This window comes from Garra rufa, chromosome 23 (assembly GCF_049309525.1).
Source record: "Garra rufa chromosome 23, GarRuf1.0, whole genome shotgun sequence".
Taxonomy (NCBI): Eukaryota; Metazoa; Chordata; class Actinopteri; order Cypriniformes; family Cyprinidae; genus Garra; species Garra rufa.
In genome coordinates this window covers 23,626,027-23,697,682 of record NC_133383.1, presented here as the reverse complement: position 1 = coordinate 23,697,682, position 71,656 = coordinate 23,626,027, and the positions used below count along the sequence as shown (strand labels likewise).

At 36.7% G+C, this 71,656-nt stretch overlaps 4 protein-coding genes across 6 annotated transcripts; 3 read left to right on the top strand and 1 right to left on the bottom strand.

Annotated features, from left to right (window-relative positions):
• The first annotated feature begins 7,658 nt into the window (after window positions 1–7,658).
• trpc7a (transient receptor potential cation channel, subfamily C, member 7a) lies at window positions 7,659–27,647 on the top strand. Its single transcript, XM_073829094.1, has 12 exons — window positions 7,659–8,083; window positions 14,083–14,845; window positions 17,625–17,807; window positions 17,883–18,047; window positions 18,151–18,367; window positions 21,852–22,085; window positions 22,292–22,556; window positions 26,023–26,218; window positions 26,307–26,528; window positions 26,602–26,679; window positions 26,756–26,831; window positions 27,032–27,647. The coding sequence occupies exons 1-12, from the start codon at window positions 7,659–7,661 to the stop codon at window positions 27,169–27,171; spliced, it is 2,964 nt and encodes a 987-aa protein (XP_073685195.1). The 3' UTR covers window positions 27,172–27,647.
• Window positions 27,648–29,876: 2,229 nt separating this feature from the next.
• Window positions 29,877–40,364, top strand: etf1b (eukaryotic translation termination factor 1b). Of its 2 annotated transcripts, none has more exons than XM_073829647.1 (11): window positions 29,877–30,020; window positions 30,693–30,798; window positions 32,402–32,577; window positions 32,821–32,960; window positions 33,042–33,180; window positions 33,268–33,458; window positions 33,541–33,670; window positions 33,764–33,934; window positions 34,027–34,091; window positions 38,821–38,968; window positions 39,052–40,364. In XM_073829647.1, the coding sequence occupies exons 2-11, from the start codon at window positions 30,713–30,715 to the stop codon at window positions 39,132–39,134; spliced, it is 1,329 nt and encodes a 442-aa protein (XP_073685748.1). In that variant the 5' UTR covers window positions 29,877–30,020; window positions 30,693–30,712; the 3' UTR covers window positions 39,135–40,364. The 2 variants fall into 2 exon arrangements, with proteins under 2 accessions (XP_073685748.1, XP_073685747.1); XM_073829646.1 differs by having other exon boundaries at window positions 30,690–30,798.
• A 701-nt stretch (window positions 40,365–41,065) lies between these two features.
• Window positions 41,066–56,159, top strand: fbxw11b (F-box and WD repeat domain containing 11b). 2 transcript variants are annotated; one of them, XM_073829150.1, is made up of 13 exons: window positions 41,066–41,129; window positions 43,772–43,831; window positions 46,270–46,510; window positions 48,248–48,434; window positions 48,645–48,735; window positions 49,087–49,224; window positions 50,921–51,039; window positions 51,213–51,462; window positions 52,067–52,185; window positions 54,212–54,322; window positions 54,956–55,034; window positions 55,377–55,541; window positions 55,622–56,159. In XM_073829150.1, the coding sequence occupies exons 1-12, from the start codon at window positions 41,091–41,093 to the stop codon at window positions 55,536–55,538; spliced, it is 1,596 nt and encodes a 531-aa protein (XP_073685251.1). In that variant the 5' UTR covers window positions 41,066–41,090; the 3' UTR covers window positions 55,539–55,541; window positions 55,622–56,159. The 2 variants fall into 2 exon arrangements, with proteins under 2 accessions (XP_073685251.1, XP_073685252.1); XM_073829151.1 differs by lacking the exon at window positions 41,066–41,129 and adding an exon at window positions 41,335–41,526.
• Window positions 56,160–56,282: 123 nt separating this feature from the next.
• fgf18b (fibroblast growth factor 18b) lies at window positions 56,283–66,245 on the bottom strand. Its single transcript, XM_073829267.1, has 4 exons — window positions 66,177–66,245; window positions 65,897–66,074; window positions 63,341–63,447; window positions 56,283–60,727 (listed from the first exon to the last, which is right to left on the bottom strand). Exons 1-4 carry the CDS (start codon window positions 66,243–66,245, stop codon window positions 60,443–60,445), a joined length of 639 nt encoding a protein of 212 aa, XP_073685368.1. The 3' UTR covers window positions 56,283–60,442.
• Between the last annotated feature and the right edge of the window lie 5,411 nt (window positions 66,246–71,656).

The following is a 71,656-nucleotide window of genomic DNA, read 5'->3' as shown; positions in this document are numbered from 1 at the left end:
GTGGGGGCGGAGAGGCTCTTCCGCGGAGAGGCGGCGGTGTCCACTCTCGCTGTTCCTGATGCGGCGGTGACCGCTCTCGCTGTTCCTGATGCGGCGGCGACCGCTCTCGCTGTTCCTGATGCGGCGGTGACCGCTGGCGATGTTCCTGATGCGGCGGTGACCGCTCTCGCTGTTCCTGATGCGGTGGTGACTGCTCTCTCTGTTCCTGACGCGGCGGTGACCGCTCTCGCTGTTCCTGACGCGGTGGTGACTGCTCTCTCTGTTCCTGACGCGGCGGTGACCGCTCTCTCTGTTCCTGACGCGGTGGTGACTGCTCTCTCTGTTCCTGACGCGGCGGTGACCGCTCTCTCTGTTCCTGATGCGGCGGTGACCGCTCTCGCTGTTCCTGATGCGGTGGTGACTGCTCTCTCTGTTCCTGACGCGGCGGTGACCGCTCTCTCTGTTCCTGATGCGGTGGTGACTGCTCTCTCTGTTCCTGACGCGGCGGTGACCGCTCTCGCTGTTCCTGATGCGGTGGTGACTGCTCTCTCTGTTCCTGACGCGGCGGTGACCGCTCTCTCTGTTCCTGATGCGGCGGTGTCCACTCTCGCTGTTCCTGATGCGGCGGCGACCGCTCTCGCTGTTCCTGATGCGGCGGTGACCGCTGGCGATGTTCCTGATGCGGCGGTGACCGCTCTCGCTGTTCCTGATGCGGTGGTGACTGCTCTCTCTGTTCCTGACGCGGCGGTGACCGCTCTCGCTGTTCCTGACGCGGCGGCGACCGCTCTCGCTGTTCCTGATGCGGCGGTGACCGCTGGCGATGTTCCTGATGCGGCGGTGACCGCTGGCGATGTTCCTGATGCGGCGGTGACCGCTCTCGCTGTTCCTGATGCGGCGGTGACCGCTCTCGCTGTTCCTGATGCGGCGGTGACCGCTCTCGCTGTTCCTGATGCGGCGGTGACTGCTCTCTCTGTTCCTGACGCGGCGGCGACCGCTCTCGCTGTTCCTGATGCGGCGGCGACCGCTCTCGCTGTTCCTGATGCGGCGGTGACCGCTGGCGATGTTCCTGATGCGGCGGTGACCGCTCTCGCTGTTCCTGACGCGGCGGCGACCGCTCTCGCTGTTCCTGATGCGACGGTGACCGCTGGCGATGTTCCTGATGCGGCGGTGACCGCTGGCGATGTTCCTGATGCGGCGGTGACCGCTCTCGCTGTTCCTGATGCGGTGGTGACTGCTCTCTCTGTTCCTGACGCGACGGTGACCGCTCTCGCTGTTCCTGATGCGGCGGCGACCGCTCTCGCTGTTCCTGATGCGGCGGTGACCGCTGGCGATGTTCCTGATGCGGCGGTGACCGCTCTCGCTGTTCCTGATGCGGTGGTGACTGCTCTCTCTGTTCCTGATGCGGCGGTGACCGCTCTCGCTGTTCCTGATGCGGTGGTGACTGCTCTCTCTGTTCCTGATGCGGCGGTGACCGCTCTCGCTGTTCCTGATGCGGTGGTGACTGCTCTCTCTGTTCCTGACGCGGCGGTGACCGCTCTCTCTGTTCCTGACGCGGCGTTGACCGCTCTCTCTGTTCCTGACGCGGCCGTGACCGCTCTCTCTGTTCCTGACGCGGCGTTGACCGCTCTCTCTGTTCCTGACGCGGCCGTGACCGCTCTTGCTGTTCGTGATGCGGCGGTGACCGCTCTTGCTGTTCGTGATGCGGCGGTGACCGCTCTCGCTGTTCCTGAGGCGGCGGTGACCGCTCTCGCTGTTCCTGAGGCGGCGGTGACCGCGCTCTCTGGCGAGGCCAGCTCGCGTTCCTCTGGCGGCGAGGTCCGCTCACGTGACTCCGCTGCACGGGCCTGGCCCGCCATCCCTCCCCCTGATTCGCCTTCCCCCGTTCCTCCTCCCTCCAGACTTGTGGAACGTCTGGGAGCCGTTCCGTGGGGAGGGGGTACTGTCATGACTCTGGGCTGCGGGTTTTCCCTCAGCCACCTGAGGTCGCTGTTTTCCCTTCCCTGCACTGCACTTCCCTAAGTATTCACTCCTGTCTTGTCATTAGCACTGATTACACTCACACCTGCTCACAATTATCTGGTCTATAAGAACTCTCATTTCCCACTACTCATTCTGGCTGCATTGTCTTCCGTCTTGTGTGTATTTTGTGTTCCGAGTTCTTGACCTTGATTTTGGTTCCTGATATTGTTTATTTTATTTTTCAGTTTATGTCTAGTTGTGCCGTGTTGGCCCTTTGGTTTTGTTTGTTTTGTTATTGTTTATAATAAAAACCTCTTCCTGCATTTGGACCCAGACCTCCCTTACTCTCAACGTGACACAAACATTACATGGCAAACTAATAAATAAATGTTATCTTTTGATCGCTTTGTATAAAAATAAACTTTCTACCCACTGTTTTTTGTATGACTTAACATGTTGTCTGAAAGAGGCTTACGATCTAACTGCAGGCTCTTAACACAAACTATTAAGCATGTTAATTTTTAAAACATCATTTAAAAATAATATCTTTTTCATTTACGATCGCAAGATTTTCTTTTCATGAGGCTTTTGAGTCCAGGTAAACACAGACGAAGCTGAACCCTCCTTAAGCTTCCTAATTCCAGTCAGTGTTTTTGAAAAACAATCCTGAGTAAAATGTTGAGCACACTCTTGTGTTCTTTGTAGTCTATACAAAATGGAGATATTTAGTTTAGTTGTTGTAGTAAAACATAACATTTTAGCTCTGCGTAAACATTTAAAGGAAGATAAACATGCTCACATTATAAATTAGCAATTAGCCAACCGGCTAGTTTCCACAGTCATTTTCTTAAATAAATGCAATATTGTTATCTGAAAGTTAGGTCCTATGTCCCGTCGAACTTTAATAATACACATTTTCTGAAGTTCTTTGTCCTGTGGAAATTTGTGAAATTATATTTTCTCTTTATTTTTATGACTAAACAATCTACGCAACAATACGCCACAGTGGGCGCTGCTGGACTGCTATCCCTCACAGCCTCATTTTCGATTCAAAATGGCGGCGGGCTGAATAAGGCGTATTGAGCTCTTAAATATGTGTTGTGAGTTTGACCAAGATACCTCATTCCCCTCAGGAGTTATAGGCATTTTACTAAAGGTGGCCCTGCCCCTATTTAACATTTTGACTTCCTTTGCGAAGGAGAGTGGAATTGTTTTGTGAAGTTTTGAGTTTTCTTTAGGCTTTATAGGATTTGGGGTAAATTCAGACTGGTTCCTTTTCTAAACGACCCCGTTATAGCCTCCCAAAGAGTAAATTTAAACATTTTGTTAATAATTATTGACTTAGAGAGTCTAGAGAATTGTACTGCAGTCTTCCTGCACTCGTTTGGTTCAAAAAATTCAAAATACCCAAAAATTTCACCAAGGATTCCAACGACATAAGACACTTGAGCCCTACCCCCCCCCCCCCCCCCCCTTGCTGATCCTTGGTCATTCTAACAATTACAATAGGGTTTTAGTGCTACGCTGGTACCCTGATTCATAGAATAAATTGCAAAGTAGCATTTTCTTGCTTTTTACACTTATAATTTTTCTATTGAAGTCTAAGAAGGAATCAAGTCTAAACTATGTATGGTCTATAATATATTGCAATTTAGAAAAAAAGAAGAAGAAAAAAGCAATGATTTAAAAGTTCCTCGGCTGAACTCTTGTGTAAATCCAGTTGTGTGTGGGAGGAGCTGACAGCAATAAATCTATCAGTGACAAGATTACAGCTGTGAGGTTGTTATAAATCACTCTCTCTGTCTTTCTTTCTCACTGTTTGTCATTCAGTCAACCAAAACAATGGGAAAAATCCTGCTTTCTCTCTTGTAAATGTCCTCTCATAACCTTTCTTCATCTCCTCTCACCCACACTCCTATCCCAACATCTGCTGAATGAGATTCTACTGCAACATCTCCTCTCTGATTGACACCTCTATTTCCCCAAAGGCAGAATAATCTTCTAGAGATACTGTCTGAGCAGCACATTGTACCTGTGGGGAAAGACATTAACAAACTCGGCTATTCATTACACTGTATCGATCAGGCCTGGACTGAGAGTATTTGCCGTTTATCACATAATTTGAAAGGGATGTAATGTAGTATCGTTGTGTTGTAGGTTTTTGCTTGCTTTCTGAGAATTCCAAGCATCAGTTGGCTTCATCTCACAGTCCCTTTGAATCCTAAACTCTGACATCACACAATTAAGTTTGCGAGTCGTATGAGATGAGATGAGATGGGCCAGACCTCAGAGAAAGATCTCTCTGCATGAAGCCTTTGATGAGCATCAAAGCACCTCAACAGGTGATCTGCTGCAGTCCATCCAACAGCTGCTCTGCATTTAGCATGGAGGGGTTTCAAAACTCAAACTGTGTATTTGTGGCCTGATGCTGATGTTCAAATGTACCGTGGGATTGCATTTTATTTGGAACACTGTAAGAGAGAGCGGTGGTAGTTGCCATCTCAAAGCACTCAAAGGCCCATTTATGCATATTCTTGCGACGTTAGCATCAAACAGTTTATTAAAAACTGTTATTTATTAAAACATGTTATTTTGTTAATTTCATCCCGCAAGCAAAATATTTATATTGCAAGCAAAATATTTATATAATGATAATATGTTATTATCAGTAATTCAATAAAACTGGCGTAATGTAACAATGTAATGAAAGTAGAATGATAAATAATTAAATTAAAATAGAAAGATAAAAAGAAAATAGAAAGAAATAGTTAAATATAAATATTAGTGCTGTCAAAGCGATTAATCACGCCCAAAATAAAAGTTTGTGTTTATATAATATGTGTGTACTGTGTATAATTATATGTATATATAAATACACACACATATACAGTGGGTACGGAAAGTATTTAGACCCCCTTAAAGGTTTCAGTCTTTGTTATATTGCAGCCATTTGCTGAAATCATTTAAGTTCATTTGTTTTTCCTCATTAATGTACACACAGCACCCCATATTGACAGAAAAACACAGAATTGTTGACATTTTTGCAGATTTATTAAAAAAGAAAAACTGAAATATCACATGGTCCCAAGTTTTCAGACCCTTTGCTCAGTATTTAGTAGAACCACCCTTTTGATCTAATACAACCATGAGTCTTTTTGGCAAAGATGCAACAAGTTTTTCACACCCTTGCAGATCCTCTCCAGTTCTGTCAGGTTGGATGATAAACATTAGTGGACAGCCATTTTTAGGTCTCTCCAGGGATACTCAATTGGGTTTAAGTCAGGGCTCTGGCTGGGCCATTCAAGAACAGTCACAGAGTTGTTGTGAAGCCACTCCTTCGTTCTTTTAGCTGTGTGCTTAGGGTCATTGTCTTGTTGGAAGGTAAACCTTCGGCCCAGTCTGAGGTCCTGAGCACTCTGGAGAAGGTTTTCATCCAGGATATCCCTGTACTTGGCCGCATTCATCTTTCCCCTCGATTACAACCAGTCGTCCTGTCCCTACAGCTGAAAAACACCCCCACAGCATGATGCTGCCACCACCATGCTTCACTGTTGGGACTGTATTGGACAGGTGATGAGCAGTGCCTGGTTTTCTCCACACATACCGTTTAGAATTAAGGCCAAAAAGTTCTATCTTGGTCTCATCAGACCAGAGAATCTTATTTCTCACCATCTTGGAGTCCTTCAGGTGTTGTTTAGCAAACTCCATGCGGGCTTTCATGTGTCTTGCACTGAGGAGAGGCTTCCGTCGGGCCACTCTGCCATAAAGCCCCGACTGGTGGAGGGCTTCAGTGATGGATGACTTTCTACTTCAGTGATGGATGACTTTCTACAACTTTCTCCCATCTCCCGACTGCATCTCTGGAGCTCAGCCACAGTGATCTTTGGGTTCTTCTTCACCTCTCTCACCAAGGGTCTTCTCCCCAGATAGCTCAGTTTGGCCGGACGGCCATCTCTAGGAAGGGTTCTGGTCGTCCCAAACGATTTTTTAATTTACAGTTTAATTGACCTTGTTTTAATTAGATACTTTTAATTATGTAAGCGCAAACTTTTATTTCTGATGCGATTAATCATAATTAATCGATTTGAAAGCACTAAAATAAATATTAAAAATAAACATGCAAAAATATATACATATAGTATTTTTGTAATGTATCTTGTTTTAAGGATCTATATGCAGTTGTTTATTTTTAATATTTATTTAAATTTTAATGTATTAATGTATTGTCTGTTTTCTGAAAATGCTCATGTAATTCTTTGCTATATTAATTATTTTATCTTAATTTTAATTGATAATTTAATTAGTGCTGGGCAGTGATTAAATATGATTAATCACATCCAAAATAAAAGTTTTTGTGTACATAATATATGTACTGTGTATATTTATTATTTATGTATATTTATGAATATATAAATATACACATGGATATATATTACATATATTTATATATGATATAAATTATATGACTATAAATATATACATGTAAATACATGTAAATATTTTCAAAAATTAGGCTATTTGTGTGTGTCTTTATATATACATAATAAATATACACAGTACACACATATATTATATAAACAAAAACTTTTATTTTGGATGTGATTAATCACGATTAATCGATTTGATTTGAAATAAATATTAAAAATAAACAAGCAAAAGTATATACATATAGTATTTTTGTAATGTATCTTGTTTTAAAAGTGTGTGAGTGTGAGTGTGTGTGTGTGTGTGTGTGTGTGTGTGTGTGTGTGTGTGTGTGTATACAATTGTTTATTTCAATATTTATACACATTTTAATATGTATTGTCTGTTTTCTGAAAATAAGTACTCTCATGTGATTATTTATTATTAAATTTTAATTATTTTATCTTAATTTTAATGTATAATTTAATTGACCTTGTTTTAATTAGATACTTTTAATTATGTAAACGCAAACTTTTATTTTGGATGCGATCAATCGTGAATAATCAATTTGACAGCACTAAACTAGTTATTGAAAATAAACACACAAAACCATATTAATTAGATACTTTTAATTATGTTAAACGCACACTTTTATGTTGGATGTGATTAGTCAATTTGACAACACTAATATAAATTTAAAAAATAAACACGCAAAAATATATACATATAGTATTTTTGTAATGTATCTTGTTTTAAGGCTATATATACAGTTGTTTATTTTAATTATTTATTTACATTTTAATATGTATTGTCTGTTTTCTGAAAAGAAAGATGCTCTCGTGTAATTCTTTGCAATTTTAATTATTTTATTACTTTATTTTTGTTTTAATATATTATTTAATTGACCTTCTTTCAATTAGATATTTTTAATTATAATAACTAAATATTTAAAAGCACTAAAATATTACAAATAAACACACAAAAATATATACATATCACTGACCTGCTATAGATTAGTGATACATATAATATTTTTGTCTTGTATATAAACATCCTTAAAACAAGAAAAGTTTACTTTAACATGCAGAGAATTACAGAGAATGTATTTTTTATTATATTTATTTCATTATATTTTACTTTTTTGTAGTATGTACTTTGAGAACTCTTCACAACAGTGGTGGGAGGTGTTAATCCGAGGGGTCTGGGAGGGAGAACCAGTAGAAAAAGTGCGTGTTTTACAAACTGACTGTGACACTTGTTGCAGAACATGAGGTTGACCGAATCTCTCACTTACCTGCAGCTTCTTTGCTCTCAAAATGCCGACTGAGAGAGACGACCGCGATATGCACGCCAAAGAGCAGTTCATCATGTCTCACGCCGCTCTCTGCACCATCCCGCTCGCTCTCTCGGCGGGAGATGCTGCCATAGCCGCGGCGGAGACCGAGCGCGTCAGACGCGCACCTGCTCGAGGCGTATCCGACACTCCCGGCGAAGAGTTCACCTACGGCGACGGAAACACCTGCTGTCGCCCTGACAGACCTATGATAAACAGGTGTATGACTCTGCCTGGTACTCTGATAGAAAACGACCCCACCAAGACAGAGTTAGCAGATCTTCATGAAGTTGAGGGATCCAAACATGAGTTTGGCCATCACGCGCACAGGTTATTCGACAGCGATGATGACCTGGACTATCACGTGCACCATCACTGGCACCCTCATGAGAGCAACTCACACTATTCGTAAGTAAAAAACACTGTAAAGAGTAATGATGAAAAAAAATGTTGAACTGAATATGTACAAAATATTGTGTAGTATTCAAGAACGAATAAGGCGTTTTTTTATATTATTGAACTGCGTTCGGATTCAGTTAACATGTTTTAGGTGATTTTGCATTATATTTATTAATATATGTATTACCTTTTTTTAAAGTCCTCTTTTTGTGCTCGCTCGACCTCAGTCACTCAGCATAGGAAAGAATATGTGACCCTGGACCACAAAACCAGCCATAAGGGTCAATTTTTTGTTTAAATAGAGATTTAAACATCAACTGAAAGCTGAATTAATGAGGTTAATGGTTTGTTAGAGCAGTAGAACAATATTTGGCTGAGATACAACTATTTGAAAATCTGGAATCTGAAAAAAAAAATCACCTTTAAAGTTTTCCAAATTAAGTTCTTAGCATTGCATATTACTATTTAAAAATGAAGTTTTGATATATTTACAGTGGGAAATTTACAAAATATCTTAACGGAACATAGGCCTAACCTTTACTTAATATCCTAATGATTTTTGGCATAAAAGAAAAATCTATATTTTTGACCCATACATTGTATTTTTAGCTATAGCCATATATATTCTACAAATATACCCATGCTACTTAAGACTAGTTTTGTGGTCCAGGGTCACATATTATTTTTATGCATTTTTTTAAGAATCATGGAGTAATGGCTGCTGAAAATTCTAAATTTCCATCATAAATTACATTTGTAAATATATTAAAATAGAAATGTTAATCTGCATATATTATTATTATTATTATTATGTCAGTTATTAATAGCTATTTTGTATTTGATTTTATATATTTTTTAAAAAGTCAAGTTATTCAAAAAATAAATGATAAGTTAAGGAAAAAAATACTGTAGATTCAGTTTATTTTTAACAAATTAAGTTATTTACTGTAACAACAACAGTCTAAGATCATTTAAAACTTAAAACCTTTAACTTGGTTTACTCCAAAAAAAATTTTTTCATTACTCACTCTTATGTCATTCCAAAACTGTAAGACCTGTATTCATCTTCAGAACACAAATGAAGATATTTTTAATGAAATCCCAGAGCTTTCTGACCCTGTATAGACAGCAACGAAACTGACATGTTTAAGACAGGAAGGTAGTAAGAACATTGTTAAAATAGTCCATGTGACAGCAGTGGTTCAACCTTAATGTTATGAATTTATGAGAATATTTTTGTGCGCAAAGAAAACAAAAATAAAAACCTTATTCAACAGTTTCTTCTTTTCTGTGTCAGTCTTAGATGCACATTCACAAGAGTACCATGACGCATTTTCTTGCAATGTGTTGTCGTCTATGCAGGGTCAGAAAGCTCTCGGGTTTCATCAAAATTATCCTAATTTGTGTTCCAAAGATGAATGAAGGTCTTATGGGTTTGGAACGCCATGAGGGTGAGTAATTAATGACAGCATTTTCATTATTAGGTGAACTATCCCTTTAATGTCAAACAGAGAAATAAATAAATGTCACTGCAAGACATTTATTAAACTTGTTCATTTAAAGAGCACTTTAAAGAGGATAGTTCACCACAAAATTAAAATTCTATTATTGTTTACTCAACCTCATGACGTCCCAGATGAACATGACTTTTTTTTCTTCAGGCAAATGCAAGCAAAAACTTTTCTGCGAGTCGATATGATTCAGGTGTATGATGGGACTCTCAAAGTCCCAGTTGGGCCCATCTCTGCCCCATTTTATGAATCAGTGTTTTCTAAAGCAAAATGATAAGTGTGTGTAAGAAAAAAACTAATATTTGAAACCATTTTATCTGTAAACCATCGCTTCCAGCCAACTGCCATACGCATGCTAAGGAGTTCGCTCTTTAAGTAAATGTCAGCATGTTGTGAAGCGTGATGTGTGATGAAGCGTATCGCCTCCCAACATCATGGCAATCGTTAAAAAACTTAGTTCTAGATATAAATATAGAAACAAATATTGAGTAATGAGAGCAACAGAGCAAAAAGTGAGTAGAATCTTTTCCATTTTGTTTTTCAGTCAAGAGATATTATGTTGATCAAAAGTAACATTAAAGACGTTGTTGTTTAATGTATTCATTTCAGTGTTGCTCGTTTGAACTTTCTTTTCATCAAAGAATCCTGAAAAAAAAATCTGTTAGTTTCCACAAAAATATTAAGCAGCACACCTGTTTTCAACATCAGTATTATTAATGATTCTTGAGCAACAAATAAGCATATAAGAATGATTTCTGAAGGATCATGTGACACTGAAGACTCGAGTAATGAGGCTAAATACAACAGCCCTGATGAAGATACTTCTTTCAAAACATTACATTTTTACACACCACAAACTGTAAACTGTATATTTCACAAAATTCCACCAAAAGAGTCATGTACAACTTAAGTCAAAAGTTTACATACACCTTGCAGAATCAGAAAAATGTTCATTATTTTACCAAAATGAGAGGGATCATGCAAAATACATGTTATTTTTAATTTAGTACTGACCTGAATAAGATATTTCACATAAAATATGTTTACACAAGAGAAAATATTAGTTGAATTTATGAAAATGACCCAGTTCAAAAGTTTACATACACTTGATTCTTAATACTTTGTTGTTACCTGAATGATACACAGCAGTTTTTTTTTTTTTGTCTGTTTTTTTTTTTCTGTTTAGTCCTGTTCATGAGTCCCTTGTTTTTCCTGAACAGTTAAACTGCCTGCTGTTCTTCAGAAAAATCCTTCAGAATCAGGTCACACAAATTCTTTCAAAATGTTGAATGTTTTTCAACATTTTGTGTATTTGAACCCTTTCTAACAATGACTGTATGATTTTGAGATCCATCTTTTCAGGGCAACTGAGGGACTCATATGCAACTATTACAGAAGGTTCAAATGCTCACTGATGCACCAGAAGGAAACACAATGCATTGAGTCGGGGGGTGAAAACTTTTGGAATTTTAAGATCAGGATGAATATACCTTATTTTGTCTTCTGGGAAACATGTAAGTAATTTCTGTAGCTTCTGAAAAGCAGTCCTAAATGGGGGGAAAAAAATGATATTTAGGCAAAATAAGAAAAATGTATCTTCGTTCTGTTCATAAGTTTACACCCCTGTCTTATAATGCTTTATTTTTCCTTCTGGAGTATCAATGTTTGAACCTTCTGTAATAGTTGCATATGAGTCCCTCAGTTGTCCTCAGTGTGAAAAAGATGGATCTTAAAATCATACAGTCATTGTTGGAAAGGGTTCAAATACACAAAAGTGCTGAAAAACCAATGAATTTGTGAGACTTGAAGGATTTTTCTGAAGAACAACGGGCGTAAAAACACAGTATTAAAATCAAGTATAAACTTTTGAACGGCGTCATTATCATAAATTCAACTATTATTTTCTTTTGTGGACTATATGTAAATGTCTTTTATGTGAAATATCTTATTCAGGTCAGTAGTAAATAAAAAAAATAATGTAAATAATGTATTATCCTTCATATTTGGGTAAAATAACTAACATTTTGCAAAATCTGCAAGGTGTATGTAAACTTTTGACTTCAACTGTAGTCTAAGGTAAACATAATTTCATACTTTCCCTTCATGTCAACAGTTGTCTCATTTAGGAATTTAGGAGAAACATCTGAGACAATCTCCATTAAGTCTCCTGAGTTGTGAAAGAGCAGTAAAATCTCCTTGGCCTTCTCATGAATGAATATTGCAGTTATTAGATTGACACAGTTCACACACCCCATATTGAAACATAAATTATTTAGCCTGTTTATTTCAATCTCGTTTAATTTCAGGGCTATTGACAGATACATTTGCAAGCTTACGATTCTCTGTCCCCTGCACTCTGCGAAAACTGATCAGTAAAGATTTAGAGATGGAACAAAATAGCATTTTGCACACTACAGAATCGCAATGTTTGATTTAACATGTTGCGAAGCAAGGAATGAGTTTTATTTCAAGTGACACCCGCAATTGTGATCTGTTACGCAGTACAATTTGCACTGAGGTTTTTGCAAAATGTAATAAAATTAGATTTCATCCTTTGCTGTCTACCTGGCTTGTGTTTGAATATAACTTGCTTACCATTTAACTAGTTCAGTGTCTTTGAAGCCTTTTTAAGTTCAAGGGAAATTGACACTACAAAGCAGCTCCAGTTAATTCGATAAAGTAAATGAATGAAGTCCTAAGGTGAAGATCACACTATAGTATGATGTTAGGAACATCTGTTCTTAGAGGTGCTTCCTGTAATGAGCTTAAGCTCTCTAGTAAAGGATGCGTGTAATTAGAAGTCCATCTGCATTGATCTCATTGACCACCGCTGTAATTTATGGTGCTGTACTTTACTGTATTGTACTGTTCTGTAAATTCATCCAGTGTTTGGTTGATCCAAGAAGGTTTGTAATACCTGAAGAAAGCTAACATTGACATTATCTACTATGGGTCAATCATGTGACAAATTTTTGTCTTAAAGTTTCATTTACTCAAAAATATATTAAAATGCAATTCAATAACTTGAATATACAGCTGTGGTCAAAATGTATCTGCAAAATGTTAACCAAAACCAATTTTTTTTATTTAGTACTGACCTGAATAAGATATTTCATGTAAAAGATGTTTACATATAGTCCACAAGAAAAAATAATAGTTGTTCTTGAGTGCCTTGTTTGTCCTGAACAGTTAAACTTCCCACTCTTCTTCAGAAAAAGCCTTCAGGTCCCACAAAGTATTTGGTTTTTCAGCATCTTTTGCATATTTGAATCCTTTCCAACACTGACTGTATGATTTTAAGATCCATCTTTTCACACTGAGGACAACTGAAGGGACTCATACGCAGTTATTACAAAAGGTTTAAATGCTCACTGATGCTTTAGAAAGAAACACATGCGGGGGTGAAAACTTTTGAACAGAATGAAGATGTGTACATTTCTCTTATTTTCCCTAAATATCATAGTTTTTGTCATTTAGTACTGCCCTTTAGAAGCTACAGAAGAATCTTACATGTTTCCCAGAAGACCAAATAAGTTCAATTTACTGTGATTTTCAAATTCAAAAAGTTTTCACCCCCCTGGCTCTTGATGCATCGAGTTTCCTTCTGAAGCATCAGTGAGCGTTTGAACTTTCTGTAATGGTTGCATATGAGTCCCTCAGTTGTCCTCAGTGTAAAAAGATGGATCTCAAAATCATACAATCATTGTTGGAAAGGGTTCAAATACTCAAAAGATGCTGGAAGGCCAAAGATTTTCTGGGATCTAAAGGATTCTTCTGAAGAACAGCGGGCAGTTTAACTGTTCAGGACAAACAAACACTCATGAACATCTGCTACAAAACAAAAACAACTGTGGATCATCTAGATAAAAACACAGTATTAAGAATCAAGCGTATGTAAACTTTTGAACGGGGTCATTTTTATAAATTCAACTACTATTTTCTCTTGTGGACTACATATAAACATCTTTTATGTGAAATATTGTATTCAAGTCAGTACTAGATAAAAAATAACATGCATTTTGTATGATCCCTTATATTTCGGTAAAATAATTAACATTTTGCAGATACTTCTAACATATTCTCTCAATGATTTCAGGTTTCTAGTTTAACCAGATACTATGCCACCCTTTAATCATTTAAAGTTGGCATAAGACTTTCTTCAAGGCTGCATTTACTTATTAAAAAATACAATATACAGTAATAAATTCTTGTGATAGAAAAGCTGAATTTTCAGCAGTCATTACTCTAGTCTTAAAATGTCACATTCTTATAGAAATGTATTAAGATTTAGCAAGAAACAAAGTGAAGTGTTGAATACAGTTGGGCGGCGACAGTGATTTTTTTTCAGGAGTCCCTGAAGGATAGAATGTTTTAAAGAATTTATGTAAAATATGTATTTTTTTATAACATTATAAATGTCTTCACTGTCCTTTATAAAAATCTTATCTAAAAATCTAAGTGTGTATATATCAGCAATGCATTCTCTGGGTTTTGCAGGTTTGAGGCCATTCAGCGAAGACACACCACCCTGAGAGAGAAATGCCGCAGGCAGGCCGTCCGCGGCCCTGCATACATGTTCAGCGAGAGAGGCACCAGTCTGACCGAAGAGGAGGAGCGTTTCTTAGATGCAGCAGAGTACGGAAACATCCCCGTGGTCCGTAAGATGCTTGAGGAGTCCAAGACTCTGAATGTAAACTGTGTAGACTACATGGGCCAAAATGGATTGCAGCTCGCCGTAGGGAACGAACACTTGGAGGTCACAGAACTCTTGCTGAAGAAAGAGGGACTGGCACGAGTGGGCGATGCCCTGCTGTTAGCCATCAGCAAAGGCTATGTCCGGATAGTAGAGGCCATCCTGGCCCATCCGGCATTTGAAGGTAGTCTCCGTCTGACTCTGAGTCCCCTGGAGCAACAGTTACGAGATGACGACTTCTATGCATACGATGAAGACGGAACTCGCTTTTCCCAGGACATCACACCTATGATCCTGGCAGCCCACTGCAAGGAGTACGAGATCGTGCACATTTTGTTACTCAAAGGGGCTCGCATTGAGAAACCGCATGACTATTTCTGCAAATGTGGTGAGTGTGCGGAGAAACAGAAGCAGGATTCTTTCAGCCACTCTCGATCGAGGATGAACGCTTATAAAGGCCTCGCCAGCGCTGCCTATCTGTCACTGTCTAGTGAAGACCCTGTGCTCACAGCGCTGGAGCTTAGCAATGAGCTGGCACAACTCGCCAACATCGAAACTGAATTTAAGGTGAGGAGGTGCACAGAAGTACTTTATCCAGAAGTGTCACTCAAAATCACAGTCCCAAACTCATATTCCATATACAGTAGTAAAGTAAAGGTAGTAAAAGCATAGTTCAGTGAATTCTGATATTGTTTATTCACCCCTATGTTTTTCCTAACGTGTGTGACTTTCTTTCTTCTGTAGGACATAAAAGAAGAAGCCATTATTATGAAATACAAGTTCTACATTTTTTTATTTATATTATGATTATGTATTGACAAAAAAAGTCATTATGACAAAAAGTTTCAGTTTTATGTCCTTTTTTAATAATTATATTTGTCAAATTATGACTTTTTTATCTTAACATTTTATCTTAACATTTTATCAGTTTTTGTCATAATTACAACTTCTTATCTCATGATTTTATTTTATTTTGTTTGACCTGTTACTGTTTTTTAAAGTATGAAAGTCATTATTAGGATATAAAAGTCAAGATTTTGACATAGATATATTAAAAAGTCCTAATTATGACATAAATCATACTATTTATATATTTATGATATTATAATTATGTATTAACAAAGAAAGTCATAATTATGACCTTTTTATCTTAAACTGTTGTCTTCTATGTCTTAATAGTTTTTGTCATAATTCATACTTTTGTCATAATTATACTTTATTCACCTTTTGCTGTTTTTGAAAGTATTACAAAGTCATTGTTATGATATAAAAAGTCAAGATTTTGACATAACATATTTTAATTTCTGACAAAAACGTCAGTTTCAACCTTTTATTTGTCACTTTTTATATTAAAATGTTGTCTGTTTTGTCTTAATAGTTTTTGGTCATAATATCGACTAACAATTTATTATTTTTTTATATTTCTGAGAAGAAAAATCATAATTATGACATAATTTGTAATAATTAATTTTATTATTATTATCAGATTTTCTTTAATAATTTATGATATTATAATTATGTATTGACAAAAAAGTCATAATTATGACAAAAAGTCTAAATTTTATGTCAGTTAAAAATTTTCATTTGTCATAATTATGACTTTTTATCTTTAATTTTTTTTTGTCTTAATAGTTTTTGTCATAATATCAACTTATGTCCGACTTATGACTTCTTATCTAATGATTTCAACTTTTTAAAATTGTATTTAATTTTATTTTTCAATTTTTATTTTAATTTATTTGATTTTACCTGTTGCTGTTTTTGAAATTGTGACAAAGTCAATAATATTATGATAGAAAAATTCAAGATTTTGACATAAAATATTTAAAATCTCTTAGAAAAAAGTCATAATTATGACATAAATCATAATAATAATATATTTATAATATATAAATTATGACTTTTTTGTCAATACATAATTATTAATTACATAATTACTTAATTATGATAATGTTCTCAGAAATTAAAATAATATCAAAATCTTGACTTTTTAAATCATAATAATGACTTTGCCATAATTTTAAAAACAGAAACAGGTCAAATAAAATAAAAAAATATGACAAAAAGTAGAAATTTTATGTCAGTTTCAAACTTTCATTTATGTCATTATTATGACTTTTTATCTTAAAATGTCTTGTATTTAGATAATTATTTTAGATAATTATTTATTTCATTTGACCCGTTACTCGTCCTTAAACCATAATTAACTTATTTTTAAGTTATTACCAGGATCCTCTATCAGTGTGATTTCAGATGTATTTGTAGTAAATTGTGGTTATTTCTCTGAAAAAAATAGGGCTATCACTAGAATAAATAATAATGATTTATCTTGTCATTATTTGATAAATGTGTCATAAAATTATGTTAAACATATTTATTTTAATATATAAATGTATCATGTTCATGCAAACCCTAAAAAACATTTTTTTAAATATCTTTTTGGTGTACAATGACTTTAATCGGTATGAATCATTATGTACTTTGCACATACTACAAACTCCTTTAAGGCACTCTCATGATTATTTCAAAGCACAGCTTCTCAGTTAATCTAGGGAGTGTCCAATCGTGAAAAGTGTGCTCATGGCCCTGTAATGAGCTGCGTCTCTCTTAGAGAAATGTCTACGCTCACTCGAGCTCACAGACCGGCAGATTATTCCACACGAAAACCAATTTCCCACCCTTGAGATTAGCCTCATTATAAATTAGAGGCTGTTCGATGACAGTTTCTGGTTCAGTAGAATCTCACTACACAACATTTTTCCAAAAAGAAAACGTTTCTCCAGAGAGCTTCACGCGCTTCACAGACGTGTGTTGTTTTATATTTAACTATGTAGGAGAAAAGTTCTTCACTGAAAGTCACTCTGGGGAAATATCTAATCAGGAGTTCTCAAATCCAGACACTTTTCCCCTTATTGTGGTTAGTGAGCTATTAATTGAAACTGCTCCATCGAGAGCTTCCTGTAATCACCCCGTTATTATTCTCTCGTCACCGTTTTTCTCTACAGACGATCACTTTGACAGTTGTAATGGCGTGTCAGTGATTCCGCTTCTGTAATTTCACATAAAATGTTTGTTCTCCTAAACCACTGCGATGCTATAATTAGCAGGATGGGCTTCTCTTGGGTGCCCTCCATTAGGTACATTTTTGTTTGAGAAGATCTGATGCGAACATCAATCAGACTTCCATTTGGAGGTGCGACATGGGACTTTCATGCATTCGCACACATCCATGTTTTTCACAGCAGAGCATTCACTGTTTGCTGGGTCCCAGTTGGAGTGAATTATTTTTTACAAGTGATTAATAGCCCGCCTGAAGTCATAATACTGTCGTTCTGTTTTGTTTCAGAATGACTACAGGAAGCTCTCCATGCAGTGTAAGGACTTTGTGGTTGGTGTTTTGGATCTCTGCAGAAACACGGAGGAAGTGGAGGCCATTTTGAATGGAGATGTTGATCAGACTCCACCAAGCGAACACCACCGGCCTTGCCTTAGCCGGGTCAAACTGGCCATTAAGTATGAAGTCAAGAAGGTACTGGGAAATAATTTATAGACTAAAGCGGAATGCCTTCCCAAGACAATGTCTAATTCAATGATGTCCCTACAGTTTGTGGCTCATCCAAACTGCCAGCAGCAGTTACTGACGCAGTGGTATGAGAATCTATCAGGCCTTAGGCAACAGTCAATCGGCGTGAAGTGTTGGACAGTGCTGGGAGTGACGGTTGGCCTGCCATTTCTTGCCATTGCATATTGGATTATGCCCTACAGCAAGGTACATCATCATCATTCAGAATCAATTCATTTAATAACATTGGGCAGGCTTCTCTTTTTTCTTCCATTGTTAAGTGTGTTTCTGCATTTGATCCTTTCTCCAGGTGGGCCAGGTTCTCCGCAGTCCCTTTATGAAGTTTGTAGCTCACGCCGTCTCATTTACCCTCTTCCTGTGTCTTTTGGTTCTCAATGCCTCGGATCGCTTCGCAGGAGTCAAAAACCTTCCTAACGAAACCATCATTGATCATCCACGGCAAATCTTTCGCATTAAAACCACTCAGTTCTCGTGGACAGAGATGTTAATAATGGAATGGGTGCTGGGTGAGTATCAGTGAAGCATGAGCTGCAGATCATTGTTAGATGATAGCAGGGGCGTTTCCTTTCAGGCAGTGTCTCCTCAATACAGTGGTGTGGTGTTTTTTTTTTTTTTTTTTTTTTTTTTTTTGCATGTTTGTCACACTTTAATGTTTCAGATCATCAAACAAATTTAAGTATCAATCAATGATAACACAAGTAAACACAACATGCCGTTTTTTAATTAAGCTTTTTTATTATGAAGGGAAAACAAAATCCAAACCCACATGGCCCTGTGTGAACAAGTGTTTGCCCCCTATACCTAATAACTGATTGGGCCACCCTTAGCAGCAACAACTGCAATCAAGCATTTGCGATAACTTGCAATGAGTCTGTTACTCGTCTTGACAGAATTGTTGTAATTCAGCCACATTAGAGGATTTTCGTGCATAAACCGCCTTTTTAAGGTCATCTCAATAGGATTCAGGTCAGGACATTGAATAGGCCACTCCAAAGTCTTCATTTTGTTTTTCTTCAGCCATTCAGAGGTGGATTTGCTGGTGTGTTTTGGATCATTGTCCAGCTGCAGGACGCTTCAGCTTGAGGTCACAAACAGATGGCCGGACATTGTCCTTCAGGATTTTTTGGTAGACAGGAGAATTCATTGTTCCATTTATCACAGTAAGTCTTCCAGGTCCAGACGCACCAAAACAGCCCCAGACCATCACACTACCACCACCATATTTTACTGTTGGTTCTTTTTCTGAAATGCTGTGTTACTTTTACGCCAGATGTAATGGCGTAAAAAAATTTCAGCTTGAGGTCACGAACAGATGGCCTTTTTTATTTTTTATTATTATTCCCTTAATAATAAAAAAGCTTTTTAAAGTCACGAACACCTTCCAAAATTTTCAACTTTTCTTTCGTCAGTCCACAGAGTATTTTCCCAAAAGTCATGGGGATCATCAAGATGTTTTCTGGCAAAACTGAGACGAGCCTTTATGTTCTTTTTGCTCAGCAGCGGTTTTCGTCTTGGAACTCTGCCATGCAGGCCATTTTTGCCCAGTCTCTTTCTTATGGTGGAGTCATGAACACTGACCTTAACTGAGGCAAGAGAGGCCTGCAGTTCTTTAGATGTTGTTGTGGGACCTTTTGAGACCTCTTGGATGAGTCGTCGCTGTGCTCTTGTGGTAATTTTGGTCGGCTGACCACTCCTGGGAAGGTTCACCACTGTTCCATGTTTTTGCCATTTGTGGATAATGGCTCTCACTGTGGTTCGCTAGAGTCCCAAAGCTTTAGAAGTGGTATTATAACCTTTTCCAGACTGATAGATCTCAAGTACTTTCTTTCTCATTTGTTCTTGAATTTCTTTGGATCTCAACATGATGTGTAGCTTTGAGGATCTTTTGGTCTACTTCACTTTGTCAGGCAGGTCCTATTTAAGTGATTTCTTGATTGCGAACAGGTGTGGCAGTAATCAGGCCTGGGTGTGGCTAGAGAAACTGAACTCAGGTGTGATAAACCACAATTATGTTTTAACAGGGGTGGGGTGGCAAACACTTTTTCACACAGGGTCATGTGGGTTTGGAATTTTTTTCCCTTCATAAAAAAACCCTTTATTTAAAAACTGCATGTTGTGTTTACTTGTGTTATCTTTGATTAATATTTAAATTAGTTTGATGATCTGAAACATTAAAGTGTGACAAACATGCAAAAAAATAAAAAATCAGGCCAACACTTTTTCACACCACTGTATATTGGATGAGAAAAAAATTGTAGTGCAAAGTATTACAAAATATAACATTGAAAACACTACCCTCTAAAAAACTCTGGGTTAAAACAACCCAATTTGGGTTATTTTGGTAACCCAACACTGGGTCAAATATGGACAAACCCAGTGTTGAGTTATTTTAACCCAGCCAGTTGGGTTAAATCTTTGACCCAACATGCTTGGTTGTTTTAATTAACTCAAATATTGAATGGAAATTACTATTGCTTGCCTAAAATGAACCAAATATAGGTTGGAATTTAAAAAGCAGATACATAATTACTAGAGGCAACAGTAACAATCAGTGAAAACACCCATGGACTTAGGCTTAGTTTTTAACTTTACATACATTTATTGTTTAACAAGCATTTTAGAAATAAAAATATAACATTTAAAAGTAATATTTTAATTCAAGTGTATTAAACGGTTCTCTGTTATCCTTTCTAACCAAAATAATGCAGAGTCTCGTGCCAGCGATGGCCTGCTATTCCGCCGCCTCACGTTTCACTCGTAGCTGAAAGATAACTTGACTGACTTCATAACCTGTCAGTAAACAAACAGTACAAAGTTTTGAGAACATATTTTAAAATTCATTAATTAGAAGCAGTATTATGAATAAAGTCAGTTTATGTTATGCAAGATCTGGACAAAAAAAATAAGCGTCATGTTATTGGCATGATTATTAATTATATTCATTGGTTATATCTACTCACGTTCATTAAAACAGTTTATTACGACTTCTTATCTTATGATTTCAACTTTTTTATTTTATTCTATTTTATTTTATTTACCTGTTGCTGTTTTAAAAAGCATGACAATGTCATTATAGTGATATAAAAAGTCAAACATTTGACATAATATTTAAATTTCTAGGGGGAAAATCATAATAATGATATTTATGATATTATAATTATGTATTGACAAAAAAGTATCTGTATTATGTCCTTTTTAAACTGCATTTATGTCAAAATTATGACTTTTTATCTTAAAATGTTGACTTTTATGTTTTAATAGTTCATCAGATATTTTGCTATCTGATTGCATTTACAATAAATGATGAATAGGTCTGGAAAAATTAGCTTTATGTCATTGTTATTGATTAATGATATTAATGTTCATTAAAACGTGATTTATACTCTGATCATTCAAAAGTGAAGGGTTAAATAAGCTTTAAAAATGTAAATAATTTACTAAATTAATATAGATTTATTTAGCAAGGGCACATTCGATTGATAAAAAGTAACAAGAACACTATTTCTAATGTACAAAGGATTTATCTTTCAAATAACTGCTGTTAATTTGAATGTTTCTATTCATCAAAGAATCCTAAAGGAAAATGTGTCACAGTTTCCACAAAATTTTTACATTTGAAAATGAAAATCTGTCATTATTACTTACCCTCATGATGTTCCAAACCTGTAAGACCTTTGTTCATCTTTGGAACAATAATTAAGATTTTTTTTTTGATGGAATCCGAGAGCTTATTGACCCTGCATAGACAGCAACACAACTACCATGTTCAAGGCCTGGAAAGATAGTAAGGACATCATTAAAATAGTCCATGTGACATCAGTGGTTGAGGCAAATACTTTTTGTGCACAAAGAAAACAAAAAAAGCGACTTTATTCAACAATTTATTCTCTTCCGTGCCACTTTTGAACTCTAGAATAGCCTAGAATAAATTACTAAATATTTCAATCATGATGAATGAACCCTATTTCTTTCTTTGATTCCCCTGATCAGGAATGATCTGGACGGAGTGTAAAGAGGTTTGGGCTGTTGGGCCGCGTGAATACCTCATGCATTTGTGGAACGTGTTAGATTTCGGCATGCTGTCAGTCTTCGTGGCGTCATTCACCGCACGGTTCATGGCTTTCCTGGGAGCCTCCCGTGCACAGCTGTATGTGGATTTGCACGTGACTAATGCAGACTTGATCAATGTCTCATTACCAGAAGACGTGGCCTACTTCACTTATGGTATGTTGCAAAAACATTGAATCTGTATATTCAATAAGAAAAATCTAAAGTGAACTGTAACTGTATCAGTATAAAAGACCAGAAGGTCTGTTTCTGGTTTCAATCAAATGCTTAAACGTGCTGCACAGACTTTCTTGCAGCTGTCTGAAATGAAACAAAATGCTGCCATCAAGTGGTGACACCAAAAAATGCTTCTTGTCTCTCAGCCAGGAACAGGTGGCTTCCCTCAGATCCTCAGCTCATCTCTGAGGGCTTGTACTCCATCGCTGTGGTGCTTAGTTTCTCACGTATCGCCTACGTTCTGCCGGCCAACGAGAGTTTCGGACCCTTACAGATATCTCTTGGGCGCACTGTGAAGGATATTTTTAAATTCATGGTCATCTTCATCATGGTCTTCCTTGCCTTCATGATCGGCATGTTTAATTTGTATTCCTACTACTTGGGAGCTAAATATAACCCTGCTTTTACCACGTAAGTCCAATAAAGTTACGATGACAATTATTATATTTAAGATTGACTTGTTAAAGGGATAGTTCACCAAAATAAATGAATAAATAATAAAAAAAAATCTATGATTTATCCCCAACGATTTGTTACAAATTAGAGGATATTACAAATTCCTCCTGCGGAACACAAAAGTAGATGTTTCTCAGAATGTTCAGGCTGCTCTTTTGTGACCAGTGGCTATCAAGCTCAACAAAAGACAAAAACAAACACCATTTAAAGGTTTGGGGTCAATATGATTTCTTTCTTTCTGTCAAAGACACATTCAATTGTACAAAGGTGACAGTAAATATTTATGTTACCAAAGATTTCTATTTTAGATAAATTTTGCGTATGAACTTTCTGTTCGTTTAAGAATCTTAAAAAAAAAAAAAAGTGGTTTCCACAATAATATTAAGCAGCAAAATTTTTGATAATCATTTGATCATGTGACACTAAAGTATAGAAGCCCATTTTCGCCACTGAATGAAGAATGTAAAAAAAGTTATTGCGACTTTTTATCTCACAATTCTCACTTTTTTTCACAGAATTGCTTGATACAAACGTGCAATTCTGACATTTTTCTCAAAATTGCATGACATAAACTCACTGTTGTGAGAAATAAAGTCAGAATTGTGAGATTAAAACTTGCAATTCTGCAATTTTTCTCATAAATGCGTGTTTGTGTCTCAATTCTGACTTTTTTCTCGCAATTCTGAATTTTTTCATCAGAATTGTGAGATATAAACTCGCAACTATGAGTAATAAACTTAGAATTGCAAGATATAAACTCAAACCATTTTGACTTTTTCTCAAAACATAACTATTGTGAAAAATAAAGTCAGAATTGCAAGATAAAAATCCTGTAATTCTGATTTTTTTTTCTCACAAATGCGAGTTTGTATCTTCCAATTTTGACCTTTTTTTAGAATTAGGAGATGAAAACTCACAATTGCGAGTTATAAAGTCAGAATTGCGAGATATAAACTCACAATTCTGAGAAACTCACAATTTTTTTTTCTCAGAATTGCGTGATATAAACTTAATATTGTAAAGTAAAGTCAGAATTGCGAGATAAAATGTGAATTTATATCTCACAATTCTGACTTTTTTCTTGCAATTTAGACTTTTTTTTCTCAGAATTGGGAGATATAAACTTGCAACTGGGAGTTATAAAGTCAGAATTGTGAAATTACTTGTTATAAACTCACCATTGCCAGATAAAAACCTGCAATTTTGACTTTCTTTCTGTCTAATAGTTTTAACTTGTTTCTCGCAATTCTGACTTTTATCTCAGAATTGGAAGATAAAAACTCGCAACTGCAAGTTATAAAGTCTATAAAGATATAAGATATAAACTCACAATTCAGTTTTTCCCCCTCAGAATCACGTAATATAAACTTACAATTCTGACTTTTTACTTGCAAATGTGAGTTTGTAGCTCGCAGTTCTGGCTTTTTTTCTTGCAATTTTGAGTTTATATCTTGCAATTCTGACTTTTTTCTCACAATTCTGAAGTTTTTTCGCAACTGTGAGTTATAAAGTCAGAACTGTGAGATATACATTTGCAATTACGAGTTATAAAGTCAGAACTGCCACATAAACTCACAGTTCTGACTTTTTTCTCAGAATTGCGTGATATAAACTTAATATTGTGAGAAGTAAAGTCAGAATTGCAAGATGAAATGCAAATGTATATCTCACAATTCTGACTTTTTTCTTGCAATTTAGACTTTTTTTTCTCAGAATTTGGAGATATAAACTTGCAACTGGGAGTTATAAAGTTAGAATTGTGAATTATAAATTTACAATTGCAAGTTATAAAATCAGAATTGCCAGATATAAACTCACAATTCTGTCTTTTCTCACCATTGCCAGATAAAAACCTGCAATTCTATCGTATAGTTTTAACTTGTTTCTCGCAGTTCTGACTTTTATCTCAGAATTGGGAGATAAAAGCTTGCAATTGCAAGTTATAAAGTCCAAATTTGGAGATATAAACTCACAATTCATTTTTTTTCCCCTCAGAAATGCGTAATATAGACTTACAATTCTGACTTTTTACTCACAAATGTGAGTTTGTAGCTCACAGTTCTGGCTTTTTTTCTTGCAATTTTGAGTTTATATCTTGCAATTCTGACTTTTCTCACAATTCTGATTTTTTTCGCAACGGTGAGATATAAATTTGCAATTACGAGTTATAAAGTCAGAATTGCCACATATATACTCACTGTTCTGACTTTTTTATCAGAATTGTGTGATATAAACTCCAATTGTGAGATGAGATAACTTGCATTTCTGACTTTTTTCTCATAAATGCGAGTTTGTGTCTCACAATTCTGACTTTTTTCTCGCAATTCTGAATTTTTTTATCAGAATTGTGAGATATAAACTCGCAACAATGAGTAATAGTCTCACAATTATGACTGTTTTCTCAGAATTGCGTGATATAGACAATATTGTGAGAAGTAAAGTCAGAATTGCGAGATAAAATGCAAATGTATATCTCAGAATTATGACTTTTTTCTTGCAATTTAGACTTTTTTTTTCCTCAGAATTGGGAGATATAAACTTGCAACTGGGAGTTATAAAGTCAGAATTGTGAATTATACATTTATAATTGCAAGTTATACAATCAGAATTGCCAGATATAAACTCACAATTCTGGCTTTTTTTTCACCATTGCCAGATAAAAACCTGCAATTCTAACTGACTTTCTATCTTATAGTTTTAACTTGTTTCTCGCAGTTCTGACTTTTATCTCAGAATTGGGAGATAAAAGCTTGCAATTTCAAGTTATAAAGTCCAAATTTGCAGATATAAACTCACAATTCATTTTTTTTCCCCTCAGAAATGCGTAATATAGACTTACAATTCTGACTTTTTACTCACAAATGTGAGTTTGTAGCTCACAGTTCTGGCTTTTTTTTCTTGCAATTTTGAGTTTATATCTTGCAATTTTTCGTAACTGTGAGTTATAAAGTCAGAATTGCCACATATAATCTCACAGTTCTGACTTTTTTCTCAGAATTGTGTGATATAAACTCAATTGTGAGATAAAAACTTGCAATTCTGACTTTTTTTTTCTTGCAAATGCAAGTTTGTATCTCGCAATTCTGACTTTTTTCTCAGAATTGGGAGATATAGACTTGCAACTGTGAGTTATAAACTCCAATTTTAGAGGGGGGAATATGTCTTTTAGAATTGTGAGTTTATATGACATAATTCTGAAAAAAAAAAGAGTCAGAATTGGAATATGGTAGAATATACGGTAGTGTATAATAAATTTGTGTGGAATAATGTCACATTTAAGCCAAATGTCTTCCTCAGAAAGCTATATAAAAATATATTTTTTGTGTTTCACCAAGGAAAATAAGTTGTACAGTATATGTTTTAATAATGTATGTATTTTTAAATGCTTCATTACCATTTTACATGTTTTTATCTGTTACAGGGTAGAAGAAAGCTTTAAAACACTGTTCTGGTCCATCTTTGGTTTATCTGAGGTGATCTCTGTGGTTTTGAAGTATGATCATAAGTTCATTGAGAACATTGGTTATGTGTTGTTTGGGGTCTACAATGTAACAATGGTGGTGGTCCTGCTCAACATGCTCATAGCCATGATTAACCACTCATACCAGGAGATTGAGGTGAGACGAATCTACTTTTGCAAAAAATAATAATGCTTAAAAGGATAATGTGTCATACATATGTTTACATTTGTGTGTGTGAGAACAGGAGGACGCTGACGTAGAATGGAAGTTTGCTCGAGCAAAGCTGTGGCTCTCCTATTTTGATGAAGGCAGCACTCTTCCACCCCCCTTTAATCTAATACCCAGCCCCAAATCCTTCTATTACATGGCTCAGCGCACCAAAGCATGCCTAGTGAGTTTATGCAAGGCCAGGGTTCGCAGCAACAGCAGCCAGCAGGATGAGGCAAAGGCCAATTCATGCTCTAAGGTCAGAGATCAGAAAGAGTTTTCAAACTGTTTGAATGTAAAAATCGCAGGTTGTGATTTTGATATCTTTTCAGCTTCATCGCTTTCGACCTTACCACTCACAAGAGGGCTTCACGGTTAGGAATCCCATCAAACACCCCACAAGATATCAGGTACTGGTTGATTTTTTTTTATCCTAAATTGTTCATGTACAGGAAAACCTCATTCTAACCTTCTATTTTCTCACAGAAACTTATGAAGCGTCTCATCAAGCGGTATGTCCTGAAAGCCCAAATTGATAGTGAAAGTGATGAGATCAATGAAGGTGAGACTCATTTATTCAACCATTAGTGTCTATTTTGTGATTTACTTAGGCTCTAAACACATTTCTTTGATTGATGTTGATCAAGTAGGTGTCAAGCGATTAACTGTGAAGTGTTCAAAATGGCTGTAACTGTGATTTCAGAGTCAGGATTTGACTTGAAACCTGTTAAACTCTTGTCTTCATGTGGCTTTTCTTCTCAGGTGAGTTGAAGGAAATCAAGCAAGACATTTCCAGTCTCCGCTATGAGCTCCTGGAGGAAAAGTCACAAGCCACTGAAGAACTAGCCGAACTGATCCAAGAGCTTGGAGACAAACTCAGCAAAGGAACCAAGAGACCATGAAAACTCTTGTGATTGTAGCTGAAAGTGTCCTAGCCTGAGTCTAGATCTGCTGAAATAGTTTAGATATAAACTTGAAAGTCTGTTTATACTCTGAATCTATTTTAGATATTGGTTCGTGAAGGTAGCTAAGATTTGTGGTTGGCATAGGTATTTAATAAAGCAATTTGATGAAGTAATTTTACTAACTCTAACTCAGGAGAGAAGCAGTGCTAAATAATAATTATAAATTCAGATGAATGTATTATCAGAGTATCTATATTATTAACATGACAACAACAGAGCTAAATGTGTTAGTATTTACTTTAGTTCTCAGTCCTCGTCCTGTATCCCAGAGCTGAACATTATGATCTTGGAGGCTTGGCTTATGGGTGTATGATAAAAATAAATGTGTTTTGAATAACATAGTCATCCAAAATGTGCATGGGGAACTCCCGGACCTGAACAGAGATGCAATACAATTTCTTCCCCTCTCTCTCCCTCTGCCTCTTTCTCTTACTCTTTTTAATCATGCATCACAAAGCAATATATAATTATATTTTGCTTAAAGACAATTAATCCTTTTTTTTAAAGAATGTTAAAAATTGTATATCGTGGCATTTAAACATATTTTCCTTCCAAGTCCATAATGTAATAAAATAAAAATAAATAATAAAATTAAATAATAAAAAGTCACAATGCAAAATGATCCTAATGGAAGGCTTGGTTTTCTTTATGTAAAGTAGAAGTGAATAAAAAAACAACAAGGTTGTGTGTGTGTTAGTACTTTGACAATGAATTGTCAGTTCTCAGTATGAAAATATATGATATTAAAAGAGCCTGCTTATATTTAAGCTATTGATAGTATTTTCACATTAGTATTTTTTAAACAAACGTATCTATTTTTTGTAGCTTTAAAGGTTATATTTTGCCTATAGAAATTAAGAATTTAATTGTTATTATGCATTTTTTTATTTAAACATAAACTAATTTGAAAACTGAAATTACCAAACAACAAATAAATATATAAATAAATAAAAGCATTACAATAATAAAACGTGAAAATATTCTTATTCTTAATATTAGCAAAATGGTATGCAAAGATTACACTACAATATTTCAGATTTTGATTGATTTTCTCTACCCCATATATAGTTCTTAAAGGGGTCATGACATGAGAATAATACTGTGTTGTTACCTGAATAATTCACAGCTGTGTTCTTTTTTTTTTTTTTTTTGGTTTAGTGATAGTTGTTCATGAGTTTCTTGTTTGTCCTGCAGTTCAACTGCTCGCTGTTCTTCAGAAAAATCCCTCAGCTCGCACAGATTCTTCGGTTTTTCAGCATTTTTGTGTATTTGAACCCTTTCCATCAATGATTATATGATTTTGAGATCCATCTTTTCACACTGAGTACACCTGAAGGACACATATGCAATGATTACAGAAGGTTCAAATGATTACTGATGCTTCAGAAGGAAAAACAATGCATTAAGAGCTGGGGATGAATACTTTTGAAATTTGAAGATCAGGGTAAATTTACCTTATTTTGTCTTTTTGTCTGGAAGTATTTCTGTAGCTTCTGAAGGGCAGTACTAAATGAAAAAAAATATATATATGATTTTAGGCAAAATAAGAAAAATGTACACATCTTCATTCTGTTCAAAAGTTTACATCCCTGGCTCTTACTGCATCGTGTTTCTTTCTGAAACACATGTGAGTGTTTGAACCTTCTTTAACAGTTCAATGAGTCCCTTAGTTGTCCTCAGTGTGAAAAGATGGATCTCAAAATCATACAGTCAATGTTGGAAAGGGTTCAAAAATACACAAAAATGCTGAAAAACCAAAGAATTTGTGGGACCTGAATGATTTTTTCTGAAGAACAGCAGGCAGTTCAGGACAAACAAGGGACTCATGAACAACGATAACTATAAAAAATAAAGATAAAAAAAGCTGTGGATCATTCAGGTAACACAATATAATCAATCAAGTGTATGTAAACTTCTGAACAAGGTCATTTTTATAAATTCAACTATTATTTTCTCTTGTGAACTATGTAAAAGTCTTTTATGTAAAATATATTATTCAGGTCATTACTAAATAAAAAATAACATGCATTTTGTATGAACCCTCTTATTTTGGTAAAATAATTAACATTTTGCAGATTATGCCAGGTGTAAGTAAACTTTTGACTTCAATTTTGTATTAAAATAATTAACAAGAAGAGTACATCTCACAAAAACAGCCAAGAATCTGGGTCATATTTTAGCTAAAAGAAAATAAATAAATTATTATTATGCCATTTTTAAATGAAAAATATACTAATTTGAAAACTGAAATTACCAAACAACAAACAAATAAAATAAATGCATTACAGTAATACTGAAAATGTTCTTTATTGTAAGCGATAATTACGCAAAATTATTTCAGAATTTGATTTGATTTCACTAGCCAATAGTTCTCATTTTGTTTTTTGTTTTTTATTATTTGTTTAATTACGTATAGTTACTATATTCTTGTTATTTTTATTTTGTATCCATTTGTTATTTGAGCTGCCACTAAAGCTTTCAAAAAGTCAAATTAAATATATTAATAAATAATAAAAAAGTCATTGTTCCTCCCTTGTTGTTTGACAGCAAAATCCTCCAATCAGACAGCTCCAAATACACCCCCATGCGTGTCGTTTTCAGGAAGTGATACTAAATGGAATTTCTGCCTTTCCCCCCACGTGAGCCTCCACCGAAGCACCACGCGCAGCAAGACCAAACCGGCTGCTAACGATAAGTATATCACGTCACTGAGAAACAGAGGCGAGCGAGCTCTGGACCACAAAGTAACTGCCGTACGGACGCGGCGGAGCGGATAATTCTAGACTGTGAGTACACTGCACTAATATCCGATAATGAAATTGCTTCGAGAAAAAGGGAAAGGAAAGGGGGTGAAGTGAGGCCAAGTATGGTGACCCATACAAGGAATTTGTGCTCTGCATTTAACCCATCCAAGTGCACACACACAGTAGTGAACACACACACACCGTGAACACACACCCGGAGCAGTGGGCAGCCATTGCTGCGGCGCCCGGGGAGCAGTTGGGGGATCGGTGCCTTGCTCAAGGGACTCACCTCAGCCGTGGTATTGAGGGTGGAGAGAGTGCTGTACATTCACTCCCCCCACCTACAATCCCTGCCGGACCTGAGACTCGAACCTGCAACCTTTGGGTTACAAGTCCGACTCTCTAACCATTAGGCCACGGCTGCCCCTACAAAACAGACCATGTGTAAAAAAATTTTAAATTATTTGCAAAAGGGTGGTTTCGCGCGAGTGGCGCGTGGCAGGGATGTTCTCGGGCGCGAAAGGCCCGCACACAGGGCTGCTTTAGCCAGTTAGCGCGTCCAACTTAAGTCTTGCTTTTCTCTTTCACTCACAGTAATCCTTATTTGAAACCAATAACAAGTCTGCCCGTTCTCCGATTGGCCTTTTCAGATTTCCACTGCAGATGATCCACCTTTAAAATAGCAAGCTAAAGTTGGATTCTCTTTTTCAGCAGGTCCAGACAGCGCGAGGAAGATGGCGGACGACCCCAGCGCAGCGGACAGGAACGTGGAAATTTGGAAGATTAAGAAGTTGATCAAAAGCCTTGAGGCGGCTAGAGGGTGAGGCTAGCACTGTCTGATCCTCTATATTTGTATACAGGTGTTGGATGACAAACAGTAACACCTCTGATGTGGGATTCGTTTCGTTCTTTTGGGGGGGGGACCACATGCTAACCAGCTTGCTAACAGCTGTTGGAGAGAGCAGCATGGTGGACGGAAAACGACACCGCGCACTTTAAGTTTTTATCGATAATATTAATGGTTGTAGGATAAAGAGCGGGAAATGTATAAGTGGTGTCGTTTTAAATGTGAAGCACCTTCGAGAATACGCCTTAAACTGGGTTGGTGGAGGTGACGTTTGTTAATGGGTGAAACCATGCTAAATAGGCTACATGTTTTGTTTCTCTTAGTAAGTAATTCGTATATTTAAACGTCATTTTAATATCGCGACTTAACGTTGTAGTACTTGAATATTGCCTCAATGTTTAATGGCGTTACACAACCTGAGTCCATGAGTCGCCGTTTGTCAAAGACATAATACACCCCAGAAAATAATTTTCGGGCATTTTCTGACAGCCATGTTGATCTGAACATCTTTGATTGTCTTTTTTGTCTTTTGTGAAATATAAAATGTAAGGCCATTCCTTTTGTTTCCTCTCTTAGACAATGAAAGTTAAGCAGAATGACCACCTCAGCCATGTTTTTTTTGGTTATGGAACAATGTAAATGAATTGAGTGAAAATTCCATTTAATTCTCGAAAATGTATTGAATATGCCTTACCAACAGGTTAGTTATCATATATTGACATGGGACTTTATGACAAAGTTAGGTTACTTGATGCACTGCATATACATTTACATTGAAAGTTTGGTGTTGGTAAGATTTGATTAAGAATGCATTAAATTGACATTTATATTGTTGCAAAAAAAAAAAAAAAATTTAAATAAATGCTGTACTCTTATATCCAGCTTAGCTGTTACAGGAATAAAGTACATTTTAAAATGTATTTAAAAAGAAATTGCTTGCTTTAAGTTCTAAAATATTTAAAAATGTGGCCCTGGACCACAAAACCAGTCAAAAGTAGCACGGGTATATTTGTAGCGACAGCCAACAATACATTGTATGGGTCAAAATGACAGATTTTTCTTTCATGCCAAAAATCATTAGGATAAATAAAGATCATGTTCTATGAAGATATTTTGTAACTTTCCTACCATAGATATCAAAACTTAGTTTTTTTATGAGTAAAATGCATTGCTAAGAACTTAATTTGGTCAGCTTTAAAGTCGATTTTCTTAATATTTAGATTTTTTTGCACCCTCAGATTTTCATTAGTTGTGTCTTTGCCAAATACTGTCCTGTCCTAACAAACAATGCATCAATGGAAAGCTTTTTTGTTTTTTTTGTTCAGCTCTTTTTTTTTTTTTTTCAATTTTTTGTTCAAAAATTGACCCTTATGACTGGTTTTGTGGTCCACGGTCACACAGTGTTTTTAGTCTATTATGAACAAAGAAATGCAGGCTTGTTATAAGAGACTTTTTTTTTTCCTCTCAAAAACACACACAAACAAATCTTACCGACCCAAAATTTTTGAAAAGTACTGTATGTTACTGAACGTCTCAGCCTGCTCTTATATTGCCGTTATATTCTTTTCCTCCTCAGAAATGGCACCAGTATGATTTCCCTCATCATCCCACCCAAGGATCAAATCTCGCGTGTTGCGAAGATGTTAGCCGACGAGTTCGGCACGGCTTCGAACATCAAGAGCAGAGTCAACAGACTCTCTGTGCTGGGAGCCATTACCTCAGTACAGCAGAGACTCAAACTGTACAACAAAGGTAAATGAGTGGGCTTAGCTTCATCTAAAATCTTTCACAGCCATTGAACTTCTCAGATGATTGAAATTTGTTGTACTTGCGATATTTATCTTTTTAAAATGAGGCTGTTTAAATATTAAACTGGCAGTTCATACATATTTGCTGTGTGTGAGGGTACTCTTAGGCGTTGCACCCGATTTAATCTTTTCAATAGGTGTGGTCCCTCCTGATCCCCCTCCCATAAGCCTTCTGTTTATCTTGCAGTGCCTCCTAATGGCCTGGTGGTGTACTGTGGCACCATAGTGACAGAGGAAGGCAAAGAGAAGAAAGTAAACATCGATTTTGAGCCTTTTAAACCAATCAACACATCCTTGTATTTATGTGACAACAAGTTCCATACTGAGGTAAGATCTATCCATCCATCTATGTGTAATGTACTAAAATATTGTAACACCTAATATAATTATTTTTTTTTATATCCACAGGCTCTAACAGCTCTGCTGTCAGACGACAGCAAGTTCGGCTTCATTGTGATTGATGGTAGTGGCGCCCTGTTTGGGACTTTACAAGGCAACACAAGGGAGGTGTTGCACAAATTTACTGTGGACCTGCCAAAAAAACACGGTAAACATGTCTTCAAATCGCTTACTGTGGCTGTTTTCGTTCTTTTATAGAATTTAGTGTTTACCAGCTTGTTTCCTTTAACTCTAGGTAGAGGAGGACAGTCTGCTCTTCGATTTGCACGTTTGAGAATGGAGAAGAGACATAACTATGTGCGAAAGGTAGCGGAGACGGCTGTGCAGCTCTTCGTGTCCAATGACAAGGTCAACGTGGCAGGACTGGTTCTCGCCGGATCAGCCGACTTCAAGACGGAGCTCAGCCAGTCGGACATGTTTGATCCGGTATGTTCCCTTGGTATCAAATGATTTGCAATCTTCGTTAATCAATCTGCTTGTTTTCTGACTGGTTTTTCTGCACATGTAGAGGTTACAAGCCAAGGTTCTAAAGCTGGTTGACATATCGTACGGAGGGGAGAACGGTTTTAACCAGGCCATTGAGCTTTCGGCGGAAGTGCTGTCCAATGTCAAATTCATCCAAGAAAAGAAACTAATAGGTAGTAAATTTACACGCTTGAAGGAAATATTTTTTTTGTGGCATGAAACCACCACATTTGTTCTTGTGTGGTGACTTGTGTTTCTGTTTTCAGGCAGATATTTTGATGAGATCAGTCAGGATACAGGGAAGTATTGTTTTGGAGTTGAAGACACACTCAAAGCGCTGGAGATGGGGGCGGTGGAGATTCTTATAGTTTACGAGAACCTGGACACTATGCGTTACGTCCTACGCTGTCATGGAGAAAATACTACGCCGGAAAATGGTACACTCCTACACCGAATTTCACAATATTTGCAAAATATAAAAAGCTTCCTTTCTCATTTTAATTTCATTTTTTTTTATTTTCGTAATCAGATGAAAAGATACTCTATCTGACACCGGAACAGGAGAAGGACAAGTCTCATTTTACTGACAAGGAGGTAAGCAAAACCACGTCAACCAAATTCAGATTATATGTGGGTCAGCAAATCTTATTTATTATGAAAAGTAATGTAGAAGCACCAATGGCTGCAACTTCTTTGCCCATTGGTATCAAGCTGATTGCAGTTCTAATTCAGTGTTGATTTATCAGGATCATTCATTATGGATCCTGAAGTCTAAGACTGCATTGAATATCTAGGATTCAAATGTGCTTAACAAATTTATTTTTCATTTGAGGTCTCGTTTGACTATGTAAACTCATTGTCAGATCTTCTTGAATGTTTTTGAATCAGTTTTAATTTATCAGGATCATACATTGCACATTCTAAAGTCTAAGGCTCAATCCCAATTCTACCCCTTAGCCCTACACTTAGCCCTACCCCTCCGTTTGGCGCGTTCACGTGAAGGGGTAGGGGTGTCTCATTTCTCTTTTGGTTGGAGGGGTAGGGGTAAGGGGAAGGGCCAGATAGCCCTCCAAACGAAGATTTTTCAGGACCTCACTTCAAACGAAGGGCTAAGAGAAATTTCCAACATGGCTGCTCACTCGAGCAAGCAGACTCGTAAATATAAGTAATTTTTGCCTTTAATAAGGATTTTCATGACAATGTTTCATTATATTTATATTACCTTCAATCTTGTGTTTGTGTTTATGGTGTTGTTTTGTAAATAAACGTTTGCAAAAAAATCGCTAAAGTTTGCTAGCAGATAGCACTGATTGCACGATATTACAAAATATATTTTTATGTCATATACACTTGACTGCATGTTAGAAACATGAAAGACCAGTGGCACGGCAATTTCCACTTTTTACATCCCCTCTGATGCGCATTATTCAGTAGTGTCCTGCATTCGCCAAAATCATGGCAGTCCACCGCATCCAGTCATGTGAATAAATGTAAATATTCGCTCAAAACACCCAATAAAGGCAGTGATGATGCAGTCAGGACCGTGGAGCCGGCTTGCTTTGAAATGTCTTTAATGATTGCGCCTAATGCGCCCGCTCACCGCACCAGTAATTTAAATCAGTACATAATAATAAAAACGATAACTTACAAATAAAAAGAAGCTGATTTTTACGATCAGAAATTTCTTAAACCAGTGAACCCCTGTAAACATTTTAGTCCAAGGATCCAGAAAACGAATGCGTTCAAATAGAAAGTTCAAAACGAAATTCACAAATGAAGCATATATACTTCTCCAGGCACCACTACCCTGATTAGCAATTTGCCGCGCATGTGATAATGCGTTGTTTGTTTTGCTTACGGCCACATGTGAATGAACGGTGCGTACACCGTACATTTGTATTTTTTGCAACATGACAACATTTTGACATCTTGGAATGAGTGATAAACATCTGCGCATGTCCTCTGACGTAACATTAGGAACTAGCGACAACGTATGATGACGTATCACAGTATTGTAGTGGTGTCCCATTTCTTAGGGGAAATATTTTAGCCCTTCCCCTTTACACTTTGTTTCAAGGGACAAGGGGAAGGGGCGAGGGGTAGAAAATAGAATTGGGATTGGGCCTAAGACTGCATTGAATATCTAGGATTCAAATGTGACGACATGTGACCCTGGACCACAAAACCAGTCTTAAGTAGCGTGGGTATATTTGAAGTAATAGCCCAAAAAATACATTGTATCAGTCAAAATGATCAATTTTTCTTTTATGCCAATAATCATGAGGATATGAAGTAAAGATCATGTTCCATAAAGAAATTGTGTAAATTCTCTGCCGCAAATATATCGAAACTTAATTTTTGATTAATACGCCTTGCTAAGAACTACATTTCGACGACTTTAAAGGCAATTTTCTCAGTATTTAGATTTTTTTGCACCATCAGATTTCAGATTTTCAATTAGTTCACCCTATCTTAACAAACCATACATCAATGGAAAGCTTATTTATTTCAATGTCAAAATGTACCCATATGACTGGTTTTGTGGTCCACGGTCACAAATGTGCTTAACAAACAGCTTAGCAAAATAACTTGGTTAACTTTAAGCCTATTTGACCATTTAAAGTCATTGTCAGATGTTTTGGATCTTTTTAAATCATCCTCAAATCATGGAAAAGAACATGATCTTCAGGTTTCACACAAACTTGTAGAGTTCATGCAGCTCATTAAAGCAAAATATTACTAAACTGTTTAAAATAAAGGATGCAGAAGGTTTTTTTAGCAATGCAGTAGGATCATTTTTGGTTTTTCAAAGAACCTCTCAATGAACAGTTATTAAATGATTTTTTTTTTTTTATTATTAATATTGTGGAAAAATATTTGAATCATCTTAAAGGGGTATTTCACTTCCGGAACAATTTACAGATCATTTGCTCACCCCCTTGTCATCCAAGATGTTTATGTCTTTTAGTCGATAGGAAATTGTTTCTTGAGGAAAACATTTCAGGATTTCTCTCCATATAATGGACTTCAATGGTGCCCCCAAGTTTGAACCTCCAAAATGCAGTTTAAATGCAACATCAAAGGGCACTAAACAATCCCAGCCAAGGAAGAAGGGTCTTATCTAGCAAAACGATCAGTCATTTTCCAGACAAACTGACAATTTATATACTTTTTAACCTCAAACGCTTGTCTTGTCTATGTCTGTGTGATTTTGAAATTGAAAAAGAAAACGAGGCGGTAGAGCTGGGCGGTATGACCAAAAATTTATATCACGGTATTTTTTTTTTTTTTTTTTTTTCAAAATTATACGGTATCAACGGTATATGACGGTATTTTTTATTTTTTTTTCCATGCATGACTAGGTGTTAACCACATTTCCTAATAAATTAGAGAATAATTACTGCAGTATATTGGCTTACATTGACCGGACTAGTATTAACCCAGGTTTGATTGGTCTCACAAAATGCTGCTGTTCACAAAGAAGTGACAGTGGCACTCATAATTGTAATGAGGTGAAGAAATCAGAATTCATGACTTGCAGTCAAAATACACAACACTTTATTGTGCATTCTTCATACTCCAGGACATGTTTGTGGCGGAGGTGGTGAAGCAAATTGCTTGTGTTGCCTCCTGCGGCTACAACTTTAGCCTGACCACATTTACATATGATGTAGTGATGCACCGAAATGAAAATTCTTGGCCGAAACCGAAAACAAAGAATTATGCCAATTATTAGTACCATTGCATTTATGGCTATGACTGTGTACTAAATCTTACTAGAATCAAAGCATTGCAAATTTTTAAATTTTTATAACAAATTATCTTGTGGATCCATCAGTTCACATTTACAACTCTATGCGTTTCTCTTCCAGCAGGAGGCGCTGTCAGAATGGTAGTATACAAAGCAGCGCAACAAATGATTTTGAAACATGCAGCGCTCATATTTATTCAATGGATAGCCTTTTGAAGTTTCATCGCAATTCTTGTCTTTCAGTCCCCACATTTAACACCACCTGAATTCATAATTATGACTTTCATAACCTCCTAATAACACTGCAGTCATCAATGAATATTAAGAGCTTTATTTAAAACTTTCAACAAACCTTACACAAAATACATTTCTTTTTATTTTTTTCCCACCATGTTCGGGGCACAAGAAAAATATTAAGGGACTAAATTAATATCAGCATATGAAGTATAATCGTCTCATTGTCTCTGAAAGAATACACATCAGATGCTGAAAGTCAGTTTTTACTTTCACTTTAACATATTGCGCAGTTTTCACGTTGCATGTGTGATATCCATTGGCTCACCTCCATGGTTTAAAACATAAATATTTATAAAAATACAGTATATAGAAAAGACTTATCTTTAAAATATTGCGACGTAACTGAAAGCTACATCTGTCTGCGCGCAATGCGCCGGTCTCTGCTCTCATCACTGCGTGCACGACTGCAGACACACCCCCTCTTGAAATTTCGGCATTACAAGTTTTGCAAATCGCTAACCCTGGGTCTTTCTCAGATATACTGAAATACGTTCACACCACAGATGTGTTGCTTCAGACAAGCATGTGCAAGCTGCAGTATCTGTTTGCTTCAACATACCTGTTCTCGACGCTTTGTACGCACACACTCACCGGTATTGGGGTATATGAAAAATGAATATCATTAAAAAAAAAAAAAAACACCAGTATTCGGTATGAAAAGGTATACAGCCCAGCCCTACGAGGCGGTTGCTTTTCGACATACCCAAACTGTATTGACCCCGATTACACAGACTATGCATGTGCATTGCAGAAACGAGACAAGACAAGCATTTGAGGTTAAAAAGTATATAAATTGTCAATTTGTTTCAAAAATGACTGATCGTTTCGCTAGATAAGAACCTTCTTCGTTGGCTGGGAACATTTAGAGCCATTTGAAGCTACATTTAAACTGCATTTTGGAAGTTCAAACTTGGGGGCACCATTGAAGTCCACTATATGGAGATAATTCCTGAAATCTTTTCCTCAAGAAACAATTTTTTTTACGACTGAAGACAGACAGACATGAACCTCTTGGATGACAAAGGGTTTAGTAAATTGTCTGTATTTTTGTTCTGGAAGTGAACTAATTCTTTAAGAACATTTTTCTGTTATAAAGGATGTTTTGTGTAATGGAGAGGTTCCATAGGTGTTCAAGGCAGCTCTTGTTAGCATTGATCCCAATAAAGAACCTTTATTTTTAGGAGTGTAGATCATTCTGAAATTCTTATTTTGTTAAATTAAACATTTTTCTAATTTCTGCAGTTACATTAACAGTACTGCATATTCTTATTTTAGACGGGGCAGGAGCATGAGCTGATTGAGAGCATGCCGCTGCTTGAGTGGTTTGCCAATAACTACAAGAAGTTTGGGGCCACGCTGGAAATCGTTACAGACAAAAGCCAGGAGGGTTCGCAGTTTGTGAAAGGCTTTGGAGGCATCGGTGGTAAGTGCTCCCTACAGATAATGATTTTTTTGTAGGGAAATGCAAGGAAAAGATAGTTATATCAATACCTTCTTTTTCTTCAGGAATCTTGCGGTACCGGGTGGACTTCCAAGGCATGGAGTACCAGGGAGATGATGATGAGTTTTTTGATTTAGATGACTACTAGGTAGTCGGGACTGACACAAAATTCAAATATAAGATTTTCCCCCTTCACCTACCCCGCAAACGGCAGGGGAGCGAAGGAGATCGAATCAGCAGGAGGGAGAATACGAATTGGAGATGATGGTGGCGGATGGTCTGCTCGTCCCTGGCTTTAGAATACAGCGACTCCATCTCTGGACTGGGAAGAGACTGAGTTTTCTCCTCTCCACTAATTACCGGGTCATCGCAACAGCATGGCCGTGGCCCGTCTGCCTGTCCTGCCTCAGCTCTTCACAAAAACACTCTAGGCTTTCAGATCTACTTTTTCTTCCCTTCTAATCTGACTCCTTTTCTTCCTTTTGCCTCTCCTTTTATAATGGCATCTGCTGCTGTTGTATTTTATTCAAATGTATTATATTTTCTCTTATTCAGTGTATGAAGAAAGCAGTAGCAAATGGTTAGATCTGTGCTGCTTACCTCTAGCCACCTCAAGCCCATTGCCAGGCCTGCGTTTTAATTTCCTGGTCATCCCAGACTTGATTTGTTGCCTTGTTTCTGCTGTAAACCAGTGTGGTGGTGGTGATGATGCACTCTGAGCCAGCGGTACACCCTGCTCCTCCCATCGCATTGTGCCCACATCGAGGCGTTTCTCGCTTCCAAACGGACCATATAGTAACTGGACCCATCCCTTCTTGAAGACTGAGAGCCAACTTTTACAGTACATTTCCCTCACTTGTTTTCCTCAGCCCCCCCAGGAGATGCTACTTCTCAAAATAAACTATATATGAGTGCCTGAATTTTGCAGTTTGTGAGATATGACAGCACAGTGTACCAGCATCTGGACCCTAACTTCAGCCTCCTGCTGTTTCCGAACATAAAATCTTAGCTCGAGCCTTCAGCACTCATTGGTATTCGATGGCTTTATGCATGGGAATGTCCTTTCGGACCCGATTATGGGGTGGGGGTGGGGGGTTACTGTGTTAACTGTGATGTGTGAGTGAGTATATGTCAGTTCGGCTGTTTAATTCCCTTTTAAAAAGTCACTTCTCAGAGTCTGTGACCCGCCACAGATTACAAGCCTCTGATTTCTTTCCATTTTGTCCAGTCATATTTTAACAGATTTGTTTTAGAAAGTCAAGCTGCAAATCAATATTTTGGACCTTGAACAATTGTGGCATGGTTGGTGTTATGACGCCTGCTGAAGCGAGCACCCAATCCCATAATGTAAAAGGAGAATAAAAATGAATGATCTGAATTACAGGCCCACATTTTTTTTTAGGAAATATTATGTTGTATATTTTCTCATTTTCTTTGATCATCACTATTTTGTATAAATCATTTGTTACATCTGGACACAGACATTAAACGTTCTCATTGTTTGCAAACTGCATATATATCTTGTTTATTTTACGGGAGAAATTTTTGTCTTGTTGGATATACTTAGTTTTATGGGTTCGAAGTTCAAAAATGATTTCGCTTGCCAAATTAAGACTTGCAAGGTAAGCAGGAAGTCATTCAAATAACTTAAGAATTTTTGTATGCATTTACTAATTTAATAAATTGTTTATTCCTACTTAAAAATAATAATATTTGGTTTCCGGGATGGATGTCACCACTAAACAATTCTTAATATCTGAATCATCGGGGATAACCCTAACCCCATTCTTTACCCTAGCACCAGACCGCAGCCAATCGTTGCTCGGTTTACAAAACAGACAAAACCCTTTTTGTCATTCGACGACCAACCACGAATGTTCTTACAGATTTACATCCCCCCCTTCTATTATGACGTACCCGCTTTGTACCTTAGCAGCAGAAATGATCCAATCACGACGCGGACAACGCCCATTTGGCGCACGTTTTCTTATTTGACAGCCAATCGGAGAATTAGAATCTAGACTACTTACTCCGCCTCCTTTCGTGACGTGATTGTGTCGCAGGGCGGGGTTTCCATTTTCACTGCGAGTTTCGGGGAACAAACATGGAGCCGGAGATGGAGGACAAAACCTTAGAGCTGATGGTGAGTAGTCGCCTGTGCTTTGAAAATCATTTTCTAATATGTTCCCAAGATTTTAGAATTTATACATCTATATTAGCGGTGATAAGGACAACCTGGTTGAATATAACCAGCTTGTGGAGTGGGTAGGGATCGGCTGAGTTGAGGGGGGAAGGAGGGGTGAGGAGAGAGTGAGCGAGCGAGCGAGTGAGAGAGAGAAATGGCTGGTTCGGCTGACAGGGAGGGCCCTGCTATGTATCGCTAGCTCGCTTGGCCGTTTTCACGTCTCTCGCCTGTCTTCCCCTTGAAACAACAACTGAAACGATAGTAGACAAGGCGAACAGTTGTTTTTGGTCGGGGCTGAGGATATTTAGTGAGCTAGTCGCGGAGGCGAAGGAAGGGAAGCGACCGCGGCATCGTGGTGAGTCCGAGTCTCATCGACTTTAGCCGGTGTCTTGAGCTTCACTGCGGCGCCTCTGCGCCACTCAATCTTGCCTATAATTTGCTTCCACAGACGAGTTGTGGTTTATATAAAGTCTCAGAACACTTAACTATGTTACAAAGTGTTTGAAATAATCATTTCTTATTCAAAACAACGCAGTATTTACTTCTCACGACACATTTTAGCTGGACTTTAAAGCTGCGTAATAGGAAGTAACCGCTCGTGCTGTCAATTTCAAATGACGTTTGTGAGCCAAACGATCGACGAATATACAAATATCGATAATTAATAGAACAATCACGTTTGCATGAGTGAATATGTGTGCTTTAGTAACACACACCTCGTTTTAGTGAAATACAAACGGTCATTGTTGATGTGAAAGCAGCACTTATAGCAAGCGGCTAAGTGGCTAACCACAGCAAACCATTAGCCTACGCGAACTAATTAACGTTACGGTGTTTTCTTATTAAACGCACTCATTTTTGTTTTACACTTTTCTAAACACCAATTCTATTTGTCTACAACAAATGAACCGAATTCTTCAAAAGTGTCTTTTACTACTGAACATACAGCTTTTGATATTAAAATGATTTTTGACGTGATTTGCATAAGCAGTCTCCTTATTAATTTAAATATAACATTTCTATTCTTAATTTAAAACACGTTATAGTATCCTCCAGAATAAAAGTGTATAGCTTGTATAAATGTGCTCTTAATTAATAAGGCTGTGTCTGAATCAATATCTCTCCCAGTCAATACAATAACATTATAGAATCAGTTTTGCAGAGTGGATTTGCTTCTTGTTGCCATGGATACTGTGAAAAGGGTAGGAGTGAATGCACTTGAGTTTGTCCACTTGGATTGTGAAGCTTGAGGAAGATAGATAAATGGCTTTGCTTCAAGATAACAAGCCATGTGCATTTGTGTATAGACTGCAGAAACTCATAATAAATCTACACTTCCTGCTCTGCTGACCTAGAAAGATGGTTTAAAATGAATCCCAGACTTTGTCATAATGTGCCAGTCTGGGTTATTTGTATTAACTAAAACCACAAAAAAAAAAAAATTATTTGGTGGTGGGGGGGGGGGACTTTTTTTGTATTTCAGGTTGACAATGCAGTATTTCCTACCTTTAGTCTAACTTACTAATTACTAAAGGAACTACAGATGAAACTGAAATAATTAGAACTTTGTAGACTTCAAGAATAATAATAAAAAAAGATACGCAACAGAATTACTAAAATGTGACCCTGGGCTACAAAACCATTCACAAGGGTCTTATTTTTAAATTAAGATGTATACATCATCTGAAAGCTAAATAAATAAGCTTTCCATTGATGTATGTTTTGTCAGATAGGCCGAGAAAGATTTTGAGGGTGCAAAAAAATCGAAATATTGAGATATTTAAAGTCTAAATGAAGTTCTTAGCAATGCCTATTACTAATCAAAAATTAAGTTTTGATATATTTACAGTAGGCAATGTATGAAATATCTTAATAGAACATGATCTGTACTTAATATCCCATTCATTTTTGTCATAAAAGTCAAATAAATTTTGACCCATTCTATGTATTTTTGGCTATTGCTACAAATATACCTGTGCTACTTAAGACGGGTTTAATTAATATAAAAAAACTTATAGATAAAAAGCTTTTTTTATATTAATAAAATGTCTAATATTATCTCAGAGCCACTAAAATAACACTGACATCAGTGTCTAGCTTTAATATCACGCCTCTTTATTTAGTCCCCATGTTTCTAAAGAGTTTGGCTGATATTCATGGTAAGAACTGTGATTACGGATTAAAGCAGGTGCTGAGTCGTGGATATTAAGAGCAACGATATGCACAGTATCATCTCTATCATGGCTGTATTTGGGGATGTAAGCATATCCTTGTGGTGGCCTTGGCTAGGAGACAGCTGTTGACACGTTACCCAAACGCCAACATGCCCTGCCCGATCCCACCATCTTTGCCGCATGCTGATGGAGAATCTGTCCAATTATTCAGCACGCACAGATCGTAGGCTGCTCCTTTCATCTGCTTTCCAACAAACAATGCAATGTGATTATGAACGTATGCAAGCAGATGATGAAAGGGTCGCTGTGTGTGTATGTAATGTATAGCAGTGCTTCTCTTTGAATTTGAGTTAGTTTGATTTAAAGCAGACGTTATTATTGATTTATGAAAAATAATGAAATGTGATTATTTTTTTTCTTCTGCAGAACATCTCTGTCATGGACTCGCAGACTGCAGACCGCTCCCCAAAGATCACAGTGATTAAGGTGAGGTGGACAAGCCGTACTTTAGTAAAGTGCGTCAAAGTTTGATAAAATAATAAATGTTATTACAATAAGGAACTATTGAGTTGCCTCTCCCTGGACTATTCAGGATTTTCTGTATTGAAGTACTGTTGACTTAGGGGTTTGTTATAGGGCATGGCCTAATCTGCTTCTGGAAAACCTCTGTCTAGTTCTTCAGGCTTTTTTATCAGCATTTATGTTTCCTCTTGCATTTTTGAAGTGTGCTGGATAATTAGGCCTCACAATTATCTGGACACTTGCATTACTGTTCAAACAAGTGGTGTTGGTTAGATTTTGTAATGTTTTTTTGAAGGCTGTTGTGCTGGCGTTTACCAAGCTTGCATTTATTTGATCCAAAGCTAGTACAGCTAAAACAATTTTAACTATTTAAAATAACTCTTTCTTATTAGAAATCATTCTAATATTCTGGTTTGCTGGTCAAAAACATTATTTTTGTTCAAAAGAGCTGAGTAGAACTTTTTCAGGTTTCTTCGATGAATAGAAAGTTCAGAAGAACAGCTTTTATCTGAAGTAGAAATCTTTTGTAATATTATAAATGTCTTTACCATCATTTTTAATCAATTTTAAGCATCCTTGCTAAATAAAATAATTTCTTTAGTTTCTTTCCTAAATGTATCTTATTTCAGATAAATGCTGATCTTTGGATCTTCCTATTCATCAAAGAATCCTGAAAAAAGTTACTCAACTGTTTTAAATATTGATGATGATGTTGATGATGATGATGATAAAAGTTTCTTAAACGGCTAATCAGAATGATTTCTGATAGATCATGTGACACTGAAGACTGGAGTAATGATGCTAAAAATTAAGGTTTGATCACCGGAATAAATTACATTTTAAAATGTATTTTAAAAGAAAGCAGTTATTTCAAATAGTAAAGATATTTCACAATATTACTGCTTTTGCTGTATTTCGATCAAATACATGCAGGCTTGGTGAGCAGAAGAGACTTCTTAAAAAATATTAAAAATCTTACTGTTCAAAAACTTTTGACTGGTAGTCTATTTGATCCAAAATACAGTACAATAGTTATATTAAACTGAAGAATGGAGTAAAATAATGTGAAATTAATACAGTGTCACATGGTCCTTCAGAAATCATTCTAATATGCTGCTTTGCTGCTCAAGAAACATTTCTGATTGTTATCAGTGTTGAAAACAGATGTGCTGCTTAGGTTTTTTTTGTGGAAAACGTTTTTTTTTTTTAAGAAGTTTAAAAGAACATCTTTAGAAGAAAATCTTCTAACTGACAGCAAACTTTTGAACAGTGGCGTAAGATGCTTCGAAATAGATGAATTTCATACGAAACCAAGTGGCATGATCTGCAGACATGTGATGCTAGACTTCCAAGGCTAACTTCACGTTTCTAAGACATTTTTGCATTTAGTTTTACCAAAACCAAATGTATTTTAGTAAATATATGAGATCAGTTCCCCTAAAGCTCGTACAGATGTTTTAGCAGAGTAACCACACATTAGATCATGATGTTCCTATCGTCTGACTACCAGAAAGTGGCAGAGCTTTATCTAAACTTTCCTACAAAGAGACAAACATTCTTGTTTTGCTTAAAGTTAGTTTGAGCCAAGTTTCCTTAAGTGTCACTTAAGTGCTCAAGCACCACTATATGTACAGAATACCAAGTGAGAAGTTGTTTGGGATAAATAGCATGAGAACTACTTATAGAAACTCCTACTTTATTGCATCTAAAAACAGGAGCTGTATGTGGCTTTTTTAAAAAGGATAATCCAAAAATGAGCATTCTTTCATTAGTTACTTACCTTCATGGTGTTTCAAACCTCTAAGACATTTGTTCATCTTCTGAACACAACTTAAGATAATTTTGATGAGGTCTGAGAGCTTTCTGACCCTGCATAGACAACACAAACGAAACATACAAGGGTAGTAAGGACATCTTTGGTCTGAACACGTGGCGAGGAATAAAGAAGAGAATAAAGTGTTGAATTAAGTTGTTGTTTTTGTGCTCAAAGTGTTCTTGTTGCTTAAATAACATTACGGTTGAACCACTGATGTCACATGGACTGTTTTAATGATGTCCTTACTACCTTTCTGGGCCTTGAACGTGGCAGTTGCGTTGCTGTCTATACAGGGTCAGAAAGCTCTTGGATTTCATCAAAATTATCTTAATTTGTGTTCCAAAGATGAATTAAGGCCTTACAGGTTTGGAACAACATGAGTGTGAGAAATTGGCACAATTTTTCATTTTTGGGTGTACTTCAATAGTAAAGCACCGGTAGCACTGTTCTTTGCCAAGTAAATGCGTAAGATAGAATATTAGTATGTTTTAAATTTTCTGTTTACCCAGTGTTTTTCAATACAGATTTTGTTTTTGTCTCATCTAATATATATATCTTTTTTTTTTTCCTTTTACAATTCTTCCAGCCTACTTTTATCTGTCCTCAGGTGAGTAATGGACCCTTGACGGGCTCTAGGAAGCGGCCGTCAGAGGGGAATTACGAGAAGGAGAAGGACGTGTGCATCCAGCTCTTTGATCAGTGGTCTGAGGCAGACCAGGTGGAGTTTGTGGAACACCTGATCTCACGCATGTGCCATTACCAACACGGCCACATAAACTCCTACCTCAAACCCATGCTCCAAAGGGACTTCATCACGGCACTGCCAGGTAACACACACACACAGTCCTTTTCCTAAAAATGCCATTTCTGATGTAGGGTGTGTCCATTTACTTTTAAAATATAGCCTTATGATTAAAGACACCATGCTTGTCTTGGCCTGTTTTATCTCTAAAGTTGAAATCAAACTTGAATCACAAATTCATCAGTTAATTTGATTCTTATAGGGCCCTATGAAATCCATTTTATTGTTTGTTTTTTTTTCCCAAAATCCGTTTTTTTTTTTTTTTTTTCCCAGTTTTAATTTTTCTGGACTCCTTTTTAGTGGTTGAATTACATTGTATTAATCAAAAAGCATGTCTAATTAATTAAAACCATGAAACTTATGCAATTAAACATCAATTTATTAAAAATTGAACAAAAATTACATGTTTAGGGCCCTATGAAATTTTTAGCGTGTTTGAATTTTAATGCTTAAAAACAACTTATTTATTTTTACAATAGGCTTATGGAATTCTGTGATGTGTATTTAAATTTTCTAGTTATTAGATGAAGGCATAAAAATTCATTTATTTTTTTTTAATTAGTGAAAATTTATATATTTTTTGGCAAATAAACGCGACTTACTATTAAAATTAAAACATGCGAGAAATATTGTGTGATTATTTCTTAAATGGTTTATTAATTTGTCAACAACAGTAGTAGTAGTATGTACATTCTACTGAATAATAGTAATATACTTATGGAACAGTGTCTTCAAGTTAAACCAAACTTTTATTTTGACGGATTGCCGTGAATACCTTTAAACTTCTGTGTGTATATGCGATGCTAGTTTTACACGAATGAAGCGGTGAAATGCTCATGAAGTACTCTCAGAGCAGTTCTGGAGATGTTGTTCATGTATTTATGTCCTCATTTAGTGAGATGGCAGACGCTGAAATCACCACAAGCGTCACGCGCACTTCATAAGGTGTAGTAAACAAAACGCGCGTCTGCGTCATTCATTCATACAGATACACCCACATGTAGGATTCATATTTAAGTAGTCTTTTTGCGACTTAATATTTACAGATAGTCCATGTTGTGATTTAATTGAAGTGATATGACATGCTTTTGATTAATTCATTCAATCTGTGATTAATTCTGTTTTAATAACTAGATTTTGCGACTCGTCTGCGTCGTCTGATCATAGGGCCCTATTCTTAGAATAAAATCTGTGTTTGTAATTAATCAAAATATACACTATTGAAAGTTTGTGGCCAGTAAGATTAAGTTTATCAGAAGTGACACTAAAGATGTTTGTAGTGTTACAAAAAGAATCAAATAAACAAAGAAAACTGAAAAAAGTATCACAGTTGCCACAAAGAATATTAAGCAGCACAACAGGTTTCAACACTGATAACAATAAAAAAAAAGCAATGTTTCTCAAGCACCTAATCAGCATATTAGAATGTTTTTGAAGTTTGTCATTTTAGCTGACATCAAACCACTTTTTTTGCTCTTTTGAAACCCTTCCTGCATTCTCCAGTCTCCAAAATTTATCATTAATGTCTACATTTTACTATTCAGTCCCTTCCCGATACATTTTACTTTAATTTTATGTTCTATTTCACTTAAATGCATCCGATTACAAGTAAAAGTAAAATGGATGTGAATGTGTTTTTTTGCTGTTCTTAGAAAAGATTAAATCTTCAACTTTTTTTCTTTTTCATTCACTGAAATCCTGCTTTTACAGCTTTCAGCTCTTACACCCTGGTACTTAAACACAATCTCAATTTGTCTTCCAGCTCAGGGTCTGGATCATATAGCGGAGAACATCTTGTCTTTCCTGGATGCGCGCTCGCTTTGTTCGGCTGAGCTGGTGTGTAAAGAATGGCAGCGTGTGATATCCGAAGGCATGTTGTGGAAGAAGCTGATCGAGAGGATGGTTCGGACAGACCCGCTGTGGAAGGGCCTTTCAGAGAGACACCAGTGGTGAGTCACCGTGCTGATATGACTGTTTACATCCCCGAACCCCCTCATTTATACATGAGGTTTAACAACAACCTCGTCATTATCTCTCAGCGGTGTAATTCTCCACTAGACATGCTGGGAACCTCTATTTAGACTGTCTTGTACATCTTATTATGAAGATGCTTGTTTATGTCAGTTTATCAGGGATGTTTACTGCTGTTTCCTTCGCAGGGAAAAATACCTGTTCAAGAACCGCACAACAGAAGTTCCTCCGAACTCATACTACCGCTCTCTCTATCCAAAAATCATTCAGGACATTGAGGTGGGCAGAGCAATCGTCGTTTCTTTCTCTTGTCCTTTTAGTGTAATACGATGCTAGATCTTGTCTGCTCATGTCAGTGTTTTTAAGGAAAGGGAGGTAGCAAGTAGGAGCGTTTGTTTGTTCATTGGAATGAGAAGGACCTGTGATTACACCTCAGGGGTAGGCGGCAGGCCTCGTGTAACCTAGCTCTTTGTCTGCTTCATAGCTGCTCTTTGAGTAATCAGAGCATGCAGCCATCAGCTATTTTAATGATAAAACAGGCCGATTTTTTTGATCAAATCAAATAAATTAGTTATGCCTCTTAGCAGTGTAGCCTAACTTAATTGCTGACGTTGCTGTTTTTGTTTCCAGACCATTGAGGCAAACTGGAGGTGTGGCCGACATAACCTGCAGAGGATCCAGTGTAGGTCGGAGAACAGTAAAGGTGTTTACTGTCTCCAGTATGACGACGAAAAGATCATCAGCGGTCTACGCGATAACTCCATCAAGGTGCGACAGCGCTCTGCCAGTGTATTTCTCGTGAACCTTGTGTGGGTTTAGTGAAGTCATCAACAGTAAACCACACTGTCTGCATGTGAGAGTGCATCCTTACGCAGGTGTTTAAAACGCCTTTTAAAAACACTAACCACATCTGACCTCAAGTGCGTTCTTGTGAATTACGCAAATGATGTTTAATCGCATTTTGCACAATGCGTGATTTTTGACCGGTTAGATGAACGAAAGGATTTAGGATGTCCATTCAGAATGCAGGGATGCTTTTGAAGCTTGAGTTTTAGATTTACACAATCAAACCTCTTCTTTTGTATTATAATACTGAAACTAGAGAGAGAGAGAGGGTATTGAAACAGGTGAGATGATTCAAGTTACACTTTCTATGGCAAGAATGACTATTGATACTGGTCATATGTAGGGGTTTGTTAAATGTTCTTACTCATAGTATTAAACCCTTTGGTACAGTTTCATGGTTTTACTGCTCTTGTTGTGAGAGAGAGTTCAGCCAGTGTATCTCTAGGAATGTGTCATGTAGGTGACAATATCAGTAAAAGGTTATTGTTTTTAAATTTAGAAGCCTTTAGTCATGAGAATTTAAGTGGAAAATGTAAAAAAAAAATTGTTCAAATTATTGGGGTCAGTAAGAGGGGAAAAATACTTAAGGATGCATTAAATTGGTCAAGTGACTTTTAAAGAAATTTGTTTCAAACAGACGCCGTTCTTTTAACTTTCTTTTGATCAAAAAATAAACTAAATAACGGATTATAATTTACACTAAAATATGTAGTATTATTGAAGGATTAGTTCACTCCAGAATTAAAATTTCCTGATTGTTTTACTCGCCCCCATGTTGTTTAAGATCTCCATGTCTTTCTTTAAAGCAACACTAAAGAGTTTTTTTTTTTTTTACCTTAAAATAATGTTTCCGAACTCGTGTCAGTGGTTCATCAACTCATAACAGGGTGAAACGGCACTTTCGTATTCGCTTTGCGACCCTCTATCAGCCATAACAGCACTATGTAAGTTTGTAACTTTCACATCTATTTGCCTTCACTTAAGACAAAAAATGGCTGTTTATGATGATATATTGACATATTTCTGTGCATAATGGGCGGTAAATGTGAAAAGCCTGTTCCATGCAGAAAAGGTTATTTTGAGCCGGAACGGGCTTCTTTCACATTTACTGACAGCGGACACAGGCAGCTTCAGATGTGTGTTCTGTTTGCAAACAGTGTGCACGTTCCTTCCCTCCCTGCACTTAAGTAACTTAAAATCACATTAAGATGTGAATGTGTGAAATTTGGAACCGGTTCTAAAATGGAACTGGTTCTTTATACCCAACCCTACATGTGACCCATTGCTTACTAAGCAAACATGCAAAGACCTTTACAAAATAAGGTAAAACAACAATGTTGGATGATTTTGAAGTTGGATAGCAGATTCTCGCCCTACCCTACACTTTTGAACCAGAATACACAGATGAAGAACTAACCACGCGTTACCTTTTCGACGTGAAGCGGACGAGCATTTGTGGTTAAAAAGTATATACATTTTTTCCTCTGCTGGGAACGTGCAGAGCCCTTTGAAACTGCAATTTGTACCTTCATCTAGTTAAGAGTAGTTTATATTTGACATTGTGAAATTCATGGTCTTTGCAATTGTAAAAAGATGTCATATGTGTGTTTGCATTCAGATATGGGATAAACAGACTCTGGAGTGTTTGAAGATCTTGACGGGGCACACAGGCTCTGTGCTGTGTCTGCAATACGATGAGAGAGTCATTGTTACCGGCTCCTCTGATTCCACTGTCAGGTCAGATTTCTATCGTTCTCTTGCTCTCTATAAGTCCTCTGTTCATTTTTTCCAGTTTTGTTCTCCCCCCCCCCCCCCCCCCCAACCCATCGCTCCACATGTCTGTTCAGCTGGAATGAATAAGGCGCTGATAAAATCAGTTCTGACTTTGCTTGCCTTCTCTCTTTACCCAGAGTGTGGGATGTGAACTCGGGGGAGGTTCTGAACACTCTGATCCACCACAACGAGGCTGTGCTCCACCTGCGGTTCTGTAACGGGTTGATGGTCACCTGCTCAAAGGATCGCTCCATCGCCGTGTGGGACATGGCATCTCCTACGGACATCAGTCTCCGCCGGGTCCTCGTCGGTCACAGGGCTGCCGTCAATGTGGTCGACTTTGACGACAAGTACATTGTCTCTGCCTCTGGGGATCGGACCATAAAGGTCAGCGCTCTGATCTCTGAATGACATTATCAGCTGTCAATCAAAGCAGGAATCAATGCTTTTAGAGTTGTATCAGATTTCGTATTTATCAGCTCTCAATACATATCATTCAGGCCCCATCCTGTCTAAGTTTATTGGTTCTTGGTGACAACAAACTGCGGTGGGCTAGACTATATTCTCATTCAGCTAAACTTTGACTATTCAGGTGTCTGCATGTTTTGTCCAAAGCACAGACGTTCCCAGTAGAGGGCAGCAGTGTTAAAGCTTAATTCACTGCAGAAGCGCTATAGTCCACTACTCTAGGTCTTTAGATGCTGGATTCGGGTTTGGGATTCCAGAAACAGACAGCTCTAATCCAGCCCACCCATCACTCTGGGAGGGGTGCCAAGTCATTCTGCAGCCCCCACCCTATCAAAACATTCCCCAAATAATGAGGCAGGGCAGTCAGGGCTGGTGTGTGTGTGTAGATATCTAGAGGTGTTTTTTCTGAGTTTAAATGTACTGGTATTTTATTAAAGTGAAGTAGAGAAAGATGGCAGTGATTAGGAACAGATTTGAAGTGTTTAATGTTTAATCCTGTTGTGTGATGTAATGTGTTCTGCAGGTGTGGAGTACAAGCACCTGTGAGTTTGTTCGGACACTAAACGGTCATAAGCGAGGAATTGCCTGCCTGCAGTACAGAGACAGACTCGTGGTCAGCGGCTCCTCAGACAACACCATCAGGTTTGTGTGAATAAGGAATCATTCGAGTTTGCTTAATAGTAGCTGTGTGAATCTCAAGAAATATGTTGACTGTACTCAAATAACCAGGGCGAAATTTTGCCTGTATAGTTTTAATCAGTAAAATGTTTTGTATTATTTTCTTATTTTGTTATTAGTTGTATTAATATTTTATTCTTTTTTTCTTTTTCAAATAATACATTTAAATAATAATTTAAATGCATTTAATTTGTAATAATAAATGGCAATGAAAATTGATTTCTGAAGGCTCATGTTACACTGATAAATGAAGTAGATTTTAAAAGATGTAATTAAATGTTAACATGTTATCTATTTTTGTTCAAATACATGTAGCCTTTGAGAGTGTAAGATACCTAATTCAAAGCTTCTTTGTCTATCTTTTCTTTTTCTTTCTTTCTTGTATTTTTATGTATTCATCGCTGTTTTTTCAGTTCATTAAATCAAATCTGCTACAAGTGCTATCATGGTCTGTGAACCAAGTTTCTGTCTGTCTGTCTTTTCTTTTTCTTTCTTCCTTGTATTTTTATATATTCATCACTGTTTATTCAGTTCATTAAATCAAATCTGCTACAACAAGGGCTATCATGGTCTGTGAACCAAGTTTCTTTCTTTCGTTCTTTCTTTCTATCTTATCTTTCTTTCGTCCTTTTTTTTTCTCCTTTTTCTTTTTTGTATTTTTATTTATTAATCTCGGTTTATTTAGTTAATTAAATCAAATCTGCTACAAGAAGTGCTATCATGGTCTGTGAACCAAGTTTCTTTTGTTCTTTTTCTCCTTTCTTTTTCTTTCTTGTAATTTTATTTATCACTGTTAATCCAGTTCGTTAAATCAAATCTGCTACAACAAGTGCTATCATGGTCTGTGAACCAAGTTTCTTTCATTCGTTCGTTCTTTTTCTCCTTTTTCTTTCTTGTATTTTTATTTATTCATCACGGTTCATTAAATCAAATCTGCTATGAGAAGTGCTATCATGGTCTGGGAACCAAGTTTCTGTCTGTCTGTCTTTCTTTCTTTCTCCTTTCTTTCTTTCTGTTTTTTTCTTTCTTTCTTGTATTTTTATATATTCATCACTGTTTCAGTTCATTAAATCAAATCTGCTACAGCAAGTGCTATCATGGTCTGTGAACCAAGTTTCTTTCGTTCTTTCTTTCTGTCTTTTTCGTTCGTTCTTTTTCTCCTTTTTCTTTTTTGTATTTTTATTTATCTCAGTTTATTTAGTTAATTAAATCAAATCTGCTATGAGAAGTGCTATCATGGTCTGTGAACCAAGTTTCTTTCATTCGTTCGTTCTTTTTCTCCTTTTTCTTTCTTGTATTTTTATTTATTCATCACGGTTCATTAAATCAAATCTGCTATGAGAAGTGCTATCATGGTCTGGGAACCAAGTTTCTGTCTGTCTTTCTTTCTTTCTCCTTTCTTTCTTTCTGTTTTTTTCTTTCTTTCTTGTATTTTTATATATTCATCACTGTTTCAGTTCATTAAATCAAATCTGCTACAGCAAGTGCTATCATGGTCTGTGAACCAAGTTTCTTTCGTTCTTTCTTTCTGTCTTTTTCGTTCGTTCTTTTTCTCCTTTTTCTTTTTTGTATTTTTATTTATCTCAGTTTATTTAGTTAATTAAATCAAATCTGCTATGAGAAGTGCTATCATGGTCTGGGAACCAAGTTTCTTGCTTGCTTGCTTGCTTGCTTGCTTTCTTTCTTTCTTGCTTTCTTTCTTGCTTTCTTGTATTTTTATTTATCACCGTTTATTCAGTTCATTAAATCAAATCTGCTACAGCAAGTACTTTCATGGTCTGTGAACCAAAACTTTTTTTTTTTTTTTGTTTAATTGATCTGAAAATGTGCAAATGTGGCTTTATTTTCTTCATGTGCAATGTAACCTAATTCCTTGTTTTTCTTGTTGGTATAATTTGTTTTGGGGGGTAAAATGTGACCTGGATTCAGCCAGTTATTCTTCACTTGTATGCTTTATTTTCTCTCAATTTTTGTTAATCTGTTTCTCCAGGCTGTGGGATATCGAGTGTGGAGCTTGCTTGCGAGTTTTGGAAGGGCACGAGGAGCTTGTTCGCTGTATTCGCTTTGATAACAAGCGGATCGTAAGCGGAGCATACGACGGGTACGCCTGAGTCTGATTAATTCAAAGTTAAAGGGAGTTTTATTGTCATTTTTCGCATTGCAGTGCAATGAAGAATAACACAATGTGGAAAAACTATTTTTGCAACAGTTTGCTGACAGCCAAATAAGACAGGGAGGGGAAGTTCTTTTAAAAAAAGAAAGTATGTAACAAAAAAAAGAAAGTATGTGATGCGCATTTTAAAATAAATCCATTAACAAACTCTCTCCTTAAACTCCTCACAGTGCTGTTTCTGAAACGTAATGTAGTCTAGAGGATTAAACTTAAGCAGAGTTTCTTTTTTGTCTGGATTATGGCTGGTTTATTCCTGGCCTTAATGTGAATAATCTCTTTATTCTCACATCTTTAATTGCGGAGTTGCATTTGTCTGCTCCCTGCTCTCCAGTCATTAATCTGATACATGAGCAGTGCACAATACCCACACAACCGAGGGAGCAGTCCGTTTTAATCCCACAAAGCCCACAATTGAATCTCAGATTATCTGTAGATTATGTGTGAAATGCGTCTCTAGAGCTGCTTTGCAACAAAAGAATGTACTCTGGATTTATGACGTAATTTTTTTTTTTTTTGTCCATTGTCTAATGTGTTTTAAAATATTTTTGTGTGTGCGCACAGTAAAATTAAAGTATGGGACCTACAAGCTGCTCTCGATCCACGAGCCCCAGCCAGCACTCTGTGTCTACGTACACTAGTGGTGAGTTTCCATTTCCTCATCACCCATCCACCTGACACACAAGACTTCAGAAATCTCATACATGCTTTCAATTCATTGTCTGTAAACATCTGACCTGTTTTAAGGATGCCAATAATCTCAAATGCACAAATATCAGATTTTGTGACTACTATTAACTGCTCTACTCACATTTTTTTTGCTTCCAATCTCTGATCTGTCACTCATTTCGGTCAGCCCTCTGCATTGTCACACATTTATTACACCATAGTCTTGCGTCACGTCATTCCCAGTCTGTGACTAATTTTGATCCGCAGCGGTGTTGTCGTGAAAGGGTTGTTTTAATAATAGTCTGTCTGCGTGTAGGAACATTCTGGCCGAGTGTTCCGGCTTCAGTTCGACGAGTTCCAGATCATCAGCAGTTCCCACGATGACACTATCCTTATCTGGGACTTCCTCAACGTGTCGACCAACGGACAGACGGAAGGACGATCGCCGTCCCGCACGTATACCTATATATCCAGATAGCAGGTAGCACACGTTTTGACTCAAGTTCTCACACATAAAAAAAAAAAAAGTGAATTCTAAACATGCATGTGATCTCTTGACAGGGAAGCCCTGGTGGCGTGCAGAGTGTGTGCGAGTGTGTGTGGGGACTGTTCGGGTGACCCAGTCTCTGTGGAAGTGTGCCAGGATCAAAGGTCGAGGAACGCCACCACCACCCCCCTCCTCTTCACCCTCCTCTCTCCATCTGTCCGTTTTATTTCTCCCCCTCTTCGGTCGTTTTGAGGGCCACCCCACGGCACAAACCGCGTCAGTTCTCTTTCTCCCTCTCTGCGGAGGAGGAGGTGGAGAAAAGATGGAGAGATCGATGCCATTAAGCAGAGAACGTAAGGGTGGGCGTGAAGCCCCCCTCTCACCCCCGCCACCGCGTACAGAGTGACGGCTGCCCCGGCTCCGCCCCCTGGGCCCATGAACTCTGTATCTATCTTTTGTTTGTTTTATTTTTATTGATTAAAAAAAGAAAAAGAAGAAAAACTAAAGGGGGAAGGCAAGGTCTGAGTGCCTTCCTTCCCTCAGGACTGTTCTGCATGAATGAATGAGCGAGCGATGGGACGTGTAACGTGTGCTGGTCAACCCCTCGGTTTCTGTCTTACGTTTTTTTTTTTTTTTTTTTTTTTTTTTATGCTTTTCCTTTTTGTTTGTTTTTTTTTTTTTTTTAAGTTGGGAAATTGACTTCATATTTTCTTTTCTTGTGAAATTGTATGAATAATTGTAGTTTTTGACTCTTCTCCTGATATGTCCCCTCCATTTCTCGTTTTTAGTGCTGTCCGTCTCGTTCCCCTTTTCACTGTCTGCTCGTCTAGGTTCTGAATGACCCATAACTGATCTGAATTTAGTTGTAAACAGAATTGTCTTGTCTAAAATGGTGTTGTATATTGAAAAGATTTTTTTAAAGAAAAAAAGCGTTATTAATAAGAATAAAGTACTTGACTGTGAAGGAGTGTTAAGAAGCTTGCACAAGCGCGTCGTGTTTGTACGCATGATTCGCCCTTTTGAGATAAAGGCTTTCCGACAGGCCCAGATTTCAGTAACCTGCTGTGGCGGCTGCCAAGTCCTTCTAAAATCGCAGGGCCGCTGTTCAAATATTTAAGTTTACCTCCTGCTCCGAATATGTGGAAATTGGCAGCGCTGTCATTTTCGTCTTATTTGATTTTAGCTTTCCTTACGAACGCCACCATGGCAACAGCCACAATATGAGCTTGGTTTGGGGAAATCATTTCAGCGCTGTAGCAATTCCAAAAATGTTTAAATGCGGGGCCATATTTTAGTCTGAAATCTTAAGAATCACAGAGTTCCGGTCTGTGCAGCTTCAGAATGGAATTCCATTGAAATAAGGCATTAGAATGAATGATGGCAGGCTACTTTAAGATTGCGAGACGTAAGGGTGGATGTGAGAGAGATGGAGACATTATAAAGAGGGAGGATCAAAGTCAGTCTGCAGACGGGGGAGAGAGACTGTTACTCAATATGGGTGATCCGGAATGCAGTAGATGAGTAGAGTCAGACAAACTCTCAAAACAGTCCTTATATGTGTTTACTATTGAGGAAAATGTTTTACCGTTTAGCTTCCTTATTGATTGGAACTATTATGATAGTCAAACTAGTTCTAGTCTAAATTAGAACATTTGCATAGTTTTGAGGTGTGTGCCTTCTGTACTCTATACCCTCTGGGTCCACCAGGTGGCAATAAAACAGCAAAGGAGAGAGTATGGTCCCTAAAATACACCAGTGCTTTAGAGTAAAGGTGTCGTGGAAAACATAAAACCCATTGATCAATGCATCCACAAAATAAATATTTTAATAACATGAATAGTATCAAAATATTTCATCTCTCAAGATTTCACCAGCCCCAAGTAGTTTTGGGACAGAGTAATTTGCAACATTTAGCATTACTACACTTGCAGGGCTGGAAGCTCCGGGGTCAGTTCAAATAACTCGGATACATTTAACTCTCCAGAGTGAAAATCAACTCATGTTGTGGCCGGTAATGGTTATTTTGTTTTAAAACAGCCATGAACATCAGTGCAGATCTGTGGTAGCCTGTTTCCACCACTAAATAAAAAAATAAATGAAAAAATTGTGACACTATCACACTTTTTTTTTTTTTTTTTTTTTTTTTTTCTCTCATCTGTGTGATTTTAAAAACTTTTTTCTCGCAAATGCGAGTTTGTATCTCGGAATTCTGACTTTTTCTCACAATTATGAATTTATGAATGTGAATTTATAAATTGCATGATTTAAAAACTATTACGAGAAATAAAGTCAGAATTGCAAGATAACACAATTCTGACTTTTCTCAGAATTGTGATTTAAAAACTCGCAAATTCTACTTTTTTTTTTTTTCCTCACAAATGCAGGTTTGTATCGCAATTGTGAATTTATGAATTGCGTGATTTAAAAACTCACTATTACGAGAAATGTTGATAACAGTTCTGACTTAGAATTGCATGATTTAAAACTAATTTGTCTTGCATTGAAGTGCGTGATTTTAAAAACTCGTAATTATGAGAAATGTCAGAATTGCAAGATAACAATTCTGACTTTGTTTTTCACGCAATTCTGAGAAAAAAAATGACATCTTGCAATTCTAACTTTTTTCCCTTGCAAATGCGAGTTTGTGTCTCTGAATTTTAACTTTTTCTCGCAAATGTGAATTTCTGAATTGCATGACAAATGTGCAATTACGAAAAATAAAGTCAGAATTGCGTGATGGCACAATTCTGACTTTTTTCTCAGAATTGCCTGGTTAACTTGCAATTCTGACTTTTTTCTCAGAAATGCGATTTGTATCTCAGAAATTTTGTATTTTAGAATTCTTACATTTTTTTTTCACAATTGTGAATTTAAGTCTCGCAATTCTGACTTTTCTCTGAGAATTGCATGATTAAAACTAACTTCTACAAGAAATAAAGTCAGAAATAAAGAACTTTTTTTCTCAGAATTGCATGATTTTAACTCTGACTTTTTTCTTGCAAATTAGAGTTTGTATCGAAATTGTGAATTTGTGAATTCATAAATGTGAATTGATGAATTGTGATTTAAAAACTAGCAATTATGAGAAATGTCAGAATTGCGAGGTAACAATTCTGACTTTTTTTCTCAGAATTGCGTGAAAAATTGAGTTTGTATCTTGCAAATCTGACGCTTATTCTAACTTTTTTTTGCTCGCAAATGCGAGTTTGTGTCTCAGAAATCTGACTTTCTCGCAATTGTGAATTTCTGAATGTGAATTTCTGAATTGCATCATAGAAAATTTGCAATCGTGAATTTTTATCAGAACTTTTTCTACCTTTTTTTTTTTTTTTTGAAATTGTGAATTTAAGTCTTTTCTCTGAGAATTGCATGATTAAAAACTCGCTAATATGAGAAATAAAGTCAGAATTGCAAGATAACTTAGTTGAATTTTTTTTCTCGCAAATGCGAGTTTGTATCTCAATTCTGACTTTATAACGTGCAATTGCAAGTTAAGTCAAAACTGTAATAAAATTGCAATTCTGAGAAAAGTCAGAATTGTCAGTTTATCTTGCAATTTGGACCTTCTCAGAATTGTGACTATTTCTCAGAATTGCAAGTTGGTCTCACAATTCTGACTTCATAACCCGCAATTGTAAAAAAAAAAAAAAAAAGTCAGAATTGCGATATGTAAACTCACAATTGCAAGAGAAAAAAAGTCAGTTGTGAAATAAAAAGTTGCAATTACTTTTTTTTTAATTCAGTGGTGGAAATAGACTTCTATACAGATCAGTGTTAGCACACATATGTTCTTTTATAGGCCCTTTTCTCATACTTTCTTTTGTGGATGGTGGGGATTCTACCATCTTTTTAGTGGTCAGAATATTTAATGTGACATTCTGTGCTGTCAAATTATATTTACACTACCGTTCGAATGTTTTGAGTCATTAAGATTTTTGTTTTTTAAAAGAAAGTAGCTTTATTCAGCAAAGATGCATTAAATTGATCAATTGTGATATTAAAGACTGTTATACTGTACTTTCGGACTTCTGATTTCCACAAAAATATGGAGTAGAACGGATTTCAGCACTGATAACAATAAGAAAAATTTCTTAAAGCAAATCAGTATATTAAAATGATTTCTGATGGATGATGTGACACTTAAAACTGGAATAATGGCTGCTAAAAATTCAGCTTGGCCATCACAAGAATAAATTACGTTTCAAAATATATTAAAATAGAAAGGTTACTGTTAATTGTAATTGTTTAATGTATTTTTAATCAAATGTGGTATTTGGTGAGTTTTTTTCAAAAATCTTACCAACCCCAAACTAATGAACGGTAGTGTATATCACTCTTTAAATTACACTTTTTCATTTGATTGAATATGAAAGACTCTCAATGATCCTGGTGAAATGTGAAGTATCTGAGGCAAAACCAAAACAACATTCACCAGGAGGTCTAATAAGATTTTCTTCACAAATACATTCTGTTTGACTTTGGTTCTTGTTTACAATCTCGTGGCTCTTATAGGCCCAAGGTTGACATTTGAAGAGTTCACAAAGCAGCACCCAAGTCGCAGAGTCTCAACTAATGCATATTATGCCACGCACTTGCCAGTTTCTAGCCATACAACGTCACGCAAGTAGAGCTCTTTGCTCTTTTATAGTGGCACTGGACATTAGAGGGGAATTCTTTGGCTTCTGAAGTGCTTGGTCCCCTTGTTGTCAGGGTTCAGTGACTGGACACTTGCCCAGGAGTCTTTGGTTATATTTGCATGATTACACAATGTTTAAGCAACCTTGTCCTTTGTGACTTCTACCAAGAGGTCGGTCCTAAAGTCTAACCTACTTGTGTTTTAAGGAAGAGTGTCTCTAGACCCTTGTAAGAAGTGATCCTTGCGCAGCAGTGTTGTATTATTGGAGTGGTGGAGGAGAGGTCGAGATCTGCTGGACTCTTTTGCTCCTCTTGCTGACCGTTGTAAAGCTGCAGGGCTGCAGGTCGGGCTGCTCTCCTGGAGGGAAGCGTTTCATGAAATGCACGTCTCGCTGGTTGGGTAATGTGTTCGGACCCCTGCGCGGTCGGCCCCGTTTAGTGAAGCCAATGTACCAGCCCACATAGCGAGCTGACATCCAAGCGGTGTAGTTATTCTCAAGCATTATCTCGATGAAAATGCAGCCTCCGTTTACGCTGCTGTCTTTCTGGAATGGGAAAAGCATATGTGTTTTAATTTTTTTAAAAAGCATGTTGAATATACGCTCATACAGTGCCTTGCAAAAGTATTCATGTTTCATGTTGCTGCCTTATGTTAAACTACTTTCCCCACACCAATCTACACTCCATGCACCTTAATGACAAAGCAAAACAGAGTTGTCACAACTTTATAAACGTATTAAAAATAAAAAAACTGAAATAAGCACATTGCATAAGTATTCATACCCTTAACTCCGTACTTAGTTGAAACACCTTTACGGCCTCAAGTCTTTTTGCGTATGATCGATGCAACAAGATTTGCACATCCACATTTGGCAGTTATTTGCCATTCTTCTCCTCACCTCTTCACCTCTCAAGTTCTGTTAGCTTGGATGAGGTCTGACAGACATTTTCAGGTTTCTCCAGAAACCTGGAAATTGGGTTCAAGCCCAAGCTCTGGCTGGGCCACTCAAGGACATTCACAAAGTTGTCTATAAGCCACTATTACTGTGTGCTTAGGGTCATTGTCCTGTTGGAAGGTAAACCTTCTGCCTATTCTGAGGTTTTGATTTTTTTTTTCAGAATATTCTGAATTTTTCAATATTTTGATGCATTGTTTTTTTTCTTCTACTCTAACGAGTCCCTCAGTCCCCGCTGCTGAAAAGAGCCCCACAGCATGAGGCTGCAACCAGCAAACTTTACTTTTGGGATGGTACTCTGCAGGTGATAAGCAGTGCCTGGTTTCCTTCAAACATGATGCTTGGAATTGAGGTTCATCAGACCACAGAATCTTGTTTCTAACAAGTGTGTTTTCATGTGTCTTCACTGAGGAGAGAATTGAGTCTTGCCACGCCACCATAAAGCCCAGATTGGTGGAGTGTTTGTCCTTCTGTAAGTTTCTCCCATCTGCATATATGGTCATGGAGCTCAACTAGAGTAACCATTAGGTTCCTGGTCACCACTCTAGCCAAGGCCCTTCTCCATCAATTGCTCAGTTTGGCCAGAAGGCCAGCTCTAGGAAGAGTTGTGGTTGTTTCAAACTTCTTCCATTAAGGGTAATGGAGACTACATGCTTCTGTGAACCTTCAATGCAGCAGATTTTTTTTTCTGAACTCTTCCCCAGATGTGTGGCTTGATGCAATCCTGTCTCTGAGCTCTACAGGCAGTTTTGTTTGTTTTCTTTTTTTACCTCAGGGCTTGGTTTTTGCTCTGATATGCATTTTCATCTGTTAAAACATTTTATTAAGACGTGTGCCTTTCCAAATCATACCCATTCAATTGAATTTCCCACAGGTTAACTTCACTCAAAGTGTAGTAACATCTACAAACAATATGAATGCTCCTGAGCTAAATTTCAACTGTCCCAAATAAGGGTATGAATACTTATGCAATGGAATCATTTAAGTTTTTTATTTTTAGTAAATTTGAAAAGATGTTAAAAAACTGTTTTTGCTTTTCCATTATGGTGTATTGAGTGTGGACTGGTGTGGAAAAAAGGTAATTTAAGGCAGTTTAACATAAGGCAGTAACATAAAACATAAAAAAAAAGAAAAGCAAAGCACTGTATATCTAATCAGCCAATCACATGGCAGAAACGCAGTGCATTTAGGCATCTAGACATGGTCAAGACGATGTGCTGAGCACCAGAATGGGGAAGAAAGGTGATATAAGTGACTTTAAATGTGGCATGGTTGTTGGTGCCAGACGGGCTGGTCTGAGTATTTCAGAAACTGCTGATCTACTGGGATTTTCACACATGACCTTCTCTAGGGTTTACAGAGAATGGTCTGAAAATATCCAGAGAGTGCCAGTTCTGTGGGTTAAAATACCTTGTTGTAGCTAGAATGGCTGACAGAATGGCAACAGTAACTCAAATAAGCACTCGTTAAAACTGAGCTTTGCAGAGGAGCATCTCTAAACACACAACACGTTAAACCTTAAAGCAGATGGGCTACAGGAGCAGAAAAGCACACCGGGTGCCAGTCCTGTCAGCTAAGACTAAGAAACTGAGACTACAATTTACACAGGCTCACCACAATTTGGACAATAGCAAATGAGAAAAAAGGAACCTAGTCTTATGAGTCTTGATTTCTTCTGCAATATTTGAATAATAAAGTCAGAATTTGCCATAAACAGTGTGAAAACATGGATCCATCCTGCTTTGTATCAATGGTCCAGGTATGTGATGAAATGGTATGGGGCAAACTTTATGCAAACTTTGGGCTCCTTATTACCAACCTGAGTAATGCTGTTGACCCTTTATGACTCACACTGGTTTCTTGATCCTTGTTGAATCTATGCCACAAATAATTAGGGTAATTCTAAAAGCAACAACCGGCTCCAACCAAAACTAGCAAGGTGTACTTAATAAAGTGTCCAGTTAGTGTAATTAGCCCTAGGTATATTGCTATATTTGGCCCAAAATCTATTCTGAGAATTTTGTTTTGCAAAAAGAAGTCTCCTAAAATTTGAATCTCATTGGATTTATTGTGAAATAAGCTTGTTTTTGCTAGCTTTTCATCAGCAGAACAACAAAGATTTGCAAGTGATTGCAAAGGCGCAAGTGATTTCAAGGATGAAGGCCCTACAATACCAAGTAAGGTAATTTTTCAGTAACTCACCTTCCCCACAAGCTTCCCCTTACGGTTCATGCACAAATAGTAGTTTGTCTCTTTCCCTCTTATTCTCACTTGACTCCCAAAGGTGTCGGCCTCCACCACGAGCTGGGCTTGTGAAGAAACATAAAAATACAAACATACAGGAATATAAATGAACATGACTGACATTCGAATGCACTAGATGCACTGTAATAGACACAGGAAGTGGTCGTAATACCAATTTTAAAGCATTGTTCAAATAAGTACAAGCTAGACAGGAAAAGATCAAAGAAAAGAGAAAACAAATTTTTTTTAGGATGACAGATAAGTGACAAAAAAGTTTTCAGGGAAGCAAGACATTTATGGTTGGCAGAAGATTTTTTAACTTCATTACAATAATTGTAGATATAATTACTTTTTTAAAAAGAAATATTTGCTATATGTATTCATACATTTATTTAATATATATATATTTAAATTTATTTAGTAGACACTTTTATCCAAAGCAACTTCATCACAAAAGATAGTAAATGTTTTATTTATTATCAGTGTTGGGCACGTACCTTTAAAAAAGTAATTAGTTATAGTTACTTCTCACAAATAGTAACTGAGTTAGTAACTGAGTTACATCATTATAAAAGTAACTAATTACCAGGCAAAGTAACTATTGCGTTACTTTAAAAAAAATCTAATTTAATATAACTATACAATAAATATAAAACATTGTACACTAATCTACACTATTTTAATGTTGTTGTGGGACAACGTGAGAGACAACTATCAAATTCAACATATTATTATAAATATTATCATTACTATAGTGGAACAATAAAGCACAATAGATGGTTTAGAACTTATTGCACAGACCACAACTCGTCAACAAATAAGTCTAAATATAAATTATGCTTCTGAAGAAATGTACCAAAAACAAACAAATAATAATAATTATTATTATTATTAAATTAATTTTGTCTCGGCATGTGATGATGTGAGGTGCTTCAGTAGATTTGAATTACTTGTCACAGACGCAGAGAGACTCTTTTTTTCCTGGGCAAAAGTTGCACGTTACAAAAACATTTTTGCTTTTCACCTCAGAGAAAAGCTTAGAAGAGCTTATACTTCCAGTTTGCAAAAACTACCTTTGAACTTGTTGGACTTGCCATCGTTGTGAGTCCTGGATGTTGGTGTGTGCCACTGACCGACCGTGCGCGTGCTTCAGTGTGCGTTTGCTTCACCCGCACTACTCTGCCTCTAATTGGCAAACAATGGAAATTTACTCAATCTAAGCCAATCATCGCGATCTCAATTACACCACGTTTACAGACACACCAATCATCATCACTGGTTATGTGTCCCGTCCCGAACACACACACCTCAGAGAAAGAGAGGTCCTATGGCTGAGAGAGACGCTGCTCGCATGAAAACCGCTTCAGTGTTCTCAGTTATAGTAACGCGCATTTTATTGTCAGTAACGGTAACGGCGTTGTAACGGGGGAAACAGTAATTCGTCTGATTACTCGTTACTGAAAAAAGTATCGCCGTTTATTTATAGCGCCGTTATTCCCATCACTGTTTATTATACATGTATTTTTTTAATAATAATAAAGAATATTATTTTATTAGATAGATAGATGATAGAAACAACTAATATAACTAATTAAAATATTAATCATAATTGAAAAATTATGAACGATAGTGTAAAAAAATAAATAATAATAAATCAAAATTCATAACTATTGATTTTTTAATTTTTTATTTGTATATATTAAGTGATGTCTTTCTTTTCATATTTACATAATTATTTAATTAATTTAAAATCTAAGTAACCAATATAATTAATGAATTGATATTTATTATTTTCAATATTGTAATTATAATTAAATATAGATGGATGGATGGGTGGATAGATAGATAGATAGATAATCAAAATTCTTAATTATCGAATATTTATTTATGTATATTAAGTGATGTTTTTCTTATCATATGTACAAAATTATTTAATTAATTTTAAGTCTAAATAACCAATATAAATAATGACTTAATATTTAAATAATATTAAATTGTAATTATAATTAAACATCGATAGATGGATAGATGGATGGATGGACGGATGGATGGTGGATAGATGGATATAAATCTAAATAACCAATATAAATAATGAATTAATAATATTTAAATAATATTTATTATTTTAAATATTGTAATTTTAATTAAATATTATGATAGACAGACAGACAGACAGATAGATAGATAGATAGATAGATAGATAGATAGATAGATAGATAGATAGATAGATAGATAGATAGATAGATAGATAGATTAATATAACGAATTAAAATATTAATCATAATTTTAAAAATTAAGAATGGTAGTGTAGAATTTAAAAAATCATAATTATCGAATATTTATGTATTGTGTATATTAAGTGATGTCTTATCATATTTATACAATAAATAATTAAATCAATTTTAAATCTAAATAACCAATATAAATAATGAATTAATAATATTTATTATTTTCAATATTGTAATTATAATTAAATATTATTAGATAGATAGACACATTCAATTGATTCCTTACCATATTTGTCCCCATCCTCTCCCATGGCTGTGATTTTCTTGCCTAGCACCTGGACGTGTTTTCCGCTGGTCCGACTGTATAGTTGGTAAACCCGGTGGTGTTTTCGACTCAGGCCGTCCCGCACCCCTGTCTGATTCTCTACGTGTACTCCAAAGTTAACGTTTTCCACCGCTAGCACCTGCACAAACACAGGAGTCAGTCACAAATCACTTTTATTGATTTATGAACTATCAATTGATATATGGTTTTATTAGGCGTAACACATGCAGACTGTAAGCACCTGTAATGGGCTGTAGAACAGTAACACGACCTGGAAGCATCTGGCCAAAGAGAAATAGAAAAGACACATGTGATTGTGTGACCTTTGCATTCACCCTAGTTGCTCCTCTAACCTATATAGGAGGCTGGACAGTGCACTTTTCATTTTTTGTTGGTGCATCAAAGTACTGGTGCAGTCAGTATTACAAAATATTTCCTTTTTTTAAATTCATGAGATTATTTTAAGGTTGGTTGGCACATGGTTAAAAGACTACAGTTATAAGATGAAGACAACAAGAAGAGAAGATGAAAATGTTTACTTTTACTAAAACTAACACCACATGTGAGTGTCTGCATGTATTTAAAGATCAATGTTTAAATCTGCTATGAATTGTTAATAATACTTTATACATATGCCAACCAACTTCACTCACTCTCTTTTCTTAAATGATGTCAGCCAGGCATCGTAATGTATCACAGGCTTCCAGAATGTAATTGCTTCCCATTTTTATTAACCAAAATTCTTATGTTTTATATCTTTCTTGAACTATTTTTAGCTTGAGAAGCTAAGGGCTTTTTGTTTTGACATAAAACATTCAAAAGTTGTCCTCACCTCGACAGGTTTTAGTCTGTTACTGTGGGCAAATACTCAAAAGTGACCATTTTGTAACCACCTGATTATGACCCATGAATGACCCCTCATCCAACCAACTCCAGTCTCTTCTATTTTATGACACTTCTTGGTGAACAAAATATAGTGACTGATTTTGACAATGATGCACGTTTTATGTGTGGAAATATTTAGTGCATTAAAATACATGTTTAAATAGATAAACATATACACAATGGCATAAAACACAGCTGTGACGAGCACACTGCCAGTTTCTGATTTTAAACCACTTTGATCATTTTTCTGGGGGGCCATGACTGTCTGAAGATCGTAAAAAAGTGAAAAAAATAAAAATCAGAAATTACTGAAGTATGAAATCTTAGCATACATAGTTAAATTGTTATAATATTTATAAAATAGTAATAAGTGAAGGATTTTTATCTTAAGTTGTTTTTAAATAGTGCTGTCAAATCGATTAATAGCGATACATAAGATATGTTTGTGTACTGTGTATATTTACATACACACATACATGTATCTATTTATTGAATATTTACGTGTGTGTGTGTGTGTGTGTGTGTGTGTGTGTGTGTGTGTGTGTGTACCTGGTATTCATCACGTTGTGGGGACCAAATGTCCCCACAAGGATAGGAATACCAGTAGATTTTGACCTTGTGGGGACATTTCTCAGGTCCCCATGAGGAAACAGGCTTATAAATCATACACAATGAGTTTTTTTGATGAAGTAAAAGTGTGCACAATCTCCTGTGAGGGCTAGGTTTAGGTGTAGGGTAGGTGTAGGGCGATAGAAAATACGGTTTGTACAGTATAAAAACCATTACACCTATGGAATGTCCCCATAAAACATGTAAACCCAACAGAAAAAAATTTAGAGTGTACATAGTATATGTGTGTGTACTTTGTATATGTATATACACACACATACATGTATATATTTAGGAAATATTTACGTGTGTGCATGTGTGTGTGTGTGTGTGTGTGTGTGTGTGTGTATATATATATATGTTAGTGCTGTCAAAATGATTAATCTCGATTAATCGCATCCAAAATGAAAGTTTAAGTTTACATAAAATGTGTGTACTGTTTGTGTGTGTGTGTGTGTGTGTGTGTGTGTGTGTGTGTATATATATATATATGTATTGTGAAATTGATCACTTTTGTTTACAGTTTGTTTGTTTATTTACATAATATATGTATACGTACTGTGGATAATAAGTATATATATATAATTACACACAGAGACATGTATATATTTAAGAAATAATTATATTTATATTTTATTTATATATATATATATATATATATATATATATATATATATATATATATATATATATATATATTAGTATTGTCAAATCGATTAATAGCTTTTGTTTACAGTTTGTTTGTTTGTTTACATAATATATGTATACGTACTGTGGATAATAATAAGTATATATATATAATTACACACATATGATTTGTATTACACACACACACACACACACACACACACACACATATATATATATATATATATATACAGTAAATATACATACATATATATTAAATATAATTCTTGAATATATATATACATGTATGCGTGCACTGCACACAGTACACATAATTATATTATGTAAACACAAACTTTTATTTTGGATGCGATTAATCGCGATTAATCGATTTGACAGCACTGTTTTTAAAATACTGCAAAACATCTGGCCTTAAGTCACTGTGGTGTAACATGCAGGAAGCCATTTTGTTGTCATGTGTCAAGAAAACCATAAAACAGAGGGGACTCCTTTAGTCCCACATACTTACATGCCGTAAGTATTAGGTCAACAAAAAAAAAAAAAAAAAAAAATCACAGATTTTAACACATTGTTTTTTCTAGGTCAAGGTGAGGTAAACCAAGATTTGTGATATTCATGACTAAAATATATTTTTTAAACTTAACTATAATAGTTTTGCTAAATGTAAATGTGCTTGGTAGTTTTAATTTATGGTTACCTGGCTTGACTTTTGTAGCAAATAGCATAAATTCTCTCTTTTTATTAATTTCAGACATCCATATTTGTGACCAACACAGGACTTGCAATTTAAGCAGGAGTCAGACCTAGAAACTCTCATCATCAGGGTGCATGCTGCTGTTATCTGAGGAGACACTGGGTGGGATGTGTTATTATGAGAACACAGCATCTGCTGAGGCTATCGTCTGACCCAGAGATGGGAAACACAACAAATGCTCAGGCTGGACAAAACGGTGAACCCATCAGTAGATGGAGACTCGCAACAAAAAAGCCTTCAACTCAAAACTGAATAATCACACGTGAAACTTACAGCACGACAGCAGAGGACAGGATGGACTGCATCGCTCCAGCGCTTCTATCACCCCGGACAGTGAGATCTTGGAGGCGATGGTTTGAAAAACTGGAACCAAAACCGGACACAGACCCAGGTGAGCATCTGAGCGCGTGTTGGAGGATTGTTCAGAGAGAGTCTTCTCGCAAGCAAACCTGTTCAGATGTACACTGAAGAACGACAGGTGAAAAACAGGTCATCCTCCTGTGTGACCCCACACTCCACATGACACACTGACAATAGATGGATATTCAAAAGCTTCCCAGTGCTCCTTCCTGCAATATCCTCAAGAACGCTGCTGTCTTCACACAAAAACGCAGAATTCAGGGGTCCTCCTGCCCTTTAAGAAGTCTTTGCGAGATTTTCTCCTTTTCCAGGCTTCTTTTGTTTGGCTGTGGGGTGGAAAGGACCCCTCTCTCGCCACAGGACAGTGCGTTTGCTGAATGAGAAGGAAGCGCAGCTGAAGTGGAACGGAGATGGGCGGGGTGCGCGCAGGGGCAGGGATGATGATGGGACGATGTTTCTAGCTCACTTATCAGTTATCATCACCAAGGTGGGGCGATGGAAGAGAAGCGGCTCGACCGTCCAGCAATAACCGAATTCAAAAGTTTCAGCACTTACATAAACCGAGTGACCTTTTATTAAACGGAAAGGGCTGGGGGAAGTCAGGACGTCCCGCTTAAAGGTGCATTCACTCACATGTTTGATCATTAAAATGTTAAATAGTGTTTTGAGAAATACCACGTGCGATAAAGACTCAAGTCCTGTCAGTCTTGTAGGAAAAAAAGGTTTTATTCTACATGGAGCGGGGCGCCCCCTCATGGTCGCCACCATGTTGACATCACATTGCGTGTCATTAATATAATATTGTCGATATTAATATTAATATACTTACTTTATGTACTACTTTTGTAACGCGCTTTACACTATATATTCTATACTATAACTTACTTATATACTTAAACTATATATTCTGCAGTCCCTCATGGAGTGATGAATAGGCTAAAACAAACAAACAAACAGTGCAGTAGCTATAACTCGCAAATACAACCATGAAAATCTGTTGTTATTAAGGATATCCGTTAATAGAGTAACGCAGAGGAAAACAAATGAACAGGAATAAGATAAAGATAAACAAACTAGCAACAGCAGTTAGCAAACAAACCTCATGGATCCACACCAACAGGTGTCAGCGTAAAGTGTAAAACAACTGATGCTAGCTTAATAAATAAGTACCGGCTAAACCTAAACAAACACTTACTTGGTGTATGCTTTAAAAATTTGATTTCTGTTAAACCTAAAAGAGGTACTGAGCAATATTAGGCCATATTTAAACACTTTAAAATAGAAGAGAGGGTGTGAGAGAGGTATGTAAGCAACAAGTCGTTCCAAAATGAACATTTCACAGGGATTTCAGAAACACCGCCCGTTTTCCCCCCTCCTCTGACCACGATAGAACCGCAGACACCCGGGTCAGCCAACAAGCGCCAGCGCTGCATGCTCCTCCACCCCCCTTTTCTCGCCCCAGCACCCCTGTGCCCCATCCAGGAGGAGCAATAGATGTGTGCAAGTGAAGGAGAGAGATGTAAATTAGCGGGTAGCTAGACAGGTCACGGCCCGCTTGGCGGTTTTGAACCTCCTAAATGAGCCGTGTCACATTTCCAAAATACTATAACTCATTTCCTCTCACCTTAAAAATCCCGTAATTTCCAGAGACAACAAACATTTGTGATTAGTGTAATGGTTTGATATTTCATCTCCGCTGGAGACCTTTGAGCAATTAGCAGGTCATAATGATCTGATGTTCAGCGAATACACCCAGTTGTGCGAACAGCTATATTATAGACTGAGTTAGGAAGACTGGTTGACTGGATCACACTCACCGTTGTGATTGTATAACCTTTTGTACCAGCATTTCCCTGCTCTTTGTCTTTCAGTGTCTGGACTTAAGGCCCTCCACCCAGATTGAATTTTGAGATGAAGTCCAGAGATCTTCATGTGAAAGGTATCAAATGCGCATTCTCTCAGAGCTCTTTGAATTTCAATATTCTGTTTTAGTTTTCTTGAAGGAACATTTGTGTTGATTAACACAAAATGATTTCAACTCCCTTGTTTTCTTTAAAAAATAATAATAATTCAAGGCTAAACTTTGTTTTTCAATTCTTTTAAAATCCTTCTATTAAAGGGATAGTACACCCAAAAGTGAAAATCTTTAGAACAGAAATGAACATGTTTTTGATGAAATCCGAGAGCTTTCTGACCCTGCGTAGACAACAATGCAACTACCATGTTCAGAGCCCAGAAAGTGGTTCAACCGTAATGTTATGAAACTTTGAGAATATTTTATGCCTGCAAAGAAAAAAAAAATTTTTTCTTCCGTGTAAGTCTCCGCCACGCATTCACGAGAGTACCATGATGCATGCTGATGCAGCAGCCAGCGTTCTGATATAAAACCCGGATGTGCTGTGCTTTGGTTACAAGCAGAAGAAAATGTACAGTGTACATAAAATGGTCTTATTAGACATGTCTGA

What these genes read in the sequence shown, in the direction of transcription:
- trpc7a (XM_073829094.1), top strand. Translation starts at nt 7,659, where the DNA reads ATGCCGACTGAGAGAGACGACCGCGATATGCACGCCAAAGAGCAGTTC. An exon ending in GGATTATGCCCTACAGCAAG is followed by an intron (nt 18,048 to 18,150) that starts GTACATCATCAT and finishes TCCTTTCTCCAG; the next exon opens with GTGGGCCAGGTTCTCCGCAG. An exon ending in TATAACCCTGCTTTTACCAC is followed by an intron (nt 22,557 to 26,022) that starts GTAAGTCCAATA and finishes TATCTGTTACAG; the next exon opens with GGTAGAAGAAAGCTTTAAAA.
- etf1b (XM_073829647.1), top strand. Translation starts at nt 30,713, where the DNA reads ATGGCGGACGACCCCAGCGCAGCGGACAGGAACGTGGAAATTTGGAAG. An exon ending in ACAACAAGTTCCATACTGAG is followed by an intron (nt 32,961 to 33,041) that starts GTAAGATCTATC and finishes TTATATCCACAG; the next exon opens with GCTCTAACAGCTCTGCTGTC. An exon ending in CTCATTTTACTGACAAGGAG is followed by an intron (nt 34,092 to 38,820) that starts GTAAGCAAAACC and finishes TTCTTATTTTAG; the next exon opens with ACGGGGCAGGAGCATGAGCT.
- fbxw11b (XM_073829150.1), top strand. Translation starts at nt 41,091, where the DNA reads ATGGAGCCGGAGATGGAGGACAAAACCTTAGAGCTGATG. An exon ending in CTTTCAGAGAGACACCAGTG is followed by an intron (nt 48,435 to 48,644) that starts GTGAGTCACCGT and finishes TTTCCTTCGCAG; the next exon opens with GGAAAAATACCTGTTCAAGA. An exon ending in TCCTCTGATTCCACTGTCAG is followed by an intron (nt 51,040 to 51,212) that starts GTCAGATTTCTA and finishes CTCTTTACCCAG; the next exon opens with AGTGTGGGATGTGAACTCGG.
- fgf18b (XM_073829267.1), bottom strand. Translation starts at nt 66,245, where the DNA reads ATGTGTCTTTTCTATTTCTCTTTGGCCAGATGCTTCCAGGTCGTGTTA. An exon ending in TGTTCTACAGCCCATTACAG is followed by an intron (nt 66,075 to 66,176) that starts GTGCTTACAGTC and finishes GTGTTTGTGCAG; the next exon opens with GTGCTAGCGGTGGAAAACGT. An exon ending in AGAGGATGGGGACAAATATG is followed by an intron (nt 63,448 to 65,896) that starts GTAAGGAATCAA and finishes TTTCTTCACAAG; the next exon opens with CCCAGCTCGTGGTGGAGGCC.